General features: G+C 36.3%; 6 protein-coding genes across 6 annotated transcripts; 4 read left to right on the top strand and 2 right to left on the bottom strand.

Annotated features, from left to right (window-relative positions):
- The first annotated feature begins 13,304 nt into the window (after nucleotides 1–13,304).
- Nucleotides 13,305–14,104, top strand: LOC103950238. Its single transcript, XM_048570409.1, has one exon. It carries the CDS (start codon nucleotides 13,319–13,321, stop codon nucleotides 13,946–13,948), a length of 630 nt encoding a protein of 209 aa, XP_048426366.1. The 5' UTR covers nucleotides 13,305–13,318; the 3' UTR covers nucleotides 13,949–14,104.
- Nucleotides 14,105–30,427: 16,323 nt separating this feature from the next.
- LOC103950240 (pectinesterase inhibitor 3) lies at nucleotides 30,428–31,274 on the top strand. Its single transcript, XM_048570354.1, has one exon. The coding sequence runs from the start codon at nucleotides 30,512–30,514 to the stop codon at nucleotides 31,106–31,108; it is 597 nt and encodes a 198-aa protein (XP_048426311.1). The 5' UTR covers nucleotides 30,428–30,511; the 3' UTR covers nucleotides 31,109–31,274.
- Nucleotides 31,275–33,032: 1,758 nt separating this feature from the next.
- On the top strand, nucleotides 33,033–40,180 carry LOC103950239 (RRP12-like protein). The gene is made up of 18 exons (XM_048587648.1): nucleotides 33,033–33,680; nucleotides 33,914–34,433; nucleotides 34,585–34,845; nucleotides 34,970–35,061; nucleotides 35,268–35,477; nucleotides 35,557–35,958; nucleotides 36,533–36,669; nucleotides 36,789–36,882; nucleotides 36,998–37,054; nucleotides 37,356–37,490; nucleotides 37,632–37,703; nucleotides 37,866–37,979; nucleotides 38,105–38,266; nucleotides 38,375–38,503; nucleotides 38,602–38,703; nucleotides 38,792–38,871; nucleotides 39,087–39,236; nucleotides 39,429–40,180. Exons 1-18 carry the CDS (start codon nucleotides 33,180–33,182, stop codon nucleotides 39,994–39,996), a joined length of 3,786 nt encoding a protein of 1,261 aa, XP_048443605.1. The 5' UTR covers nucleotides 33,033–33,179; the 3' UTR covers nucleotides 39,997–40,180.
- Nucleotides 40,181–40,288: 108 nt separating this feature from the next.
- On the bottom strand, nucleotides 40,289–45,836 carry LOC103950242 (3-oxoacyl-[acyl-carrier-protein] synthase II, chloroplastic-like). The gene is made up of 14 exons (XM_048587653.1): nucleotides 45,363–45,836; nucleotides 44,270–44,474; nucleotides 43,989–44,190; nucleotides 43,462–43,572; nucleotides 43,248–43,343; nucleotides 43,027–43,072; nucleotides 42,850–42,929; nucleotides 42,404–42,472; nucleotides 41,978–42,062; nucleotides 41,559–41,713; nucleotides 41,397–41,477; nucleotides 41,218–41,277; nucleotides 40,971–41,137; nucleotides 40,289–40,700 (listed from the first exon to the last, which is right to left on the bottom strand). Exons 1-13 carry the CDS (start codon nucleotides 45,727–45,729, stop codon nucleotides 41,021–41,023), a joined length of 1,674 nt encoding a protein of 557 aa, XP_048443610.1. The 5' UTR covers nucleotides 45,730–45,836; the 3' UTR covers nucleotides 40,289–40,700; nucleotides 40,971–41,020.
- Nucleotides 45,837–60,389: 14,553 nt separating this feature from the next.
- LOC103950243 lies at nucleotides 60,390–62,604 on the bottom strand. Its single transcript, XM_009361432.3, has 8 exons — nucleotides 62,445–62,604; nucleotides 62,008–62,328; nucleotides 61,714–61,807; nucleotides 61,436–61,554; nucleotides 61,256–61,339; nucleotides 61,011–61,094; nucleotides 60,841–60,920; nucleotides 60,390–60,721 (listed from the first exon to the last, which is right to left on the bottom strand). Exons 2-8 carry the CDS (start codon nucleotides 62,302–62,304, stop codon nucleotides 60,715–60,717), a joined length of 765 nt encoding a protein of 254 aa, XP_009359707.2. The 5' UTR covers nucleotides 62,305–62,328; nucleotides 62,445–62,604; the 3' UTR covers nucleotides 60,390–60,714.
- A 2,218-nt stretch (nucleotides 62,605–64,822) lies between these two features.
- Nucleotides 64,823–68,551, top strand: LOC103950245 (DEAD-box ATP-dependent RNA helicase 17-like). Its single transcript, XM_009361434.3, has 8 exons — nucleotides 64,823–64,982; nucleotides 65,084–65,410; nucleotides 65,518–65,626; nucleotides 65,783–66,132; nucleotides 66,237–66,310; nucleotides 66,630–66,934; nucleotides 67,372–67,612; nucleotides 68,042–68,551. The coding sequence occupies exons 1-8, from the start codon at nucleotides 64,874–64,876 to the stop codon at nucleotides 68,288–68,290; spliced, it is 1,764 nt and encodes a 587-aa protein (XP_009359709.2). The 5' UTR covers nucleotides 64,823–64,873; the 3' UTR covers nucleotides 68,291–68,551.
- Nucleotides 68,552–71,670: the final 3,119 nt, after the last annotated feature.

Below are 71,670 nucleotides of genomic sequence, written 5' to 3'. Positions count from 1 at the left end.
ATATAAAAAATTGGTTTTTCGTTAAAAATGTACCATAAGTATTTCGTTACTCCCTTTAATTAATGATCCACCAAACAATTTGATGCAACATAATCCACGAAACAATTTGAGTTAATGATCCAGGCCAAACAATTTAATAATGATGTCCATGTAACTTTTGAGTAAGATCCGCCAAACAATTTGAATGCAGCTTAACTATGGAGTAGGCATCCATGCATATACGGGCACATAAATTAAACAAACAGATCGAATTTTATATGCATGTAGTTAAACTGGCTAGATAATCTCAAGATCATACACTTGCTTTCACTAGTTAGTTTAGGTATATGTTAATAAAAGTCTAATGGTATTAGATTAACTATTTTAAACTTTTAAGGAGAGAATTCCAGCCGTGGGGTATGGACTGATTAGTAAATTTTAGGTTCAATGCATATAGAATATTATCTTACAAGTAAAAAGAAGAATGTAAATGATCTATAATTTTTACTTAGTGAAAATGTAAAAGTCGTTGATTGATGGTTCCGATAGTTTCACGTGGTATACTATTTTATGTGTTATGATATGAGTGGATAACAAGGTTGATATGTTACAATTCTAAAGTACAGTAATACAAAAAACTTGAAGTGTTATAAACTTGAGTTGAATAATAACGTCATGTGATCGTATTTAAGGTAGATTAAAAAAAATACTAGACGGTTTGGCCTTCTTATTTTAATATAGAAAGTCCAATGCAATAGGTGAAAGGAAACATCCAAGAATTGAACAAGAAACTAAAAGGAAAAGAGGTAACATGCTGACTGAAATCTACCATAAAGAATATACAGAATCAGAAAATAAATTAACGACAACACGTCTCTCTTGAAAACGATCAAACTAATCTTTTAACTAACAACTAAGATAGGCTTAATTGGGGTGATTTTTTCAATATTTCGTACGGAAATAATGTATTTTCTATATATTTGGCGAAGTTAAGCCAAAAGCGAAGTGGAAACTAATCGAAATTAAGTGGGGGTCTATGTCTTACCCTTCTTTATCACGCTAAAGTTAAGCGACAAGCAAACTGGAAATGTATTAAAATATAGCAATCCAAACACATGAATCTTTTGTGACTCTTAAACCAACTAGTCAGATACACACCTGGAGTTTTTGGTTTACAATTTCTGTTCCAACTTCAAACAGTTTAATGAAATTGCATAGCAGTTTCAAAGCTACCTTTGACTCGATATTTAAGTGTTAATTTCTCAGCCATGACTCAACTGGTTTATACTGGGACGACAGTCAGAATATTTTAATTGATTTCATGCAGATACACGATTCATACGGTCTCTTTAACAGAAGTCCATAGTAAGACTTGCCATGCAAGTTCTTGGATGAATTATATATACTATCAAGTACTATGCATATGAAAGAAAAATGTGGAAAAGAAAGGAGAAAAATGTGGAAGACCTTTGTTTTTATTTTGATATTTTAATTAAGTAAAATTACTACCATATTCTTATTAGGTATATGTTATTGGTCTCGAATGGGGGCTGAGCGCGATTTGTGTTGTTTCGAATTTGTATATAAATCGCACATAATTTGCACGTTGCGGTTTGGCTAATTCCAAACTATATAATCTAACCATAAAATTTCGAACGAACGTAATCGGTTCACCAATATTTGTTTGGGGCCGAACTCAATAAGGCTTAAAGAAGACAAATTAGGCATTTACTTGCAACCCAAACCTTTGGCTTAAACTATTCAAAAATGGATTTTGGGAAAAAGGGAAATCGACATTTATATAAAACAACAAAATAAAACGAGACAAAAATTGGACTGACTCATAAAGGTGCAAGAAAAAAAATTAAGTGGATTGTTCTGGGAATTTAATTAGTTAGTTGTTTGGTTTATTATTATGTTAGGGCATTTTGTCATCTTATATATGGGTGTTCTTGTTGGACAAGTCTAGAGTGTTGTAGAATAAAATTTTGATTTTCTTTACCTAGTAGCCTGTTAGGGTTTGCTTTAGTTACCTATTAGGAGTCAAGTAGCCGAGAGATTTTTCGGTGTGACCGGAACACGTGGTGTACCACCACGTGTTATTGTACAAATGGTAGGATATATGTATTAAAAAATAAAAAATTTCACCACTTATATAAAAATATGTGGTTTACCAACCGTATTCTGGTCATATTGAAAAATTTCTCCAAATAGTCATATCAGGAAGGAACCATTTGGCTAATGAAGGTGGTGGTCAGAAATCAGAAGGGAACTTTCACACTAAATCCACATTTAGGAAGCCAGAAAAAGGAAATAAATATGTTCTGACCGGACTTTTCAAATGCATTCTTTATCGAGAGCTAGCCATGCATCTATCTAATTATATATTATTCCATTTTCAAATTCACTTCTCATCAGATATCCATCTTAATTTCCACAAGGACTGCGGCACTTTGGCCATATCTCGATCTTGCTATCCCCAGCTGCCCTGGACTGGACTTGGAAACTGTGGAGTGTATACAGACCAGTCAGTACTACCACTTGCCCCTGTCTCCTTTTGCTTTTCTCTCTTAATTTTCTTCTTTGATATCCATAGACTACAGCTCACGTGTTAATAACCAACTGCCTTTCTCCCGTTGCTATCCATGCACCCATCTCTTTCAATATAATTTCCGCGCAAAGTAACATGATATCGACTACACAGCAAATTATAAATCAAATTATCTATTTCAAACTCTAGTTATATATTGATGTGCTAGCTCTACAATATATGACACATATATAATTGTACGTACAGAAATTGTGATTGGTGAAGATTATTCTGCATTTGATTCATAAAATTGTGATGTATAGAAATTGTGATGTATCACTAATAAAAAATAAACACGTTAATCAATATTTAAGTAATAATTCAATCATCAACTTCCATGTCATTTGGTTCATAAAATTTGGTCTACATATTTGGTTAAATTTGCAAACCAAATATGTCATCAATAAAAAAAATAAGCACGTTATCAACACTTAATTAATAATCCAATCATCATAACCATGTCATTAGTTTAGTAAATTTAGTTTAAAATTTTAGCCTACTTAGACCATCTCAAACCTTGGGGATAAAGCTTAAAAATTTAAGTCAAAAAATTTTAAGCTATAACTCAGAAACTATTTTTTACTCCAACCTTTATGGCTTAAAATTTTAGCATGAGATTATTAAATAATGATTTTAGCCTTTTATTTTTGGGTAACTTTTTTGAAAATAAAATTTATGTAGATTATCCTAATTATTTTTATGAACATTTTAATCTTAATTAAAAATCATATAAATATATAGTTATTTATAAAATTTTAAGCGAAATTTTATTTAAATAATTTTCTTACATTATTTTAGACGTTAGATTTAATTTTGGGTTGTTACCGTTAGATTTGATGTCATTTGATCACAGCCGTTAGATTATATGTAAAAAACAAAAAAAAAAAGTTTGAAATATTATAGTTTGGTGAGTTCAAAATAATTTAAGCCAGACTTAAATCATGGGGGGAATCTAACCCAGAGATATATTTTCTCCTCAGGGTTTATTTTAGCCTAATAGTTGGAGATGATTTAAGGGGATTTTAAAGCTTATATTTTAAACTTTGTCTCATTGGTTGGAGATGGTCTTAGCATTACTTTATGTTGGTATAACATACGAGAGCATGATGACTTATTTGAGTCTCTAAAATATAATTTAAAATAGTTGATGCTTTCCTTAAGAATTGGACAAAATGGTACTTGAAACTTCGTTTTGCACTCCTCAAAGTCATGTTGGTATACAGATGAGAGCATCGTGACTAATTATTTAGAGTCTGGAGAACATACTCCAAAATAATGTGTAATTCAAAATAGCTATTGCCTTTCACCAAAAAAAAAAAAAAAAATCAAAAAGCTGTTGTTTTTCCAAAAGAATTTGACAAAATGTCACTTTGCAACTTTAGATGAAAAGAACATGAAATGGTCAGATTCGCACAACTGTGGAAGGAGGGAGTCTACAGCAGTACGTACTCTGCATCATCACTGATAAGCCCTAACAGTAACATGCATTGATTTACGCTTTGACCTTTCGAGCACTGTGTCTGTGTGGAATTTGCATGCAATACCACATTATTTCCAGATTTGATCCAAAAGTCTTGTTTGCCACAAGAGGAATCAGAAGAATTGAACATATTAATTCTTGATGATTTGCTGGTGAGTTAGAGTTAGTACGTGGTAGAACATAACATTGGAATCAATATCACTCTTTTTTTTTTTATAAATGGAGGTCGAACAGAGCCATCGACGTTGGCTTGATCTAGAAACATTCAGCAAAGCTCCTTTTCCGGCTGACTAACTTGACTTATCATAACCGACATTTTATTTTTATTTTTATTTTTATGGCATATATGTATATTAAGCACAACTACTCTGGTCGATCTCTAATCATTCTCAACCGGGACATTATTAGAGTTCTTTGACTGAAGTTTTTGGTCAGGTTCTTTGTACACATCAGCACTTACTATTCACATATTTCCATATTTTTTAATGAGAAGTGTTATTGGCATTCCAAAAATCTCATTCTACACTTCTCATAAGTGTATTTTTCTTTCTAAATATAGAAAGTTTGGACGGTAGAATGAGAAATTTTGAGTGCTAATAACAATTCTCTTTTTAATTTTGTTTATTAAAAATTTAATTTATAAATTACCTCTATCACTCATTATCACAGTCAAAATAATTGGAGAACGATGTAGTTAAAATTACCAAATTTTAGACACATTTCTTTTATAGTTTGTAGGCAAGAAAGACTTCATGAGCCAAAAAGTCTGAATAAAAACAAACTTCAAAGTCTGTAACTGAACAAGTCCTCTGTATCTTTAGTCTTTACTACAAACACGAACTCACTTCGAAGTTCAAAGTCTGCCATACGAAAAGCTAATTGTGAAGTCACCGTATATGCTAATAGAGAAAAGTACCCAATGGAATAAGATTGTACCCACCACGCATTCCAAAGGGGATGTTAAAGTCCAAGGTAGATGACTACTTTAAATATTTGACATCAAAAGTATTTTCAACCGAAATATTATTTGCTTATTGGATTTGAAAGTTTTGTGATTTAGAATCAAATTAAATGTCAATGTTAAATTTATTTTTAATTCATTTTAATGGTAGGTCGTTTGTTTCACATACATGTCAATCAATAAAAAAATTATTTCAACATTATTTTAATAATTATAATCATTTAAATTTTATTTAAATAATAAAATAATATTTAACAATTCCAGTTGGATAAGTTTTTAAAGCCCCATTGCCTGCAGAAATCTGCTGGTATTTATGTCTTTGCATTTAAGATTCTTCTGGTATTCAAATTCTTTTCGTATTTATGTTTGCATTTAAGGTTGGACCCCATCACGCGTGGCCTTTTAAAGCCCAATTAAGCATTGACTGCAAAAATATTCTGGTATTTATGTTTGCGTTCACATTATGTTTACCTGATTAAAAGTTGGTTTTGCAAGCCCCATAAAGTAGGGGTAGACGCGGGTTTGTTTGGATTGCAAACTGAAACCGATCAAATTAGATTTAAAATTGATCAGGTCGGTTAATTGAATATGGTAGGTTAGTTTGGATTGGTTTTTAATTTGTGTGAAGATAAAAATACATAATAAATTTATCTTTCAAAAGCTACAGAATATAACACTAATATGAGTGATTGCTCAAAGAAAAACACAAATGAAGTAGCTCAAGGAAAGCATTAAAGCAGCAGCTGCAGGGTTCTCCAAATGGTGCCCATGGTCTTCTCCAAAGGGACTCTTAAATTAAACAAGTTTTATTTTCATGTGGTGGAAACACGGTAACTTGTAAATAGCTAACAATTTTGATTACTACACGTATTAATTATGACTAAAAAATAAAATTAATATATGCGGGTCGGTTCGGTTAACCGCGTCCTAAGAATTTTGAGAACCGATTGCCAAACCGATAAAGATCGGTGCGTTTTGGTTCAACCAGAAAAATTTATTAAAAAAAAAACCCAACCAAACCAAACCAAATGTGCGACTCTGGCAGTTCAATTGGTTTTATTTTTTTTATTTTTCAATGCCCAGCCCTACCATAAAGGTAAAAAGAATTATTCAAGCAATATTACAATGAGATTATCTCCTCTCTCTTTTCCTCCGCTTTTATTTAAACGGTTACGATTAAGCTACATCAATATTTTGTTTTAAATTTTTAACATAGGGAAAAGACAAAAAAGAAAAAGCTAACATGGAAATATGTGAATAGTAAAATGTTAATGTGTACAAAGTACAGGGATCTTAATCAGAAACTGAAATTCAACAAGATTTCAGCCATAGAGAATTGGTGACTAGAGACCGCATCTTAATTTCTCCTTCTCACACACAATATATAGTAATGTAAACTATCAGTATATGATTTTAAAAGATTAAGCTATACCCAACCAAAAAGGCTAAATATAGCCCTATCCAAAAATATAGTCTTGCAAAAAAATATTTCTAAATGAATAGTGTCAGATCATACTCATATATCATATCTACCTGAAGAGGCTAAACATAGCCCCCTCGATAATTTATTAGTTTTAAGTTTATACTTTTTGTTTAGTACATCGATATTTTTACACTAAGGGGAGGGGAGTTCGGCTAAGCCACACAACGGGCTGCCTAATTTGGTATCGAGTTCGTCATCTACGAGATTTGAATCTAAGACCTCTCTTTTTCGAGTGAAAAGGAATACCACCAAACCATAGTACTGAGTGACAATTTAAAGTTTAAGTTTATTGATTAATTTAATAAATCTATCTTTGGATAATTTCAAATCTAGTCGTTCAATTTGAATCAATTACTGTAACTGAAGAGCTAGGCAAAAATTTAAAAAAAAGTTAAGAGGAGGGCTACATTTTGCCAACCTGATGCCTCATTTGGTCAAATAATAGTCTGGTAAGCTCCACAGAATTATAGACTAGTCATCGATTGGAGATGAGTTTTTGAGCAAATCAGGTCATTTTACAGCAGGTTTTAATGTTGGACTTGCCTGATGAATTTTACAGCAGTTTTTAATGTTTTCACATACCGAAACTTTTTTGTCAATTCTAAAGACCCATTCATTTCCTTGTGATCTTTACTTCTTCTTTTTTAGGTGTAAAATTTTACTATCAAATTTAGATTGAGATTTTGGTACATAAAGTTCCTTCTATATCACTAAAGAAGCCTAGGTAGGCTAAAGTACATCCAACTCTGCAATACAAAAGGAGAAAATCATCTCTTTAAGTTTCAAGACGACTGAACTTCCAATATTCGCAAGCGATGCAGCTTCTTCTTCTTTCTTCTCGTTTTTTTCTTTTTGTAGACTTCGTCGCTTCCCTGTGTTCCATCACGCAAGTATGCTTGACACCATAGCCATTGTAACCTTCCACCAAAGTCCTCACCATCTCTCTGTCATTAGAACTCATTAATTAAATTCGTAATCGCCTACATACCACCCACTGGTGGGAATTAAAACGGGGAAAAAATGTAGAGCCCTAACAACCAAAATGACAACACTTATGCATGTCATGTCATGCATGACATGACAAGTGATTATGTACTTGTGTATAACATGACAAATGACATGACATGACAAATGATTATTTTTTCTTGATTGTCATGACATGACAATCGAGAAAAAAAGCTCAGTGATAAGCAATTGTACATGTCATGTCTCTAATTTCCTACATTAAGATTATAGTGAAAAAAATTAGAGAAACAATTAGCATAAAGAATACCAAGTTATTATTTACTACAGGGGTGGAAAGATGTTGAGTCATTGCATAACGGTGTGAATTCGAACTCCTTTAATCGGTAATCTAACATCTAATCTAACAAAATCTATAATTTAACAAAAAAAATTGCATATAGAATAAAAAGACCGAAAAAAAACACACACATATATACATATGAAGCTATTATAAACAGTCGAACAAAATGGTTTTGATCGCTTTATTCATCTTGAGAGTGGCTTTTGATCTCACCAACCCTCTTACATATTCCTCTTGCAAACAACAGTACATAGAGAAAATGGTTGTTAAGGGTCGTTTAATAACAATTGGGTTTCTAGTTTTTTTGTCATTGGGAAAACATGATTGAAACGAGAGATGAATAAGAGTGGAGCAATGATGTTAGAGAAGAGAAAAAGAAAAAGAAAAAGAAAACTAAAAACTACTTTAAAGTTGCTTTACTTTCTTTAATAAAGAGGACAAAAGGCTGCAGTAGTATTTAAACTATATATTAATAAAACACTCATTGTCAATTAAAATTTTATAAAATTATCAGTTTAATTTTCTAATTAAAACTGAACATGAATAAGTAAAATGAGCATAAATGTAATTTCACACAACCAAATTTTGCTGTTTTTGTTTTTCAAAGTCACATCTATATGTAATCTTAACATATCTCTAATTAAAAACTTAAATAATAATAATAATAATAATAATAATAATAATAAACTTCTCACTCCCATATTCTCTATCACTCTCTTCCTCTCTTCTTCTACTTCAAAAAAAAAAAAAAAAAAAATTCACACACACTTGCCCATATGCGAGTTATGGAAGAAGAAAATCAAACTTAAGACTTGGAGGACATGAATAAATATTTTTAACCAACTAAGCTACAAATTTCTTATATCTTTTTCATCTTCCTCTTTAAATGAAATAAAAAGAAACGGCTAGTTATAAATAAGTTAAAGTTTAGGTGCAACGACAATATCTTAACTAAATTAAAGTTTAGGTGTTGCGATAAATATCGTAATTAAGTTAAAGTTTGATAGCACCGACTATTATTTCTTCATAAAATCAGCAATTGTCTTTTCGTAACCTAAAATTTACTATAAAACAAATGAAAGTGCCACTAAAATGCAACTTAATTACGATACTGTCAATGCAACCAAACTTCAACTTGTTTACGCTATTACCACTTAGTATTACGGTGTAGTGATATTCCTCTTTATTTGTAAGTGAGAGGTCTTAGTGTGACATCCCACATCGTCCAGGGGAGTGATCCTTAAATGTATATTCCTATCCCTACCTAGCACGAGGCCTTTTGGGAGCTCACTGGTTTCGGGTTCCGTAGGAACTCCGAAGTTAAGCAAGAATGGGGCTAGAGCAATCCCATGATGGGTGACCCACTGGGAAGTTGCTCGTGAGTTCCCAAAAACAAAACCGTGAGGGAATGGTAAGCCCAAAACGGACAATATCGTGCTATGGTGGTGGAGCGGGTCCGGGAAGTGATCCGCCCTGGGCCTGGGTGTGACAAATTGGTATCAGAGCCTATCCCTGGCCGGAAATGTGCTGACGAGGACGTCGGGCCCCTAAGGGGGGTGGATTGTGACATCCCACATCGCCCAGGGGAGTGATCCTTAAATGTATATTCCTATCCCTACCTAGCACGAGGCATTTTGGGAGCTCACTGGCTTCGGGTTCCGTAGGAACTCCGAAGTTAAGCGAGAATGGGGCTAGAGCAATCCCATGATGGGTGACCCACTGGGAAGTTGCTCGTGAGTTCCCAAAAACAAAACCGTGAGGGAATGGTAAGTCCAAAGCGGACAATATCGTGCTACGGTGGTGGAGCGGGCTCGGAAAGTGGTCCCCCCCCCCCGGGTCAGGATGTGACACTTAGGTTCAATTATCTCCGAAGGTGAATGTAAACCATATTATTGCTAGCTCATTGTGAGGCTTAGCCCACTCCCCCACCCTCTTAACTTAGATAGTATTGTTTATTTAAAAAAAATTGTTAAAACTCTTTTTTTATTGTGAAGTCTTTTTTATTATCACTTTTTTTTATATTATTATTACAAATGATATTACTACTTTAAGGTATATCAAAAAGGCAACTGGTAGATTGCTTTAGTGGATTGTGTCTTTCTTTTCAATACACAATGTCTTTGGTTCAAAACTCTCCCTGCTTTCCTTAGTCAAGCTTATAATAGTAATTTCGCTTATAACAGAAAAAAAAAAAAAATATATATATATATATATATATATAAACAAAATTAAGGGAGGGAAAAATTTTAAATCTGGAATAGAGTAGGGTGAATAAAAGAACTCTATACCGTATACATAAGAGCAATTCAGTAATTCGCCGCTTATCAAGATTCTTAAGCCTTAAATTTAGTAAATTATTGATAAAAGATGTATCATATGTTTGATTCCCCTCCGCAAAACAATAAAAATAAATAAATAAATAAAATACACCATCGTTGTGCAAACCCGCTTTTGTATTCGGCATGGGGACTCGGGGCTTAAATCACCTGATCCACTCCAAAACTCTTTTTCTGATTGAATCCTTTCTTGGCCCTTCTTCCGTATTTGTCTTTCGGGCTTTCTAAGCTCTATCGCTTGTCATCAACAGATAATATTTGGCTGTTCTTATGTGTAATAGGTAATGTGTTATTTATTTTATTTTCTTATATAAAATACATTTACATTAACAGGTAAGGGAATTAAAGTCTTCATCTACAAAGTTTGAATATAAATCATTGAACTGTAATACTAAGTGACACAAACAAAATTAGTTTTTTTTCTTCTCAGGTAGAAAAAGATTAGGCGAGATTATCTATTCGACAATAGTTGTGTGCGAGACACCTACCTCCCCGAAAAGAAGAGGACCATTGCACCTAGAAACCTCCCGCATATCCCTTTTCCACCAAATTTGTTGATAATAATGAAAGTAAACGAAAAAAATACAAGCTGGGGGACTATGCCAAGAAGCCAAAGACAACATGATCAACGAAAACGATAATAAGAACAAAATGAAATGTCATGAGCACGGGCAAATGCAACAAAATCTAGAACCGTAGACTAATAAGCATTTTGCCCCAAATTAAGCTAAAGCTTCTGCAACTTGATTTCCTTCTCTATAAATGTGTACATATGCATCGCATGACGAAGCCACCAAGGACAATTCATTTAAATCTATCATTAGAAACCAAGGACCTCATTAAAAGCGTTAAAAAGATAACGATTACTTTTCTTTTTTTTTTGGGTATACGTGTGACTTGTCAAACTATTGTTTGTACATAAAGTAAGGGAATTGTTATTAGCACTCCAAAAATCTCATTCTACACTTCTCACAAATGTATTTTTCTTTCTAATTATAGAAAGTTAGGAATGCCAAATGAGATTTTTGAAGTGCTAATAACAATTCCCTAAAGTAATTGCTTAAAAGATAGGCCCATCAATTAATCATGACTTCCCCAACCCTATCAGCTTTGGTGCAGGGTGGACCAAGGAGTTTTGGGGATGAAGGACAAGTCACCTAGGATTCGCTCGGGAAAACAAAGTTTTCTCGATGTTGTTAATTGTGGATTCACTCATACGACTAAGCTAAATGTTTGATTTTAGAAGGAGAAATAACCCACTTCAACTGCAGAAGACAAATGTGTGTTTCTTAATTAATCAAGTCTGCACACACAAAATTTGATTTGATGCACGATTTGTTGCGTTGGAAACTAGACTCCCAGAAATTTCGGGTGATATATAACTCTTCAAATGAAAATCACTCACTTCAATTGTACAAGGCATATATTAATATGTTTCTTTACTAATTAATCAAGTCTGCCATTCTAGGCATTCTAATACACTTTAAAAGGCTTATAATATTATATAAACCTCTTCTTTCTATGGGACTCTTACAAGACTTAACAAATTCCTAAGTGACAACATTTTAAGTTTAATTAAACCTTATACTCCCCATACAATTGGTTGTCATTTAATGGACTTTGTGTTCTGCATCAAGCTTAAACATTTTAACAAGATATCTACCAGATCATCTTTACCTAACGCTACTCTAATCAATCACAACCACCAATTAGTTCCCTCAGCATTCATATCTTGCATCCTAATTAGGCCCAAATCTTTTTCATATACATGTAGCTGCATGGATATATAAGAAAGGTGAAGTTCGTAAAGTGAAGAAAAAAAAAAAAAAAAAAAAAAAGGTTACGTACCATCAGCGTAAAGGTACCTTCATGATAAGGCAGTGGAATTCGAAAGCTTTAACCAGCTACATTTATCCGAATATAAGTATGGAATGTGAACACTATACAATCTTGTTTCGTACCAAAGTTTGCATTAAAAGGGCAAGCCAATATTTTAACGTACGTTAAAGGAAAGAAATGAGAAAATTGTAGCTCTTCAAGAAAATAAATGGATTGCTGAGAAAAAAACTGATCAATCATGTAGGTACAAATATTTTGGTACAAAAAAGTTAATATTATATATTTTGACACAGTCATTTTTGTACACTTATGTATTTATATATTTTTGTATCACAAATTTCTTTTAATATTTTCTCATTTATGTTCATTTATAATTAAAGAACTAAATATGTGCATATTAATAAAATTAAAATTTAATGTGGAGACATTAAATAAAAATACACATTAAATAACAAAATTGAATATAAATTTTGATAAAAGTACACTTCAAGAGATTAAGTTGAATATGTAATTTAGCACCAGATTTTTTTTAAAATTTTAATCTTTTGTAAGAACTAATGTTCAAAAACCCTTTTATTTTTTCTATATTCTATAATTTGATATTACCTAAGAAAAAATCGAACACAAGACTTCTAATGTAGAGGTTCGTACTATTAAAAACTGTGAGCTTCAGTTCTTTGCTTACGAGAATATATAATTCCATGTATAATCTTTCAAAAAAAAAAAAAAACAGCGTACTACATTATTAAAATTAAAATCTATGTGACTAACTTGAAATAACGGAACATTCCTAAGATTTATGCGTGGTTAACCGAAATGACTGCCAAAGCCTATGAACCACAAGCATGTCTGGTATCCTACAATTTTCTATCAGTTTCCAGACCATTCTATTTTTAGCGGTGAGCATGAAGGCGAGGGTTTGCTGCTCACTGTGGGGTTCACGAAGGGAAGACGAAACTTGGTTCCTAGCGAGACACGTGTCAATGGATTCAATCAAATCAAGTGGTGAAAAAATGCGGTATAAAAATTCGCATCTTAGCTCTCGATTCCTGGCATCTCTCTATCGAGATCCAAACTGGACAGGGCCTAAAGAAAACCAACGGCTCACATTCTCCCTCGCCCTCTCTCTCCTTCCCCCAATAAATTCACCGCCACCAGAGAACAACACCTCGTAAGCTTCACAACTTTCACAAACCTTAAACGAACACCAAAATAAAAGCCCTCCTCTGTCTCTGTTTCGCAACCTTCGATTTCAATCATGAACGTGTTGGATTCTAATCTCGAAGCTCTTGCTTTCAATTACTTGAGCTTCGGATTGTTCACAACAAACATTCGATTTCAATCATGAACGTGTTGGATTCTAATCTCGAAGCTCTTGCTTTCAATTACTTGAGCTTCGGATTGTTCACTGTTGTGAACAATCTGTGGACTTGGGTCGCCGTTTTGACCGCTGCCGTTAGCTTCTGGGGGCTCAGACCCAGAGCCGCCGCCACCAGGGCCATCTCTTCTTCTTCCGCATTGAAATTCCACTCCCAACCTGCCATTTCCGACCTCAGCTCAAATGGGTCGTCGCCGGTTCCCGAGATAACTCAGTCAAATTCCGCGGCGAAGAAGGTGGAGCCACCATGCTTTGTTCCAGCATTGGCCAAGTTCGATGACAGCAGAGTGCAGCTGACAAAGGGTTCGAAGTTTGCGGTGTATTTTGAGGATAGTAACGTTGAGAGTGACCTGATAGCGACCTCATCGCCGACGCCGGAGGAGGATGAGACAGAAGAGAGCGGCAGCGATGAGGTGGTGGCGGCTAATTGGTGGGAGGATGTTTTGACGTTGAGAACGGGAGAGATGAGCTGCTACAGGTACCAGGACTTGACGGAGCTTAACGGTAACGTCGTTAGATTATGGGATGATTACACTAAAATAGTTGGTGAAACCGCGTCCCGCTCAGCAAAACCAAAGCGACGTGTCGTTTGGTAGTTAGATTAGCATGTGGTTTTAGGCTTTATTATGCATCAAGGTCTTGGGATTGAAGGTTCGAAGAAGAACTTGTAAATACATTTTGTTGGGTTAAACATGATTAATAAACTCAAATCAATGCAAATTGCAACGCTACTTGTTGCATTTTTTATATAATTCCTAGTTGATCTCTGATTTAATTGTGCATGCCCGTGTGCCTATTATAAAGTATAGGGTAATGTTAGTTACGTCAAATTCTTAAAACAAATTTACAAATAAAATGATGTGTCATCAATAAAAACACATTAATCAATACTTAAGTAATAACTCAATCATCAACAGCAACATCATTTGGTTATAAAATTTGATCTCTCTAACATTACTTTACAATATATAGAATTGGCAGCTGGTTGGATGAGGAGTGTTTGCAAATTGATGTAAGAATTGGCACTATCCGATGTTCCATTATTGCATGCACATCAAATCGCTTCTGTCTCTATTATTGGACATATAGGTTTCGGTTGTATATCTTCTTGTATTTACTAAGTTATGTAATTGGTTAACGCCATATATTATTGTGTCTATCATATTGTGTGGGATAATCAATCAGTTGTATGTCTTCTTCCGTTGTCAACAACGAGAGAGTTTGTTTTATAATCAATTGTATATGCGCTTGTACCTACTAAGTCATGTAATATGTTAACAACCTTCGATTCTCAACCACAAGAAAGTTTGCTTGATAATCGGATGTTGATCCTCTTGTGTATACCAAGTCGAGTAATGAGTTGTATATTCTCTTGAATTGCGAAACTACAGTACCAGACCAAATTGGGAAGAACTTATTTCATGTACAATGTTTAACTAAGCCTTGTGAAGCATAGAAGAATTATGTGTTAGAAACACAACAACAAAACTTTATCCATGTCAAGTTTCAGCCCTTATCAACAATCCCACTGAATTGTAAGAGAAGATAGCATCTAATTAATTAACTATTAAGACTAATGCGGGGGTAGTTGTTCTATTATGGATGTGTTACGAATGATTGACAACACTGATTGCAACCATGTAACCAACTTTTGAACGTAGATAGGGATAGAGTGATGCAAGTTGTTCTTACTTACGAGTAAGATTGACCGGTGCATAAACGAGATTTAGGATAAACTATAGGGACAAATAGAAAAAATGGGGAAAAATAATTCGATAGGCTAAAGTCTGGCCTGCGTCTACATATTTTTACCCATATGTGCTTGTTGTAAATCACGTAATGAATGTTACAGTAAGCAATCATGGTCTCAAGTTGCCTACCTGTGGAGAGGAAATGGTGTGTCATTGAAATACATTGCCTCTTATGTTAAAGCGATGTACATATATTCGGTTGTAAGTAAGATTCTCTTCTTGTTTTGGGGAAGCAAATGTTTGTTCTGTGTCAATTATTTGCATGGTGGGTTACAGGTAGGAGGTTGTCCAGTTGCTATAGTTGTTTTGTGTTTCCCACCAAAACCACAGCCGATTGCAGCCATATGTTACGTTGGGAGAACGTCATTCGTAATGACCGCGGACACGAGAACTTGTCCGCAACAAAGGTATATATGATCCTCTCGTTTTTGGATTGTCGTGGATTACTTCCACTATGTCTCATTTAAATCTCCGCACCCCTCAGTTTGAAATTGAAGTGCGACGTATTCTAAATCTTCAGAGCATGGCTCAAAGCATGCCAGATGCTTTTACTGATCTAGCAAAGGTGGCAAGATCACATATACCCGTTGCAAACGAACTTGCAAGGATGGACGTACTTAACGTACATTGTAACACTGCCTTGGAAGGTGGGACTATCCCCGATGGTGGGGTGGCTGCACCTCCCACATGGCCCAGTACACTGGCGGCTAGCCAATCACCTGCTTCTACCCTAAAACGTGACAGGCCCCCTGGTTCAAAGGATTCATAACATCGGAAGAGGAAAATGGCACAAACTAGTGACTCTAGTATGAATCCAACCATTGCTTACTCATCTGTTCCAACGCATGTGGTTATTCTATATTACGGTGATGTCTTAGATGAGACATACCAACCTCCTGAGAATCGTGATATTTCGGTTCATTACGCAGTATTGGATAAGGTTTGGAATCAGAATGAGATTGAACCACGTATTGGATGAGGTTCGGTCCATTCGTGAGATTTCGGTCCATTACGCAGTATTGGATGAGGTTCGGTCCATTTGCGTATGCCATTGCTTTCGACATTTTGCTTAGCAATGACATTGAACCACTTTCATTGATGAATGTCGACATAGAACAGATTGGTCAAACTGGAAACAAGCAATCAAACTTGATTCGCTTGCGAAATGTAAGGTGTTTGGGCATGTAGCTCCTACTCCACCCCATGTGAAGCCTGTGGGCTACAAGTAGGTTTTCGTGAGGAAGCGTAATGAGAAAAATGAAATAATGTGATACAAAGCACACCTCGTAGTGCAAGACTTCTCTCAGCGCCTTGGGATTGATTACAAGGAGACATATTCCTCCATAATAGACGTCATAATGTTCCGCTACCTTATCAGTTTGGTAGTTTCTGAAAAACTGAATATGCAGCTTATGGACGTGGTAACCATGTATCTTCATGGGGATCTAGATACGGAAATGTACATAAAAGTTCCAAAAGGACTTCCATTGACTGGTTCAAATAATTCTAGACCATGGAACATTCTCTCGATTAGATTGAGGAGATCACTCTATAGATTGAAACAATCCAGGCGGATGTGGTATAACCGTCTGAGTGAATATTTGACAAGTTAGGGTTATGTGAACAACGAATTATGCCCATGCGTGTTCATAAAGAAGTCACATTCCGGATTTACGATTGTTGCAGTTTATGTCGACGACAATTGGAACTCCCGCAGAACTTGAGGAAATTGTCGTTCATTTGAAATCAGAATTTGAGATGAAAGATCTTGAAAAAACTCGATATTGTCGAGTACTCTTATGGTCATTCAGACTCTAGATGCTAAACGAGATCCCTTATGTCCAAAGGAGGATGAGGAAGAGATTTTGGAGCCTGAAATTCCAAACCTAAGTGTAATTGGTGCTTTATTGTACTTGGCTCAATGCACTAGACCCTACATCTCCTTCGTTGTTAATCTTTTGGCTGGATACAGCAATGCGCCTACACGCAGACACTGGAATGGTGTTAAAGATATTTTTCGCTACCTCAAGGGTATGATGGATTTGGGTTTGTTCTACACCCACGAATCATCGAGAGTAGCCGCTGCACCCCTCGGTCCTCGAGTTGATTCTCACCTTGTTGGTTACGCAGATGTTGGTTCTCTGTCTGACCCACATAGGGCATATTCTCTGTATTTACCATTGGAGACACCGTTATATCTTGGAGGTCTATCAAGCAAACGCGAGTTGCGACTTCTTCGAACCATGCTAAAATTCTCGCCCTGCATGAAGCATTGCGTGAGTGCTTTTGGTTGAGAGCAGTCATGGAACATATTTGAAGCACTAGTAGTCTTACTTATGTCGTTGACCTTCTTACGACAATCTTTGAAGATAATGCAGTATGTATCGAGCAGTTAAATAATGGTTACATCAAAGAAGATAACACCAAGCACATAGTGCCGAAGTTCTTTTATTCTCACCAGTAACCACATCATCAAAACATTGAAGTAAAGCAAATTTGTTCCTAAGACAACTTGGTTGATCTCTTCACCAAGTCATTGTCCAAGTCTACTTTTCAAAAGCTCATCCAAGGAATCGGTATGCTAAAGCATACTTACTTGATCTTGATGTACTTTTTTTTCTTACGATTAGGAGCATTTTTTCCACTGGGTTTTTGCTACCTAACGAGGTTTTAACGAGGCACCCATCCTGAGATGATCATACTCCGTTGAGTTCATTACTTTTGTCCTGTTTGATGTTTGTTTTAAGACATTATGCATACTTCTCACTTTTCTCCTTAGTCCATGGGTTTTCACCTGCCTTAGGTTTTACTAGAGCAAGGTTTTCGTGAGTTTTACTACCCATGCATACTTTCTTTTAAATTTGAGACTCACATTCCCCGTTGTGCCGACAACTTCATCAACTGTTTTACCTTATCTGCTAAAGATCTGATGCAATGCTTTGTTTGAGTATCTACACACTCAAGGGGGAGTGTTGCAGTCCTATTTGATTATGAATGTGATTGTGTAAATCCTAGTATATCTAGGAGTTTCTTTGTATATTCTCTTTAGTGGTTAAATTCCTATTAGAGTTGTAATCCTAATAGAGTAATGATTTAATCTACCCTACTACTATAAATAAAGGCACAATAGGGTGATACAACACACAGCTCAAAATTACGTCTCTCTCTTTCTCTTTGTTGTCGACGGCCCTTCTCCTTCTCTGTATTAAATACAGTTCAGTCAAATAGGCCTACAATAATAATAACCACATAATGATCAATTTTTTGAATTTTTTTTAATATTATGACAAGTTGAAGCTAATGACGACAGTGTGACAAAATAATGATGATATCATAATAATAAATTTGGTCTGATATGCAATTAACCAATAGTTAGTGCCCATTGCAGATTCTATTTTACAAAATGGACTTCTTTGGAATTGTGTTTTGAAAATAACGCTATTTTAGATAAAATCCCATATATTTTTGTGGGCAAGTCTCTTCTAAAAAGATATACGTATGCTGTATATAAGTTTTTTTCCAAACGCTCGTTAGAAGAAAGTATTCTTCCTACAAATTATCGTTGCAAGTCTCTTTCTAAAAAAGATATACATAAGTAAGTTTCTCTCGAACTGTAGGACATTTACATGGACTATTACCAGTACCCAAATAATTGAGCATGAAATCCCAATTTGTGAATACAATATGCTCAATAGCTTTTCTTTTTTTTCTTTTTTTATTTTTATTTTTTTATATATATATAACAAATAATATTATCTACACTAAGGGAGAGAAGAGTGAGCTTAACTTCACAATAGACTAGCAATAATATAGTTCAAATTCGTTTTTTTTTTTTTTATAATTTTTTTGTAGAGACGGATTAGGTAAGATTAGTTATTCGTCAATAGTCGCGTGCGAGGCACCAACCCTCTCCCAAAGGAGAAAGGACCGTTGCACCCAGAAACCCCCTGCATGTCCCCCCTCTACAAGATTTTATTAATAATAAGAAGAAAAAAGGAAAAGTAAAACAAACGGGGGGACTAGGCCAATACCCATTAAAAACAATTAACGAAAATGATATGGACTAATTTAAGACTGCTTAGCTTCGGTCACCTGAAATTGATTTTCCATAATTCAGCTGCTTATATTTCATTCCCAAAATCCTCTTCCATAGCAACAATTTGCTCCTTAGGAGCTTGAATGGGAGAATGGAAGAATGGAAGCCCGACACAGTCTCTTCTATAAGACACATCAACAAAATTGGGTACCAAGTCCCACCACGTAAAGCTACTATTCGTTGCACCAAAATTAGCAAAAGCATCCACCAAACAATTCCCTTCCCTGAAAATATGCGAAAAATGCAAATGCAAGTGAGCAATATGCCATAAACAATTTTCCCAAGAAACTTTAAGAAACCATGGAACATCCATGGAGTAAGCTGATAGTAAGCTAATGACATGCATAGAATCTGTCTCTAACGAAATGTTATGCCATTCTTTATCTCATGCAATCTGAATTGCCTCGATGACAGCCACAATCTCCGCAACAATTGCACTTGGATAAGAAAACAAGGAGGCAAACGCTCCTAAAAAAAGACCACTGGAGTCATGAAAAACACCACCACTACCCACCTGACCATTCCCTTTACAAGACTCGTCTGTGTTAATCTTAATCCACCCAACAGAAGGCAGACGCCAAAACACAAGCACAAAACTAAGAGCATCCAAATAAAGGGATGAAATTCTTAACATGGAGAATATGGGAATCAATACACAACCAGTAAAAGAAGAAAAACAAATAGAAGCTAATTCCCTCCAATGTCGTAAAAGACAACGTTGGGACTCGATAATACTAAAACTTTTGTTCTTAAACCTGATCTTGTTCCTTTCGTGCCAAAGCCACCAAAAGAAACTGCAAATAACCAAGAATCAAAGTTTTCGAATAGATGTGGGGGAAGATGAGACCAAAAAACCATAAAAAATATATTCAATGCATTGTCAAGGATCATAAGGCTTGCCAAAAAGAATGAAATTCCACTTCCATAAAGCAACTGTTTGAGGACAATGCAGAAGAAGATGGTCACAAGATTCCCTAGCATTATGACAAAAAGCGCAATAAGAAGCTAAAGCCACACCTCGGTGTTACAATAAATCATCAGTCAATAATCTTCCATGACAAGCTTACCAAACTACTAAGCTTTTGAGTGGCTGAATAAATTGATGCCAAACCATTTTACCCATTTTCTTTACGCGGAGCATGAGATAAGAAAAAGAAAAGAAAAGCCTCCTTAGCTGAAACAGTACCCAAAGATGAACCTGTCCAAAATAACCTATCATCCATGTGCGTAATTAGCAATGAAGTCTTCATAATCTTCTCCGAAAGATAAGGAAAAGAAGAAGTAAAGACAATGGGAAGAGACCATTTTGCATCCTGAATAAAATCTTTTACCTTTGAATTCAAAGGAATTATGTCAACCTCACCAATATTAGAGAGCAAAGGGGTTCCAAGCTAGTTGTCATACAAAAAAGAAATCTTACTGGCTATCACCAACACTCCATTGAAGGGAACTATAGAAGGAGGGCCATAATTGTTTAAGCCCCAACCAAACGGAAGACTTTTTATAAGACTTTAGCAAATGAAAGTTGTCTTTAAGAAATCTGTTACGTAACCAATCCGAAGCCGGTGAGGAAGAAGAAATTACATCCCAACATCTTTTAAGAAGGAGAGAACGGTTGGATTCAAAAAGATCTCGGATACCCAAACCACCCTCTTCTTTCAACTTACAACAAGAACTCCAAGCTATTAGAGGCATACCTCATTTTAACGGATCACCAGACCAAAAGAATTTTCTAATCTACCCTTAAACTTCACGTAGCAAATTAGTGGCCAAGCATAAATTTGAAAACTATAAACCAAGATTCCCTGAATTACTGAATTAATAAGTTGGAGTCTCCCTACTTGCGAAAGCAAAGAACCTTTCCAAGTCCGTCAACTTGCAACGAATCTTGTCAGCAATGGCTTGAAAATAGATCTTTTTCGGATGACCCTGAAAGATAGGACACCTAGATAAGTAAAAGGAAGATTTCCCCGACTTACACCAAGAACCTTCTGAATAATAACATGCCGACTGCTTGCATATTTCCCAAGAAAAACTAAAGATTTTAATTTATTTATGCATCGTCCAGAATTTAAGTTGTACTCCTCTACAAAAGGCATTAGGTTACGCATAGATCGCTTAGTTCCATGCATGAAAACCATAATATCAGCTGCAAAAAGAAGATGAGATGGTGGAGCAATACCCATGGGAACTGAAAAAGTGTCAATTAGATCATCTTCGACCATCTTTGTTAAACCCCTGCTAAAAACCTCCTCAACTAGACAAAGGAGAATAGGAAACAAGAGATCCCCTTGATGAACACCACGAGAACATGTGAAAAAACCTTCAACTGAACTATTAATAAGGACAAAAATATGAGCTGAAGTTACAATAGAACGAATCCAATGCACAAAACCTGCTGAAAAACCAAAAGCATCCAAAACTTAGAGAAGAAAACCCCAATCCAAAGTGTCAAACGCCTTTCGAATATCAAACTTGATTGCAATATTCCCACCCTTACAACATCTATCAAGGAGGTTCATGCATTCAGAAGTGAGAATGATGGGATCCATAATAGATCGTCCTTTTGTAAAAGCATTCTACTGGGGGGAAATAATACGAGCAGTAATAGGGCTTAAACGATCTGCTAAAATCTTAGTGATAATTTTAAATGAAAAATTAGCCAACGCAATAGGACGAAAATGGTTCACCGAATTCGCTCCATCCGCCTTTGGGATTAAAATCATTAAGTTAGAATTGAAGTGAGGCAGAATATTCCCTTGGGAGAAAAAACTTTGCACTGCTTGAACCACGTCATTACCCACAATGGACCAACACTTAAAATAGAAAGAACTGCCAAAACCATCTGGACCCGGGGAACTAGAATGGTCCATAGACTTTAAAGCTTCAAAATTTTCATCAGGAGTTGGAATTGCTAACAAAGACTCATTTTCTGTTGCAGTGACTACATTGGGAATAGTGCATGCAACCAAACCAATGTCCGTCACAGAACCATCTGCAGAAGAAAGATCTTGAAAATAGGTAACAACATGTTGACTAATATCCATCTGATTATCAAGAACCCTATTACCATCTCTCATAACTGCCAGTGACTGATGAAGTTTCCTAATTTTAATCATGGAATAGAAAAAAAAGGTATTATTATCCCCTTCAAAAAGCCATTTAATGCGAGATTTGTCACGGTAAAATTTTTCCTATGCAATGAGAGCCTTTTGCAGGCATAGAGATGCATTATCCTCCTTTGTAAACCTTTCTTCTGAAGGACCCAAGCTGGAAATTTCCTTTTGAATTTCATCCAAAGCATCGAAAGCTCTATCAACATTCATATTAACATTCTCGAAAACCGACTTGTTCCAAACTTTTATACGAGACTTAAGCACACGAAGCTTGGCACCAAGCACATACATTGGACAACCATAAAAATCAGAAGACTTTTAAACATCCTCAACTAGGGAAAAAAATCATGATGATCCAACCACATACTATGAAACCGAAACTGAGCCTTTGGAGTGATTGTTAACTTTGAGAAAGAAACAAGAAAAGGATAGTGATCAAAAGATATACGGGGTAAAGTGGAACATTCAAACAAAGACCACGCATCAATCCGCTGAAAGTTACCAAGGCAACGGTCCGATCTCATTTCCATTTGATTTTTTATTCCTCTTCTATTCGTCCAAGTGTATGGCAATCTTTTTGTGGGTAAATGAAGCAAATCACAAGTTGAAGACATCTCTTGAAAATCAGAACAAGAAATAGTCTTGGGTAGAACCCCACCCCTTTTTTCATGAATGCCTAAAATACAATTAAAATCCCCTAGAACTAGCCATGGACCATTAACAAAAGAGGATTTGATAAATCACACGTCTTGCCACAACTAACGCTTTTCAATAATTGTAGTTTTTTCATAAACCCAAGTGATAACACAACTGACATAATCCAAGGTATAAGACATAGTGATTTGTTGAGTGGTTGCCAATAAAATAGAAGGTTGGATGACTTGATCACAAAGCAACCAAATATTTGGTCGTAGGTCACCATTGTTATTAACCGCAACTGGAAACAAACGTAAAGATCGTCAAAAAGAAATTTAATAGAATTTAATTGAATAAAAGGTTCAAAAATACTGATTAAATATAGACGATGCCATTGAACCATTCTTCTTAGAACCTATTTCATGGGATCATTCCCCATTCCTCGGGCATTCCAAAAAAGAATCTTCATAAATCAAGTTGTTCTGTGGGGACCCTAGAGCGAGTTGGATAGGGTTCCCTAACTTCTTTAGAAATATTCCCATCTTTAATCTTTTTCCTCATCTTTGCTTTTTGGGATTTTGAAAGAACTAAAGTCATTCCGTCTTCATTAACAATATCACAAATTTTAGCACCTTCTTGAAGATCAGAAGAACTAGGAGAGGAATCCTGGCACACAAGCTGACCAACATTGGTACCCAAATCGCCATAATTAACTTCAAAACGTTGAGAATGAGGGGTGATAGCCTCGTCAAACTCCGAGTCATCCCCAATTACATTTTTTTCGTTGCTTATTCTGCAATGCTTTCCCAGTTGGCTTACTAATCAAAGCACCCACAGTTGGCTTAGTCATTTCCATTGGCTTATTCACCACTAAATCAGCCACTAAATTGATGGACTCATTGGCCATTGATTCAATTATTTCATTTGCTATACCTGCAAGTTGATTGTCTGGTTCCTGAACAAGAAGAGAGTTCAACTCCATTGGAGATGATGAATGGACATGATTTACTTCTTCAATAGGTTGCATCTTATCAACAACTATCAGATCAACACATTCATTTCTTTTTGGGTCTTGAATAACCCAATACTCTGTTTTGTTATTTACCTTTCGTCCTGCCACTAGAGAAGGTTGGGAATCCATTGCCACATTTTTCTTCTTAAGGTAACGACAACGATCAATGGTATGTCCTAAGATTCCACAGTGGTTACATTTTTCAGGCAATTTTTCATAAACTATATCAATGGGAAAACTATGACCCTCACGCTCCACCATGATGAAGGAAGGGAGGTCAACAGCTAGATCCACATCAACCAACGCACGAGCATAATATCCAAACTGGTGCTCCTTCGTGGCCTTATCAAGTTGCAAAGGAGTACTCACTCCCTTAGCAATTTCAAGAAGGTGGCGTGGATGCCAATAATCCTAGCTAAGCCCATATATTCGAATCCAAAATTGAGCATGTGTAAGAGGTGCAATGTCATTTGGATTAAAATCTTGTTGCCATTCCGATAAATGAAAAATTCCATTCGGTAACGTGCAAGTTCCACCTCCCCATTTCCTCCTCTTGTCATCTTCAGTATTGAAATGGATATCAAAATAACCTTTCCCAAGTGGGACGAGAAGCCACGACGCAATTGGCCTTCATAAAGCCTCGAGGGATGATTTGAGCTTTGCAGTCTTTAAAGGGGTTGTGCCCTTGCACAACAATAAATGACCAATTAAATTGGTACGGAAGGATTGCAATTGTTGTTGGTACAAATCTTCGCTAATTTTAACAGAAATTTGGTTGCCGCGTATGATGGGAATTGGGAGTTGACTCATGTTAATAGGCTCAGTAGAATCCAAGACAATTGACACAAAGGTCTTGGCCTTCATAGATGGTGGATTCGAATTTCGGGGAAGAGGAGCGGAATTTGAAACCATGGCAAAAGCCCATGGACAAGAATTTGCCCTAGGACCCTCAAACAGATTTGACATGATTTATCATAGCATACTCCAAAAAATCTTCCCACTATTTCCAAAAATTGCTGCAATAATACCCAAAAGTTGCCGCACCAGTCTCCCTTCCAACAGAACAATCTCACATAGTCGAGAGATCCTAGGTCGCACCCCACTTTGCTTTTGCTTGCCTCCGTTCTGCACGGATGAAGCTCCGGCGCCGTCAGAGGACCATAGGTCGCGAGAATGAAAGTTTTGCGTTCTTTCCTATCGCGCGCATGGAGCTCATTCTTTTTTTTCCACTCCCTAGTTTTGGTCAGTATCGCTTTGGTGAGAATCAAACCTAATACCTCATACTTACAAGTGATGAGAAATATTATTATACCGTGATACTAAGGGACAATATACTCAATAATTATATCAACTGTTTCGTGAAACGCAAGTATTGTCCTATGTTCACTCTGCCTTTTATCAAACAACTCACACGCCACATATTTTGAACTGGGCCTCCTGTTATGGAGCTGGTACCCTGGTGCTGTCAAACGATTTTATCAGGTGAAAACCAATAAAAAATAAATAAATAAAAAATAATTTTTTGCACAAAAAAACACTTGCATTATTTTCACAAATACTAAGTTTTTCAGAAATTCTTGAAACTTAAAAGGTAAGAATTGCATTGACAAAAGATCACAGTTGTTTCAAACATTCATTCCAGAAACATAATTAGTGTGATGGGAGAATATAATTTTTCGTGAAGTTTTTTTCTTTTTTTTTTTTTTTTTTTCCTCGGCAGATTGCCAGCCCAATAAACAATTTTCTCTCTTGCAATCACAAGTTTAGTAACCGCAATTCAGAGTCTCAGACATACAAGTCATCTAATATGGCCTTGTGCTTACAAGTTTTAGTCGTGAGATTTGAGATTTTTGCATGATCAACAGCAAAAGACATCGAAAATAATAGCAATAAAAAAGATATCCTAAAAAAGAGGAGGTTTCTTGGATTTCCATCGTCTCTTGGGTCACCATCAACACCTTCATTTTCAGGGTGACTTTTTACGGACCCCATAATATTGAACAGAATACACCCCTCGATAATGGAACTTTCCCATTCAACGTCGCCATGTTGAAGGCAACAATGGCGGAGAAATTTTTGAAGACACTGTCGAAGCCAAGCAAGAAATCAATGGCTTCTCTGGCTGTAAAAGAGAGGGAGAGAAAAATGCTTTTACTGCGGGAGAAGCCATTGATTTCTTGCTTGACTTCGGCGGTATCAAAAATTTCCGCGTCGTTATTGCCTTCATGGCAACGTTGAATGGGAAAGTTGCAATACTTTCGGTTGGCATCACTGCCATCGAGAGGTGTTTTCTGTTCAACATCAGGTCCTAAAAAGGCACCTGGAAATGAAGGTGGAGGTGGTGGCCCAAGAGACGATGAGAATCCAAGAAAACCTCCTCTTTGTCAGATAATCTGCTTTCTTGCAATAACTTTCATGTCTTTGTTGTTGATGATACAAAAATCTCAATTCTTGTGCATTTAGAGAGGCTTTATAGACAAAGTTTGAGTGAACTGGTGGTGGCGGTGATTACAATTTATAGAGAAAAGGGACCGGAGGGAGTTGGTGAAGGGGGAGGTCGAGTTGAAGATGAAGGTTTGGCATATTACACGAGGAGGGAGCATAGAAGAAGGAAGCAAACGGGGCGAAGTTGAAATAAGCGGGTGTAAAACTGGAAATGCACTGTTACTAAGCTACATTGATTTCTCCACGGGTTTTAGTACATATAGAATTTCTTTCCCACAGGTTCTCTACATTTCATCTCTATACTTCTTATCCCCACGAGTTTTAGTTAGCTTGTGTTTACGAAAACTTGCGAAGAAAAGTTGGATGAAATTTCTTACAGAAATTGACAGTGCATAATGTGTTTATCAATTAAATAAGGGCTAGTTTGAAATTGTTTTTAAAATGATGAAAGCACTTTCTTCAAAAGTGTTTTTGAAACCAATTTTTAGTAAAAATGCAAATGAATCTTAAAAAGTACTTTGAAGTACTTTCTGTAAGAAGCACCAATTATATATTTTTTGCAAGAAGAACTTCATGTGGTTTTGGAATTCAAAAATAATTTCACAATAAACGCTTTTAATCATTTTAAAATTAATTACAAGAGTGGGCATATTATATATAATTGGTATATAATTTTTTTTTTTTTTTTGAAGAACAGAGTGGGCATATTATATATAATTGGTATTATATAAAATTAATCTCTTTCTACGCCCTAAGATATTAATTTTTTTTTTTTTTTGAAGAACAGATATTGACATATTATATATATAATTTATAAACATAGTGCAATTCAAAGAGTGGGGTAGGAATTTTTATAGCGGATTCCAGACTGCAATTCACATGCATTGTTTCAGAACTTTCACCACTTACATGTCGAATTTCTTGGGAATGCTGCTCTGCTGGGCTCACAAGGTTTCGTTTCTTATCGGAATTCAGCAAACAATTCCTGATAAATCAAGGGTCCCAGACTCCCATGTTTCCCCATCAAACTCCCACCACCCCATCACATTCTTTCGTGCAAATACGAAGCTTTTCGAATTCTAATACATCTCATTAATCTTTAACACATCAAATAATTAGTTGTGAAGTCCCATTGACAACGTTTTCTCGTCAAATTTATTTTAATAAATAAATATTGACGTCTTTAAACGATCAGCATGATTAATGAACACCGCAACATAAAAATATATATGTATATATAAATAAAAATAAAAGTTTTACGCCAACGTTTCTTGCAGGGTTAAACCATTCTAGGTCTTGTTGTTTACGTGTTGGTGGACGACTCTCAGTTATTTATGATTGGTTTGGAGACGTCGCCGACGATATATGTCCCCGAAAAATAGGATATCCGTCTTCGTGTGGTCCCCTCACGTATTGAATACCACTTGGTTACAAACTTGAAAATAAATTGGTGACTTTGGTTATTGGTTAATAAATACACGTTTGCATATTTTAGTTGGTTAGTGATGGGCTGAAAGGTGAGCTATTCTACCAGGGCATTTATTTGGATCTCCTTCACCGGTCCTCAACACTAGCCGAAATAGCCACAAATCGGGGCGCTTAAATTCCCTATTACATGTTTGAAATAACTAATATTTGTTTGTTAGTGTTTTTAGAAAGCTTAAAAACGATTTTCACTTCTAAGTAAGAGGTTTTAGGTTTGATTTTCGTTAAAGGCGAATTTGAACCACATTTTGCTAGCCCATTGTAAGATTAAGCCCACCTCATCTCCCTTGGTGTAAATACTATTGTTTTGTTTAAAAAAAAGATTTTTGAAAAAAATCAAAACCATTTATGATATAACGTTTGAGATAAAAATGTAAAGTTAATTGAAGAAAACACAAAAAATGCAATTTAATTGGGTTTAAGGAATTTATATAAACAGAAGTGCGTCTTACAAAAGCACTCGTTATAGCTGTCAATGTCGGTTTGAGTGTTAGTTTGATCTTCATTGTTGATAAGGACTATTCCATAAACAAGAAAATACACCTGAGCACTACAAAAATAGCAATAGTGCCATTTAATTTATCATTCTAAAATAGTACATAGTCTGGTGATGGAAATCTCTACGTGGACAATGTAGACATGGGTTGGTTGAATTATAGGAAGTGGTTGAAACTTAAAATAATTCTTCAACAATAATTTCTTCAACTTTAAATTCAAGAACAATATTAGAGAGTGGAATCGTGGGTAGGTTTTTGAAAAAAAAAAAAAAATTCAACGATTTAGTGACGATTAAGATGTGATGGAGAAGACTAATAACTAGATAGTGACGTATTCTTCTCTTGGTACATGAGACGGTATCAATACAAAGTAAAACGAGATAGGGAAAGGAAACGTACCATAACGGAAAAGGAAGGAGGAAGAGTTTGATACTCGGACGCCAAGAGAAAAGTCATAATTTTTTGCTTGTTTTGTCGAGGAGAGTTTTTATAGTTGAGGATGAGAGTTTTAGTTGCGGTAATAACTTATTACTCAACTTCGGATTTTAAAAGTGATATTTGTTGTTCAAATTTGAAGCGGTGGTTTTGTGGTTTATGCTTTTGGCAAGGATTATGGGAAGAAGCTCACGTTTGTTGGAGGTGATTCATGGTAAGGTTATGACAATTTGAAGATCATCAAAGGGTGGTGTGGTCTTTCGTTTGTGGGGTTGTTGCAATGGTTTGGGGGTTCACAATCATGTTTTATTGTCGTTGTAAATTCTTCAGATGATGGTAGGATGTTTACCTTGCGAGTCTTGATGGTGTTAGGTCCAGCTAGCTCATTGGGTTTAGGCATTGTGAGCTTATCTTTCTTGTTAGTTAGATGCGGGTCTCCTGTGATTGAGGAATCGTATCTTTGAAGAGTTTATTTTGTGTTGTATAATTATTTTGTTTTGTTTTGTTTTGGTTGTGGTTTCGTTGTGTTTTTTTTTTTTTTTTTTGGCAAGGGACTATGAAGACATCTCCGTGATGTCTCATAGCAGGGCTTTTCTGTCGAATGAGCGTCGTCTTTTGCAAGTTATTAAGAAAGTAATGCAAGATTTTGTCTTTATGAGTGTTATCATTCCGTTTGGTTAGATTTACGGTTATATGGGGTAAATTTTGTATTGTCTTTTTGTTGCATTTGTAATCACTGCATTGTATTCCTAATGAATGATGTTCTTATTTTTCTTTGATAATGATGTACGTTGAAAAAAAAGAAGAGCGTTTTGGGTTGTTTATCCTCTGTGAATAAGGAATAGCAATACAGGTTAATGATTCCTAATCAAATGAATTGACCATTAAGATGTGATGGAGAAGAATATACCTAGATGGAATCAATACAAAGAAAAACGAGAAAAACCAAAGCTCATATTAGAAAGAAGATTACACAACTAAGGAAATTGTGAAACGATAAAAATATATCTTCGAATGTCCTGAGTGAGTTATCGAACGACGCTATATGTAAAAAGTTATTTTAGTCATTCCTTGATCGGGCAGGAAAATATGAACGTCACTATTCTTTGTTTCCTTTCTATATTTTCTTCTGTTAAAGCAGTTTAGTTTAAAAACAGTAACGTAATCTATGTTTTGTATTAAACTATTAAAGACTCGTTTGGATGTGCTTTTTAAATAACTGAAAGCGTTTTTGGTGAAAATATTTTTTGAACCAATCATTAGTAAAAATGCAGGTAAATCCTAAAAAATCACTTAAAAGTGCTTCCTGGAAGAATCATATGTGTTTCTTGCAGAAAACACTTAAAGTGCTTTTAGAACCCAAAAATATTTTCTCTAAAAGCTTTTTCAGCTATTTTAAAAGAACATCCAATCAAGTTACGAGACAAGGCAAAAGCTAACCTAATTTTAAACATTCCTAGTCTAAAACGGAGATTTGCCCGTTTACTTTCCCACTATCACTGATTGACTACACACACCCCTTATATATACCCAACCTCACACCCCTTATATATACCCAACCTCTCACCCCTCCCAGCGACCAGACCTCCACAGATTAATTCCACACTCTTCAATCTTTACTCTGCTCACCTCCACTCTTTTACTCTTTATACCCATCGCCGGAAAACCCTACCCGCCACCTACACGATGCGTCTCCTACTCTCTCTTCTCCCTTTCCTCGTCCTCCTCTTCTGCTCGCTGTACTCCGCCTCCGCCACACGGAAACACCACCCAGCATCAAATATCGTCCGTTCATCATGTCGCCACGCCACTTACCCCAAAATCTGCCTCCGCACTCTATCCAACTACGCCGGCCCCGCCAAGACCCCCGGCGACCTCGCCCAGGCCGCCGTGAACGTTAGCCTCGCCCGCGCACGCCGCGTCTCCGGCTTCCTCGCCCAGCTCTCCGCCTCCTTCAAGGGGACGAAGCTGCAGCGCTCGGCGATCGGCGACTGCGTGGACCTGATGTCGTCGTCGGTGGACGAGCTGAGCGAGACGCTCGCCGAGCTGCACCACCTCCGGAAGGAGACGTTTCGGTTCCAGATGAGCAATGCCCAGACGTGGCTGAGCGCGGCCTTGACGGATGACGAGACGTGTCTCGATGGGATTCAGGAGGCGAATGTGAAGGCCAAGGCCGCGGATGTGAAGCGGAAGATTACGAATGTGGCTAGGGTTACGAGCAACGCGCTGTACCTGATCAATCGCCTCGACAAGAGCCGCAGACAGCCCAGATCTGGACCTTGATGATGATCTGATGATGGACGGCTGTAATTCTGTCATTATGGTTATCAGTGTCAGTCCATGCCGCAGTTGGCATCGTACTGTTATTGTACGTATGATATTAATGAGTATAGTAATGAAGCTACACATATAAAATCAGTTTATAATATTGTTGTCGGGGTTTAAATTACTCTAAAAGCTCTTGATATTTTACTTATCAACATCTTACTTTCTTTTGAAATAATTATTTGCGATAAATACGAGATTTCTTTGGTGGTTAAGATATTTTTTATGATCGTGATTAAAAGATCCTATGATCCACGAAAATTTGTGGGACTGTCCCATGTGACAACCTGTTAGAGACTTGTTGCATAAGACAACCCGTACGAAAAATATCAACTTATTAGATAGTTTGTCTTGTGATCCCCATAAATACCCCACGTTTTACCTCCATTTACCTTAAAATATGTTTTGTTCCATCAAACAACCACCCTCATTCCTCAACACCGCATGTCCAAAAATTGTGAAAATTGTGCAGGGGGTCATAATTCATAAATCATTTCACGCTATCCACACATCCATTTTTATTTTTTACAAACACCTATCAATTTTCAGCCGTTGAATTGAATGACTTGGAGAAGATCAATGAACAAAAATTAACAAAGGTGTGTGAAAAATAAAAGGAAGTATGTGAATGGCACTACCCTAATTTTACCAACTAAATTTTAGAAGCATTACCTTCATGTATCAGTATTATTATTGTCATCATTTTTCTATCTTTCTCTTCACTTGACGATAAAATAAGAGAGTTGTTAGACACACTTGGTTGTTTTATTTCCCCACCCACATTATATTTATACCCACTATAAAAAGTTAAAAAAATTAAAATGTTATCTCCCCACCCACTATTATTCCTAAAATAATCCTTTATATATATTCTTTTTCCTTTTTTTTTTTTTCAACTCAGCTATCTATGCTGCACTTTCAACGTTTCTCAAGTCATGTGGTTTTATTTTTCTAATTGATTCACGTTTTTGTTGTTTTATCGAATTGAGTTTAGTCAAGTTAATTACAACACCATGCTTCATGTTTCTAGTTCGATTGATCATGATACACTATCCATTATTGCCAAATTGTACGGCAACGTAATACGAAATCGTAGATACAACACATTCAAATAGGAATCGATTCGATGAATGATTCAAGTTCGAGTTGCCGTGCTGTTGAATTGTCTGATCAATTTCTGAAATCGGGCTGTGTAACATGAGACACAAAAGTGATAGTTACAAGACCTAATACATTTGTATTTCTCCGATAATTAAAACTTTCATCAATTGCATGTAAAATAAAAACCCAGAAAGGCAAATGTTTAAATCCTAACAAATTGCACACAAAAAATTATTCTTTTACCTCTTTGATGGAAACATAATCCTCTGCTTCTTCCATAAAAATGTCATCTTCTAAGTTCATTCTTTTTGCTTTCTCTGAATGAAAAGAGATGAGAAGGATGAGAGATGGGAAGGATGAGTTAGGGTTTAAGGAAGACAAATAGTCTAAAGAGTTATCAAACTCAAACTTTTCTTTTTTATTTTTTATAAAAAAATAATAATAATGCAAAAGAGGGTAACTAAGGTCCTTATTAGTCATTTTACAAATGGACAAATTTGTAATAAAAAAAGTCATTAAAAAGTGGATAAGAAGATAAAACATTGGGGTGGGAATAACATCTCTTCTCGCTTGAGTCCTTGACTATAAAATTCGGAAGAATAGAGTTAAATTCGGGTCAATACTTCCGAACCGGCCCAGACGGAATATATATCATCTTTTGGTGACGGGCCCGTTGAGTCCAAAGATGTAACAAGTGTCGGTCGCGCTTACGAACTCAGTGACCCATCCGAACCCGCCACAACTGGGCCACCTGGTTCCCAAAAGCTCAACTAAAAACCTCGACCCGTAAATCCGCAACTTAACGGTCACCTTCTTCGCCCTCAGCTGTCTCTCTAAAACCCTAGCCAGTGCTGAGAGGTGGGCAAAAAAACCTAAGGACCATCGAAGCTAGGGTTTTTCTGCAACTCCCCAAAACACCCGCCCAAACATGGAAGGCATCGAAGTGGACGACGTCCACTCCTTCCCTCTAAGCGACGATGACGACATCTGCGCCTCAATCTTCACGCGCTTCAGCAGCTCCACGCGCGAAGACCACCACCACCTCTGTGCCGCCGTCGGCGCCATGGCCCAGGAGCTCAAAGACAAGAACCTCCCTTCGACTCCCGTCGCATACCTCGGCTTCACGTGCTCATCCCTCGACGGCCTCGCCTCCCAGCCAGACCCACCCGGTCACGTGATCGACGCCCTCCTCACGATTCTCTCCATTGTCTTTCAGAAAGTATCGGTGGGGATTCTCGTGAAGAAGAGCGAGTTCTTATCGGAGCTCTTGGTCCGTGTTCTTCGGTCACCGTCGTTGACGGTGGGTGCCGCCGTCTCGGGATTGAAATGTATATCGCATTTGCTCATTGTCAGAGGCCGCGTCAACTGGTCTGATGCCTCTCAATTGTATGGATTCCTATTGAGTTTCGTTACGGATTCTCGCCCGAAGGTGAGTTTCTCACATTTTATTTGCCTTTGAGTTCTTGTCGTTATTGTTGATTGTTCATGATAGAATTCAGATTGCTTCGGTCATTTACTATATAAATTCGATGAATTTGAGGTTTATTAAATGACGTTACGGCACAATTGTTGCATATTTTGGTAATGTCGATTGTTATAATTGATTCAGATTTTGATTCTGTTACATGTACTTGAATGTATTGTAATTGGATTCGGAAACAGGTGAGAAGACAATCACATTTGTGTCTTCGCGATGTGCTGCAAAGTTTTCAAGGAACACCGCTCCTTGCCCCCGCAAGTGAAGGGATAACTAACTTATTTGAAAGGTTTCTTCTGCTTGCCGGTGGGTCAAGGGCAGATGCGAGTGAAGGACCCAAGGGAGCCCAAGAGGTCTTGTATGTTTTGGATGCTCTGAAAGAGTGTCTGGTTCTTATGTCAATCAAGTACAAAACCAATGTCCTCAAGTACTACAAAACTCTTCTGGAACTGCGCCAACCACTTGTTACAAAGCGCATAACAGACAGTTTGAATATACTTTGTCTCAATCCATCGACAGATGTTTCTCTTGAAGTGTTGCTCGATCTATTATGCTCATTAGCTCTTTCTGTCTCTACGAATGAGACATCTGTGGATGGCATGACATTTACAGCTCGCTTGCTTGGTACTGGAATGGCGAAAGTTTATTCCCTTAATAGGCAAATATGTGTAGTTAAACTCCCTCTTGTATTCAATGCACTCAAAGGTATGTAGTGTTTTGTCGTCCACTGACTTTAGTTGCGTACATTTTACCTTCTTATTAGTTAAAGAAATCTTCGTCTAAGTCCCTTTTTATCTGCTCCATTCTAGAAAGCAGAACTCAAAAAGTTCTGTTTGTGTTTCTTTGATTTTGGCAGATGTGTTGGCATCTGAGCATGAAGAGGCTATACACGCAGCAGCAGACACATTTAAGAGTCTCATTCGTGCTTGCATTGATGAAAGCTTGGTCAAACAGGGAGTTGACCAGATTGTAATGAATGCAAAAAATGATGCAAGGAAGTCTGGGCCAACTATAATTGAAAAAGTGTGTGCGACTATTGAAAGCTTACTTGGTTATCACTACGCAGGTGTCTGGGACCTTGCATTTCAAGTTGTCTCAGCAATGTTTGATAAACTTGGTATTACTTTTAAAATTTGATGCATCTGACTGTTTCCTCTTGTTTTTAACTGATTTATTTTTCTGTTACCATGCACTTATTATCTCCATTTGATATCAGAGGTATAACAGCTGTTATCATGCAGGGGTATACTCTTCTTATTTCATGAGGGGCGCAATGAAGAGCTTGGAGGAAATGGAGAAGTTACCTGATGAAGATTTCCCTTTCAGGAAACAGGTCTTTCCTATATTATTCAGTGTTTAACATATTAATATTACTATGTCCACCATCATCATTTACAAGGTTTTTAGGCTGCAAGTCAAACTCAGTTCATTTTTTTAAAGATTATTTGGAAGCTTTTTGTGTGGTTTTGTCTTTGTTTAGTAATGTTTACTCTCAATTAGTGCGACATTTACTAATATAATGAATTTATTAATATATAGTTGCATGAATGCTTTGGATCGGCTCTTGTTGCAATGGGACCTGAAACATTTTTAGGTCTTCTACCTCTTAATTTGGAGGCTGAAGACCTAAGTCAGGTGAATGTTTGGCTCTTTCCGATTCTGAAGCAGTATACAATTGGTGCACGTTTGAGCTTCTTTACGGAGTCAATTTTGGGTATGGTTGGAATGATAAAGGAGAAATCTAAAAAGGTATTGAACAGATCATACTGATGGAATGCTAGTTGTTTATTCCAGATGGAATTTTTTAGTTATGTGCTATAATTTGCAGCTGGAGTCACAAGGACGTATTGTTTCATCAAGGAGTTCAGATGCGCTTGTACACGCTTTGTGGTCACTGTTACCTTCCTTTTGCAACTATGCTTCTGATACTGCTGAAAGTTTCAAGGATCTAGAGCAAGCCTTGTGCAGTGCCCTTCAGGATGAACCTGAGATTCGTGGGATAATATGCTTGAGCTTGCAGATTCTTGTTCAACAAAATAAGAAAATTGTGGAAGTGAATGATCTGTCTGATAGTGAATTAGGTAGCACCAGACATAGAGCTATGGCCAATTATACCCCTGAAGTTACAGAAGGTAACATGAGCGTACTCAAGTCATCTGCACGCAAGTTACTACCTGTTCTATCAGGTGTTTTCTTGAATACCACAAAAGATGATGCAGGCTGTTTGCAGGTACTTAAGCATACTGAGGTTACATGTGTTTTGTTTATTTGTTCTGCAAAATACATGACAAGAATGTCAAATCCGTATTGATTTTTGTATAGTACACATATCCTACGGGTGTAACAAATGCAGTTTCCCTACAAATCATGCCTATCCTCGTTAAAACCATGACACATTTTTTATAAGAGAGAAAGGCAGAGGGGAGTTATCTTTTTACCTAAATGTGTTAGATACCTCGTAGTGAACATTCAAAGAACTTAAACATAATTGAGCAATAAAGGCACAAGAACAAAATGGAATTGGCTCACTTTATAAGCTGCATCCCTTTTTTACAATATCACCCTTTTCAGTATTTTTTTTTTCTTTCTTTTGACTTCCCTTTGATCTTTTGGATACATTTGCACCTCTGTCCCCTTTGCTTCCCCTAATGAACTTGTACTTTTTCATATTGGGTTCAATTTTCTACTTAGGAATGCATTTTTGGTTAGATACGTGTTTGTACTTTCAATGCGAAATTCGTTGATTACTTTTTCATGAATAGTGTTTTGTGAAGTTGTGAATAATTATGTTTCCACCTTTACAGTCCACAATTGGTGAGTTTGCTTCAATATCAGATAAAGAAGTTGTCTCTAGGTATTTTAGAAGTACATTGGTGAAGCTTTTGAAGGTTACTGAAGAGGCTAGGAAAGCAGAAAGCTCTAGAGATTCTAATACCATGCGGTACATCATTTTTTTTCCGTCTATGATGTTTAGTTCTTCATTTTCACAGTAGAGTTATCACTTCTCTCTCTTAGCAGGATGTCTGACCTGACATTAATTCTCTTCCATCTTAACTGCAGGGCACAACTATTTGACTTGGCAGTCTCACTTTTACCTGGTTTGGATGCTAAAGAGGTTGATGTTTTATTTAGTGCAATAAAGACTGCATTGCAGGTTTGGAAATCTTTCTCCTCCATCTGGTTATTTACTTTGTTTTTAAGAGGATCTAGAAATGCTTGGTAAAAGGAAATATTGCCTTAGTTACTAACTATAGGCTTCATGACTTCAGGATAATGAAGGATTGATACAAAAGAAGGCATACAAAGTTCTTTCAATCATTCTCAGGGTATGCAAAAGTTAAGGATTTGTATGATTTGGATGTTAGGGATTATCTTTATTGATGCTTTTGCACTGTACTTGAATTATTATCACCAGTCAGTGGAATATTTGGAAACATGGTTTACCGGTTCAAAGTTGTTTGCTTCACTGCTAATGTATTAGTTAAAGAAGACATGGTTACAAGGGCACTCATATAATTTTCTGGAATTATCTGCTGCGGAGCCGTCTTCTATCCATGTTATGGTGGTTTTTTTGTTTCTTTGCTCATCTCTTTTACTTATGGATCTTGTTGCTGGATGTATGGTCAGGACTGTGATTGGTTTCTTTCATCGAAGCGCAAGGAATTGTCTGATATTATGATTGAAGTACTTCCTTCATGCCATTTTTCAGCTAAACGGCACAGACTTGACTGCTTGTACCTCCTAGTAGTCCATGTTTCAAAGGTATACACAAACATATTGATTTGCCAAATCGTATTACTACGTGTAGCATTCATTATTTGATTCTTAGGAACAAAGTTTGATGTAGGGAAGAAAATTCACATGTATGCCATTCCATGCTTAAGAACTTGAATCTTTTTGTAGAGCAACACTGAGCAGATGCAGCATGACATCATAAGTTCTTTCCTGACAGAAATAATTCTTGCGCTTAAAGAGGTAAAGTGGTTTAGCAGCTGCAATCTGGTTTCTTACTTAGTTTTTAATTTCCTGAAAGAATCTAATTCTTGCACTTAAAGAGCCAGAAGATCTTGCATTCTGCAGCTTCAGAATTTGTTCATTTATATGAAGTGCTACCAATGGTTTTCTTTCTCAATGCAGGCTAACAAGAAAACAAGAAATAGAGCTTATGACATCCTTGTCCAAATTGGCCATGCTTGTGGAGATGAGGAGACTGGCGGGAAGAGAGAAAACCTGCTGCAATTTTTTAACATGGTACTGAATACTGTTTCAGACTGCATCAGTTTTTAACTGATAGTCTTTTGGCAATAATTGGTTCTGTGGGAAAGCAGAAATTATATAAATTTGCAGCATGTCTAAGGTTGATCTTATGGTCACAGGTAGCTGGGGGGCTAGCTGGTGAAACTCCTCATATGATCAGTGCTGCAATGAAGGGTTTAGCTCGGTTGGCTTATGAATTTTCTGACCTTGTTTCAAGTGCTAGCAATTTGCTCCCATCCACATTTCTCCTCCTTCAGAGAAAGAACAAAGAAATAATTAAAGTTTGTTCCCCTCTTGTTTAGATCAGCATTTTGGAGTTATTCAGTTACTTAAGTGAACTGCTTGATAGTTGATAATTCATTGACTTATTTGTTATTTCCTTTTTCCAGGCTAATTTGGGTTTGTTGAAAGTATTAGTAGCCAAATCACAAGCTGAGGGGTTGCAGTTGCACTTGAAAAGCATGGTGGAAGGCTTGCTGAAGTGGCAAGATGCTACTAAAAGCCACTTCAAAGCCAAGGTTGTTTCCTCCTCAATATGGTTGAGTTCAGTTGGTTTTGATGAATTTCCCCATAATTCTCATCACTTGCTTTTCAAACTCGATTTTTTTTTCTTCAGGTTAAGCTGCTTCTAGAAATGCTCATCAAGAAATGTGGGCTTGATGCTGTTAAGGCTGTGATGCCACAAGAGCATATGAAACTACTTACAAACATACGGAAGGTTTGTTGAGAGGCATCTTGCTAGATTGAAAATTTTCCAGGGGTACTCACTACTTGTTTCTGATCTTCCCCTTTTCTTGTGAATACAGCTGAAGGAACGAAAAGAGAGGAAGCTGGGTTCTAAATCTGAGGAAGCTAGATCTCAAGTGTCCAAAGCAACTACATCCAGGTCTCACTCTTTCATAATTTAAAAGTTAAATACATGCACGAGCACAATTCGCACGGTGCACATGTATTCTTATTGTAAATACATATCACACATGTGCGTATGTGCTGGTGGCACTTTTACATCTCATTTTTTAACTTTCATTTTTTGAGATATATGTAGTTTTTAATATTACTTCATGTTCTCTAACATTCTGTTATTTTCCATCTTCTTTTCAGGCTAAGCAGGTGGAACCATACAAAAATATTTTCTGATTTTGATGATGAGGAAACTGAGGATAGCGGTGCAGATTATATGGATGCCAAAACAGTGTCGGGCAGACGTGGCAAGGCGTCCACACAGCTCAAATCCAAATCATCTTCATTACGGTAGGTTGTTGTTGATGTTCATGTTGCAGTGTTTACGTGTTTAGAGAGCCACACTTTGCATTATTCATGATCTTGGTAGCTAGAAGTGTTCGTTGGATCATATCTGATTGTCCAGAAATGTTAAAAAATAATATGATCAACAACACAATCTGGATCGGCCGAAATGAACCAACACAATTGTTTGTATTACAGAAGAACAAATAATAAGAAGTTGCTTGATCAGCTAGAGGATGAGCCACTTGATCTGCTTGATCGGCAAAGAACTAGGTCTGCACTCAGGTCATCTGAGAGTTTAAAGCGAAAGATGGAGTCGGATGATGGGCCAGAGATAGACCCTGATGGGCGCCTAATAATCCGCGACGAAGCAGAACCGTACAAGGAAAAGCCATCTGAACCTGATTATGATGCAAGAAGCGAAGCGGATAGTCACTTGTCTGTAAACTCAAAGAAAACACAAAAACGCAGGAAGACATCAGAGTCTGGGTGGGCTGCCACCGGCAAAGAGTACGCCAGCAAGAAGGCTGGTGGGGATTTGAAGAGGAAGGACAAGCTTGAACCATATGCATATTGGCCACTTGATCGGAAAATGATGAGCCGCAGACCAGAGCATAGGGCAGCCGCGAGAAAAGGAATATCGAGTGTGGTGAAAATGACGAAGAAGCTCGAAGGGCAGAGTGCCTCGGCTATCCTCTCCGCTAAAGGCTCGAAGTTTAAAGGGCGGGTTCAGAAGAAAGGAGGCGGCAAGAAGAAAACAAGGTGAAGAACCTCTTCAACTTGGATCAACACATTCAAGAGAAATATATAAACCTTTTCTTCATTTATTGATTACTATTTGCTCCACTGAATAGAGCTAAGCGACCATTTTATGTTTGAGTTTTGGAATCACTTTTCTTGGAACTTTTTTTTCCACAAATTTTATTGAATATGTTGATACTGCTTGCCAATTAACATGAACATACATAGCAATGGATCGCAATGGCGAACAAGGAAAGGAACGTGTAGGTTAGAATAGAATATCGCTTCGCCATAAGTAAGTGTATGGACATTATAAAGACGCTCGAACAGGTCCCAATCCAAGTATAAAATTTGGAATCAAGATACAAGTAGGTCGAATTCCAAAAACGTAAAGTCATGCAACTGCAAACTAAATTTCATTACAATCATCTGATGAGCCAACTAGTTGTACAGAATACCAAAATCAAACAAGGCAAGGCAACCATTACCGCAGCGGTGGTTCAATGACTAGCAGCAGCACATAAAAGGATCAAAAGCTACTGTGGCTATCGAAAGGGAAAGTCTCTAATAATAAGAAGCAAAAGTATTTCTTGTTAACCATTGGGTGAGCTCTTAATATTTCCTACTTAGGGGCCACCTCAACAATCTTCTCGAGCGATTCAGTTTTCATAGCCGCAATCTATCCAACCATACACAAGATGAAGTACTTCAATGTCGATTCAGTCCCATCTGTAAATAACGGCTTCTGCTTAATTTTCAAGCAAAATATACGAAAGAAAGATATCATTGATTTCATTGTTGAAAATACGTGACTGCTCGTAACTGTTCTACATATGTTGATTTCAAGTTGAAAGACATTAACTCAGACAAATAATCACGATACTACAGGTTTATGTTTCAGACTACTATTTTTTAAAAGAAATACCCACACTTTGCTTGATTTGTTTACATATTACAATCCTTCTAAGTTCTAAAAAAGGTGGCAGTATGCGAACATACCTTCAGTAAGATTGCAGCAAAGGTTGGAGTAGCACACTAGATCTGTGTTTCTACTGGTATGGGGCAAACAAGACCGATGAGTTGTGGCCACCGAACCCAAATGAGTTAGACAATGCCACCTTAACGTCCAGCCTCTCTTTCTTTGGACCCACTAGTAGTTTTGTATCCTGCATTCATGTGCTGACAGAATTAGAGGATTCCAAATATACTTTCCTTGGACGTTATCAGGGAACGGAAGACAACGTACCACACCCTCATCTGGGTTTTCCAGATTGATATTTGGATGTATCCACCCAGTTCGTATTGCCTACCCAAAAAGAAGATAACATGTCAAGAACTACACTTCAAACCAAAGAATTGTATTTGGTCTTCAAATATAAGGTCTAAAAATATTACAGTTTTTCCAAGTTGAAAACATCAAGTTACCTGTACTGCTGCAACAGCTTCCACAGCACCAGCTGCTCCTAGTAGGTGACCAATCATGGATTTTGTAGAGTTCACTCTCAACTGTAAAACATAATGATCTCATTGAACATGGAAATACAGGAATTAAGAAAACAGATGACGAACGTAATGTGTTGTTGTTACCTCAGGGTTCTGGCCAAAACAATGAATGAGAGCATTATACTCCTTGAGATCTCCGGCTGGTGTGGATGTAGCATGTGCATTAATGTAATTAACATCTTCCCTAGACACCCCAGACTGCTCTAAAGCCTTTTCTATACAGAGAATAACCCCGGCCCCTGTTTCCAAGGACATTAATAAAAATTTCAAATCCAAGCATTTGATGTAATTTGACGAAACAAAGTGCAAGGTGGATACAATTATTCACACAAAAAATGCTATAACGACATTATTCATAAAAATATTTCCACGTGATGTTCTTCCATAATGAACCTCTAATAGATCAACAGAAACAAGTTGCCAAAAACTTTCTTGTTTCCATAGCTCAACAAAAAGAACAAGAGAAACGTAGGAGTGATATTTCCAAAGGTAAAGCATATTACCATCAGGGTGTGGCTCAGTCATGTGGTAAGCATCACATGTGAAGCTTCCACCAAGGAATTCTGCATAAATAGTTGCACCTCTTTTCTGTAAGAAAATAAACATCGATGAATTAAACTTTCTAAAGAAGCATTTATACAGAAACACCATATCACATAGTAAGATAGAAATGAATGATTAGAAAATGCGTGTGAGACTACTATAGGGGTAGCAGCAAGTTCAGCTGACCATAATCACTCAACACAGTACAAAAAAAGTAACAGAAAGCATGATATGGATTAACTCGAGGGAACCACAGTATACAGAATGTCCCTAAAGACCTTGCACCTACAACCCTACAGACTATGTGATCCCACACAGAAAGAGAAAAAGAATATCCAGACAGACAACCCAAGTACCATTGCCAAGGTCATTGATTTAGAAAATACCTTAGCATGTTCTAACTCTTCTAGAAGCAAAACACCAGCTCCTTCCCCCATAACAAAGCCATCACGATTCTGTCCAATAACCAAAACAAGATTTTGTTAAAAGCATTACTATGTAAGTCGACATGTTAGTAAGAAACAATGATTGCAGTTCCAAACATTTTCTTTCGCAATGGAGTACCTTTGCACTTGTTAAACGTTTCTAAAACAAAGAAACTCAAATCTCAAGCTTAATAGATGACTAGGTTTAGTTATAAATTACAACATATCATTTCAATAAAGCTGACTAGATTCCAACACAAATTTACATTGTGATAACCAATATATGACATGCCCTTCTAGTGATTTTTACCATTCTTGTTCTTAGGAATATACGAAAGTTTCATCATATAACCAATCAGTGGAAATAAAAGAATAAATGACTCTAGCATAGTTATTGGTCACATTACACTATCCCAAGGGCGTGATGCTTTAGTCGGATCATTGTTTCTTTGTGACAGTGCTCTGCATGCCACAAAGCCTCCCAATCCTGCAGTGATAGCATACGAAAAAGATTATTAAAAATTACGTTCAACTCAGAGTAAAAATAAGACAGAAATAACATCTGCAAGGAATGGAAGCAATACCAATAGGTATCATCACTGAATCTGAACCACCACAGAGCATAAGGTCCTGCATAAGATTTCAAAGAAAATTGTAAATTAGTTATTATATACTACTTAAAGATCGTTCATCAGATATCATTATTTTCAATTTTGCATCGAAACTACCACTAAATTACTTCATGTTGTAGGACAATATTTTGCATCTAAACTCTACCACTTAATATGATTAACAGAATACTTACTGCTTCGCCTCTAATGATATGATTTGCCGAATTCAAAATACAGAAGTTGCTTGTAGCACAAGCAGTAGAGATTGAATAGTTTGGGCCCATCCAGCCCTGCAAGCGTAAAAAGTATATTGCAGTTAAAAGGACAAGTATAAAATCTCAGCAGCCATCACAAATTGTAAAGGTATTGCATCGATAATATATATACGCATATATATTGTAATCTCACCAGATCAATTGCCAACATGGCAGAACCCATATTTGTAGTTGCGAAAGGTACACAGAAAGGGTTCATCTTCTTATAGGAAACCCGTAAAGCTTCAATTGCATCATTGAAGACCTGTTCAATATCAAACACAAAATGGATTTATCAGAAATGACTGAAGTGATGAAAATACATCAGATCTTGCTCCAGAGGCAAATTTTGTAGGTCACTGTGAGACTATCTGGCTTCAAATTTAATTTTGCGAAAAGAATCTTTTGTGTTTACAAGATGTTTTACTACAGGAGAGAGATACTGATACACAGTCTTAAATAAACAAATAGATAGCATAAACAAGTCCAGTTCTGAAATTAAAAAAAAAACTAGTTTTCAGTGCATCTCCATCGAAAATGACATTTGGAAGATGTGACATAACATTACAAACTCTAAACCATGCTTGCTAAAAACATCAAATTGAAGACAAACCAGTAGAAAGATTTTTCAATGTTTTGCAAAAAGTGTACATAATATTAAGGCACAGAACACTGAGGTACCTTCATGCCACCCATTGCTGAGCCAATCAAAACCCCACATTTTGCTTTATCTAATGTTTCCAGGACTTCTTCTGTGATTCCAGCATCTGCCAAGGCTTTCTTTCCAGCAGTAAGCAAATAAAGCATGAACTTATCCATTCTTCTAGAAAACTTTGGTGTTACCCATCCGTCCGTTGAGAAAGACTTGATCTCACCAGCTATCCTCTAAAGAAAATAAAGAGAAGTAAGAACATAGTACTGAGAAAACAACAATTTGAAGGGAGGTTTAGTAAATTAGTCACCGTTGGAACTGGGTACAATCAAAAGCTTCTATCTCACTTATGCCACTAACTCCCTCAAGCAAATTATTGTAGAAGACATCAGAATCATGACCGAGTGGGGTCACCACACTCATTCCTGTCACAACCACTCGCCTCTGTCTTGTTAAAGGTTTCTTCTGTTTTGTTAACTCTTCAGTAGGTTGCACAGCTACAGCCATGGTTTCCCCTATATTTCCACCAATAACAATGATTTAAAACAAACGAAGATGTCATGCATGTCAAAGAATATTTTTACTTATACATTGATTGAAAAACCGAAGTTAGAGTCCTCAAAGATCTACAAGGCAACAGACAATCATTCTATATACATTCACACCAACGTAAATAATAAATCTTTCCTCTCTTTCCTGGTCCAATACATAAAACTTCTACAGTAACAAGATATTCTATTCCTTATTCTTTGTAAATTAAAGTTCGTGGCTAGTATAATCATGAATCACTCAACAGTTGCGAATGGAGATGCTCTGAATCAATTAGTCCAACTAGAATACTTTACTATTAAAACCATTGTTTATTTTTTGGCAACTGTAATTCCAATAGAAAAGAAGGCAGAACAGCATGGAAAACTTTTTCCTCTCTTTCCAACAACATTTGGTATACCAACATAACCAACTTCAAATAAATCATACTGCATAGCAAGAATAAAGTGAAATTCCAGAATATATAATTGAAAAAAGGTTTTTCAGCCAAAATAGTCTCTGTGATTAGCATATCTCCTTTTTGGTCACTGACAATGAAAATCGATAAAAGTGATCCTGACTTTCACAATTTAACGAGGATATTGACAGGACTAGATACGGTGATTTACGGTTGACAAAACGCAGGGACTACTATCGATTTTCAATGTTTATGCTAATCTCAAGGACCATTTTAGCTAAAAAGCCCAAAAAACACGCACACAAAATACATGCCCAGATTCCAAATAATCTTTTTTTTCATTTTTTTTTCAAAAGTAAAAACAGCACACAATCAGCATGTTCTGATAAAACAAACAATCACAAGAATAATAATTTAACTTTGAACATGTCAAAAACAATCATAAAAACACAATTACCAGAGTAGGAGGCTCCATTAAATCGCCTCTGCCTTCGATTGGATCCAAACAGTGATGAAAGCCCATTGCATCCCAAAGAAGATAAACCCTTTGAGCTGTAGTACTCATCGCAGGGCTCGAAAGCCAAGCAGGAGCTCATGAGGCCCTGAATGCTGGATCCACTGAACGCAGAAATTAGGCCCTTCTGGAATTCGCCACTAAAGCTACTACATTTGGACGGCAGCCTCCTTCTTCCGGCGCATTTCGGCCGCCTCCGGGAGGAGCTGAGCATAGATGGCCTGGCGGAGCAGTCCCTGTCGCACGTGACCGACATGCAAGCGGCCACCAGCCACGTGCAGAGCGGAGATGCAACAGAGGAGGCAGCCATGGGGACGACGACGATGATAACCCAGATGCTCAAATCGGAAAATACAAAAACCCAATTGGGGTAAATCGATTTGGGGCAACCCCAGAAATGAAAAGCACGCAGCAATGGCAATCTGCGCCCGTATTGGGAAGAGAGAGAAAGGAGGACAGAGAATCCCAAGAGAGTTAAAGGGTATATGAGGGAGATGGAAGAGAGAGAAATGGTGGTTTGGTGGAGGAGGTGGTGAAGAAGTCGAAGTGAATCGGTGGTGGTAGCATTCGATATTGTGCGTCACTGTGCTTTAAAACGGTTCGAGACGAGACGCCAAAGTATTGGGCAACTGAGTCGTCCTCAGAATAACAATGACAAGTCTCTATCTCCTCTTTCACTCTCCTCTCTCACTGAATCGTTGCGCTATGAGGAAAGAGACGCATCGATAATACAGACCCGAATACATTATACATATATCGTCTAGCAAAATACAAAGATCTATGACCAGAAATTTTGTACATTTATATATATAAAAAAAACATTATATATATTTAGTTTACAATAATAGATTAAATATATGCATATTTGGTTAGCGTGAGTGAGTGAGTCTATGTTTGATAAAATAATAGAGTCATGATCAGTATGGTCACTAGCAGCCCTCTAATCGAATTTATAATTTTTTTTTTTTTTTGTTAAACGATAGATTTGTTATACGTTTTTTTTTATTTTAGTCTATTTTGTTTATAATATGGTTTGTGAGCTGCTCTCTTAAGATTCTTATTTTGAGGATCTATGAGATTCCTTTTTTATATGAAGCTTCAAATTAATCTTACGGTATATTAAACTATCAACTTAAATAATTTTTTTATACGAAAACAACATATAAACTGATAAAACAAAAAAAATAAGAAGAGAAAAGAAAGTTTCACAACTTGTCAATCTCCATCAAATATCTAAACCCATCAAATCCAAATATGAAAACCAAATCATTTTACACGTCCTAATTTCATCAAATCTTTATTTAATTACTTTCCCAAATTATTGTGTTTCGGTGTAACAAGAATTATTGATGTTGATATCAATCTACCATAAGATAAATTATTAAAGTTGATCTATTAATCTACCATAAGATTAATCTAACGGCTCATATGAAAAAGGACCTCACAAGTCGTCAAAGTGAAGACCTTAGGAGAGTAGTTCTGCCGTTTTAAACGCCACTTTAAACGGCCATTTGTGTAATTTAGGGTTTTTAATTTAAATACTAATTCCTAATAAAAATTTTAGTTAAAGTATCATATTTTTAATTTAAGTACCAACTAAAAAAAAAAAATTTTTTCCAAAATAATTAAAAAAAAAATTTACGCAATATGTTAATCAAGAAGAGATGACACACAAATAACAGGTTTTATATGAACTTGTTAACTGATAGGTTGTTATTGTGCCATCTCTTGAAATAACGAATTTAACACAAAAACATCATGACAAATTTAAATTTTAATTAGTATCTAAACTAAAAATATGATATTTTCACCATAAACAATGCGTATTGTAATAAGAGCTTCAAAAAAAAAAAAAAAAAAAAAAAACAACAACAATAACAACAACAACAAAAGCTTATAGGACACCATAGTTCTCAAAAAGACACTTATGCACATGCCTTCTATATTTTAATTTCTTTGAAGAGCATGAGGAAATCTACATAAATGCATCAATGTGAGTGCAAACACGTCTCATCAGCAATAATGTGGTTTCAATTCATGACGAGAATCGAATCTAAGACTTCTTACTTATAAGTGAATAAGAATATCATTAAACTGTAGTATTAAATGGCAAACACCATCTAATTAAGGCCTCAAATAAATAAGAACTACTCAAATTTGAAGCAGGATTCTCTGCCCTCCAAATTCTCTTTCCTTCCAGACCGTTCCTATTTGAACAGTCATGATTCAACCACATTAACATCTTGTGTTGACTTCTTTATAGAGAAAGAAAAATAAGAGAGAAGGAGACTGGATGAGATTGAAATTTAGATGAGGGAGAATTCTACTCTTTAAAAATTTAAACTATTTTTGTTTGTTCACTGTTCACCACCTCAACCAATTTCTCCTTTTAAACCCATAACCAAACATAGATCGTCTTCCTCCACTCCATCTCCCGTCCTCCACAACCACAAGTCCGCGATCACGACTACCTCGTCGACTCCACCATCCTCTGCATTATCCAAGCCATGGCTTTAGCAATCACGGGATGAAACTCTCCAGAACGATGACATCCATCACTGAGGTCCTCATCAACAATCGGTGTTGTTTACGATGGAGGACGATGAGCCACGGTTGCTGTAGAAGAGAGGGATTGGAGGTGGAGTCATTGAAGACGAGAGGATTGGTGGTGGGTCGCTAGAGAAAAGAAGGATAACTGGTGACTCATTGTCCCACATCGAGGAACATAGGATTCCCAAGGACCTTTATATATGTTTTGTCCGTTAACACAGTCGGCTGGGATCTGGACTATCTGAAAATGAATTAAAAGCTTGAATTATACGGTTGTGGTGTAGGTTAGGTTTATAATAAGTAACTTAATACTTAATGAAGACACGAGCATTAGTATTTAAAATTAATTAGATTTATTAATTTTAAATTCATATTAAGTTTTTAATTAATTTATTAATTAAAAAACGTTTTGATTAAGAGACACAACTCTTTTTTCAAGTACCTTGAAAAGGTGTGAAACCACCTATATATTTGCAATCACACTTTCCAAGTAGAATCATCTTCTCTTATATACAAAATTCCCAGAGAGTAAACACACAAAACAATTCGCTAGAATTCTATAATCCGGTACGGGTTGTACAATTAGGTAATTGTATCCTGGTCGAGCAGACGTTGTAGAACCACAAGCACATGAATGGGACGGAAATAATGTTCGTATGACATAATTTTTGCGCTAGCCTCTACCTTTGATTCATTCAAGTTAGTATCATTTCAATTTATGTATTTATTGTGTAATTTCATTATGAATTGCAAGTATTTTTTAGTAATAAAGTATAAGTATTTCAAGTTCTGTATTTCTGTTATTTTCGTTTCTAAATTGTTCTCCAACTGTGGGGTTGGCCAAGTAGAGTCACTAGAAAAGTGAAGCCGTGCTAGCCATGACATGGAAGATTTGCAAACATGATGGAGGATGAAGACGAAGTTCGTTTGGTAAGTTTAATAAAAGAAAGGGGTGTTTGGTTACTTGGTTATAGAACTTAAAACATCCAACACATGACTAGTTTTTATTAAGCCACATAGGTTCGCGAGTAAAAAAGGCACTGACTAGTTAGTACTCAAGTATTACTAAAAAATTTAAATCGAGGGAAACAAACTACCTACAAGGAAATGAAAGTCAACCGGAGCCCCTACTGCTACCCCTGCACGGTACTTCCACCTCCTACTAAGTTGGATCCGCCAAAGGATCCTGAAGCCTCCATCACCTCCTTTCTAACAAACTACCTTCAAGGATATACGTGCACAATGTCATTTTTTACGAACGCATCCGTATCCAAGGGCAAACATATGATTTTCAAGGGTGAAGTGATACTTCAAATTTGTATTCTCAATGTTACTTGTGTTTATTATACGGGAATTGTACCAAAAAAATATGAGGTGGCAAAGAGTGATATAGATAGGCTTATTTTTCTAGAGCTTTGTTTTAATCTCACTTTACCCCTTTTTCTGTAACTTAAAAGTCACTACTTTACTTTTTGAACCTCAAAATTCGTTCTACTTTGACATGTAGAGCGAATTTTGAGTTTTATAAATATGACTTTCATGTTTATGAGGGGCAAAATGTGATCAAAATCGAGTTCCAAGAAGTAAAGTAGAGCAAACTTTGAGTTTTAAGGAACAAAGTGAGATCAAAATCAAATTTTGGGGCTATAACTAAAAATAAGGAAAACTAATTAAAATGGTTTAAAAACTTTGAGTTTTAACGATAAGGACAAAATAAAAAGTAAAGTGAATAGTACCAGGATTGATTTTTTAGTGTAAAAATATGGTTTTTCGTTAAAGTGAACGGAGCATTTCGTTAAAGCTCCCTTACAAATAAGTGTTAACAATATCTAGCTGCATATCTATTGGTCCTCTTAATGAAAATAAAAGACGTCTAGAGCTTAAGAACTTTCAAGAAAGGACCAATGGCTTGCCTATATATGACAACGACAATTTTCTTCTTGTTCTTCTTCTAAATAAATTATTCTTATTAGGCCTGAGAGGCTGAGATGTCGTATGGAACTAGTGAATGAAGGGTGTCATGGTAAGGGTACCAAGTCATTGTCTTTCAAACTGTCAACAGAAATTTCTTTTTTTCGGTGGAAAAAATGTCAATGAGAAAGTTGAGACGGCATTTCCTGTCGATAATATTATTAAACAACAAGAAGGAGAATAAGTATATATTTTGTGTGTGTGTGTGTGTGTATGTAATAATTAAACAAAGATAGCTACTAAACCCACCATATTGTCAAAAAAATTAAAATGTTATTTTCCCACCCACTATATTCCCAAAATAACCTTTAATATATACATACATATGAAATTATAAGATTGTCCCTTAAAAAATATAACAAATAATATGTAAATGAAAACCATTAAAGTATGCAAATTCATATGGAAACGACATAGATATCCAAATTCAAAAGAATTTGACAACGACAAATTCAAAAATACAATGAACAAATTCAAATGACCTACACACAAATTATTCTTCTACCTTTTCAATTGAAACAAAATCTTCTATCTCTTCTGTAGAAGCGTCATCTTCTAAGTCCATTGATATTTTTTTACTTTCTCTGAAATGAAAGGAGATGAAAATATGAGTTAGAGTTCTAAGGTAGACAAATCATCTCCTACACCCAACCTTTTTAAAAAAAAATATTAAGCAAAATAAGATAATTAATGTTCTTATCAGTCTTTTTGTAAATGAACAAATTTGTAATTAAAAAAATCATTAAAAGGTGGGTGAGAAGATAAAACATTGGGGTGGAAATAACATTACTCTTAAACAAATCAACTAGGTTAGATTAATTTAAGTAATTTCATATAGATTTATAATCACGGTGGCTTTAGTAAGATTTTCGATGAAGACAATAATACTAGGTTTTATTTCTGCCAAACTATTTTTATATCTGCCAAACCTACTAGATTATATTTTTTCCAAATACCTTATTTCTAGCTTTTATATTTTCCTAACTGTACCAGGTTTTTTTTTTGTTCAAATATGTTAATAGGTTTGTATATTTTGTTTTCCAAACCTATAACTAAGTTTACACAGCCTGCAAAATACTTGTGAACCGTTGCGGTGAACATAAATTTACATTTGACATCAAAAAATAAAGAACAGAATTCTATACTAACACTAAAATTTAATTTCAATTTGAAAACAAATTCCAAAGACAATTATATTAATGCTGTGGAGATTGATGAAGAGAGTGAAATTTCAAGTTTGTTTTTACTTAACTTTTTACACACATAAATTATCTCCATATCAAATTATTGGTCATTGAAAATTTTATCTATTTTGTACTTTTTCTAATTATGTTGGTTTGATCAATAAAATTTCGTTGTCATTTCTTGAAAAACCTTACAGAGCATATATGTGCATGTTGCTAGTACTATTTTAAATAACAAATAGATTATTGACCATAATAATTGTTGAAAAATATAAGACCATGCATGTTTTTTTTATTTTATTAATTTTTTTTTTCAAAGAAAGCCTCCAATTTATTTGTATGCCAAACACATAGCGAAATTAAAGCAGCATATTGTATAAATAAACTTTCTCTAGAAAACACAAGAAATTTTTAATTGTGACGGAAACACAAGTGGTACATCAAGTGTTTTAATAGAAATGGTGGAAATTTTTATTTTCTTAAGTTATTAACTTTTTAGCACACATATTCTACCATTTATTTAATAACACGCAGTGTACTATCTCGTGTACCGTTCACATTGAAAAATCTCTCGAAAAACACTGTCGTGCATGCAAATGCCAAGGACATGCATGGGCACTGACGCCTCAAACTCATCGAAAATCTCACTTCACAGTTTTATTCACATGACAATTTATATCCGTGTTCAAATGCAAAATTGCATTTTCCCAAAATCACAAAATTTGCATGACATTAATGAGTTCTCAAGGCCAAATACTATCTTTAATTAATTTTTAGTATTGTTATTGGCACTCTAAAACTTCAATTTTACACTCTAAATTTTCTATATTTTGAAAGAAAAATACACTGTGCAAAATAAAAATTTTAGAGTGCTAATAACAATTTCCTAATTAATTTCTAGTCTTATTTGTTTATTTGTCTCCTGAAATTACCATTTAGTTTCATTTCACCTCCTAGTTTTTTCTCACTTTATCTCTTGAAATTGCAAATTTTGTCTCATTTAATCTCAGTTCACCCTATTTTCGACAATTGTGTTAAATATACATTAAATTAAAGGGTAGTATGGACATTTCATTTTTGGCACGTGCAAAAATGAGGTACGTGAAAGAGGATAAAGGAATTTAGGCTTGTGAATGTAGTCCTTGAGTTTAGTTGACAGCTAATCTTCTTGGCGACGATGACATTTATCGTAAATCTGGAGAAGTTCAACCGTTTTATTGCAAGTTAAGGTCGAAATTTTAATTAGCAGGCAAGTTGGAGGCAACAAGTTGTATTAAATATGAATCTCTATACCCTTTAATTTAACGTTTATATAGATGAAAATGATATTTTCGAAAGACAAAGTGAGACAAAATCAATTTCAAAAAGTAAAATGAGATTACATAATAGCTTCAAGGGCAATTCAATTAATAAGCCTCATTTCTAATTAATTTGGTGTCATTAAAAGGAGAATATTATTGAAGGGCATCTCCTAGTGGTTATTCATGCAGGGAATGATGAGTACATACTTGGGTGCACATGATAATGACTAACTGTATATCCAAATATTGCCATAGGTAAAATCCATATCTTTGTGTTGTTGTTGTTTTGATTTGATTCGTAGAGCATGTTCTATGAACTCCATCTTCGGCTCATAAGCACCCAAGCTTCATACTCTCTTATTGTTATTATCTTGAAGGGCGCCATCATTTAGACATTCTGATGTCTCTTTGTTTTTTGTAACACAGAATATCTTATGCAGTGTAAAGGAATTCAGTATTTTATTTAGAGTATTTATTTAAAAAAAATACTAATGTAATCATAAACGTGCACGATATAGTTCTTTTATTATAAACATAATAAAAAATTCTAAGTATTTTCTAAAACTCCAAGTGTATTTTCATAGAGTACTTGAAAAGCAACTTGAGAGTGCTTTTACATTCCTTAAAACACTTCTTATTTCCTGTCAAACACCACTATGAGTGCTTTTAACAACTTTAGAAACAGTCTCCATGTGCCTACCCAACCCATGTTTCAACATTTTACATATGCTCTATAAAGGGTTAAGAATTGTATAATTAGAATGGTAAAATAAAAAATAAAAAATGTATGTGCTCAAAAAAGAAGAAAGGAAGTTGGGAAAGGACCCAAAGTGTACGAGGAAATGAAACATAAGGGACAATTGAATGAGAAGTCAACATAGGTAAGCCAAACTCGTATCTTCTCAACCAAACCCCTCTCGTATCTTCCTTTTCGTCCATTCATCTTTGCAATAAACAAATTAAGTTGGCAAACCCAAACCCCATGGCCAAGACACCAACACAAAATTTTATTAGGGAAAGGGACTCACAACCACCTTTCCTTTTCTCCAACTTCATCTCAACCATCTCTCCAAAGCTTTTAAGTTCCTTACAAGAAATAGTTCCTCTTATCACAACGAAAACGGTACCAACAAATATATATATATATATATATATATATATATATAATGTTACGAAGACAATGATAACAAACATGCACATATAAAAAATTCATATAAATAATCATCGATATAATATCTTGACGCTTTAATATGAATGATTTTCACGCTCTAGTAGTCTCATTTTTACCTTATATATGTAGTTCTATTCGTATTTTTGTCTCTTGATTCTTGTGTGCTTTATTTAATCCAAATACTAGATGGACGAAAGAGGAGGAAATGAGCGAAAATCATGTTTCAGTCGATGGATTGTCATTTTTCTCTCTTTCGTACGAATGAGTACATCAACTAAAGAGGCTATGTTTAGCCTTTGTCCAAATTACAATCCTGCAAAATATTTTTTTTATGAACAGTGCCAAACCTGTTATAAGCTTCTTATTTAAGTGTGATTGTGTAAATTCAAGATTAGATTTGATACTAGTTATTCTTCCCTATTGGGACTTGTATTCCTTGGAGGAAAAGGATTCTTCTCTCCCTTATTACTATAAATAAAGGCACTGCATAGAGAGAATAACACATCATCTATACAACCCTACAAACACATCTCTCTATTCTCTTTCTATGATGTCGACCCATCTCTCTCCCTGTCAGATAAAATAAGTCACAACACGTTATCAGCATGCTTATACAGCTATGCTTAGGAATTTAACGTGGAAGTATTATGCATCAAATCAGTTCATCAATATAATCATGCAATCATGTTCTTTCAAAACAACGATTTTTATCTCGATAGTTTTGCAGTCCTGATATCATGAACATTCACCATAATGCATGACTCAACTTTACGTTTCTCAAATTTTAGATTCTACATAAATTGTATATGTATTATATCCACAATTGTTGAATTATGTGAATTTAATATTAATATGAATTGTATCAAATATATGTCCATGCATTGAATTATTTGATTGAATATGTATGCAATTGAATTAAATTTATAACCTGGAATTAAGAAAACAATTAAAAATAGGGTTTCTCACAAAACCCATCCCGTCACATGGCTTCCAAGCCGCACCGCATCGAGCCGCCATCATCAGGCTTGCAGCTTGCGCCGCAAGCCACAAAGTTGAGAGCCAGCAGCTCTCTCTCCTGAAAACCAAAACGACGTTGTCCATGGCGTTGTCCCCAAACCCACACTCACCCTACAGATGAGCCACGACACCAATGCCAATTTTCATTGGGAATCACAACTTGTAGTTGTGTTTTTGGGACAAATCCATCGTCTCTGACAATGATTATTTAAATTCCCAACAAATTTCATTGAGTTTTTTAGGATTTCAATTTGAAATCCCCATGGTTTTCACACCCAACATCGAGAAATCAAATTTCTCCAGTTCAAAATAGGGTTCCAAGTCGAACCTGTGTTTTTCCTAACCAAAATTAACCTAGAACATGGCCGCTAGAAGCAGCGGCACTGGCCTCAACTCCGGTGACTTTACCTAGCAACGTTGGGATGTTCTTTAGTCCTTACCCGAGCTCATCTGGGCTTGGCTAACCTTTGGTCCAAACACCAACCCTTTGGGCTTTGGTGTTCTTTTCAACCCACTAGAGAGGTCTATTAATCTGGGCTCACAAGATTGCCGCCTATAATCTGTCGTTCGGCCCAAGCGCGACATCAGCCTGTAAGGCTATAGTGTCCCTGGACCTACGTTACACCAGATCCCAACCCTACAGCTGGTGCATTGGTGCACCTGCACCGCGCCGCATCTGATCAGCGCCTTGTCTGGGCTTATGTTTATTGGACCTGGCCTCCTTGCAACCTGTCTTTTGCCTTGGGCCTTCAACCCAACTTTTCTGGGGCTTGATCAGCCCGTACCTAACCCCAGCCTAGTTTATGGGCTTGGACCTTAGAATTTCAATTTACTCAGCATACCCGTGGACTTTTGGCCTATTATTTTGGGCCTTGAGTTTAAATGCCATTTTTTTTTTAGGCCTTATGGGTTTTCTAATTTTTCACCCACACTTTAATTTGGCTCGAAGCCCAAATAATTAATTCAATAATAATTTTAGACTTGAAATTTTTTTGCATATTTCTGCATATATATTTGTGTTTGTCTGCAAGAACATATGAACCTGAAGTTCATATTTCTTTCGAAACTTGAAGTTTCTAGAAACATGCCTTATTTGGAAACCTAAAGTTTTCCTTAAAAACATCACCCATGAAAACCCGAAGTTTTTTCATGTAAAATTAAACTAATAAATGTCTATTAACCTGAATGTTCTACTCCTATGTGAATGGATTGGTTTTTCTCCATTACACGAACCATATTCTTCTCCATCTTTTTTGAGATAGGGACATGTCAAATTTGAACAAACTCGACTTCACCGCTTTAGAGGTCTTTGGAATAAACTACCTCAAGTAGGTACAAAATGTGAAGCTCCACCTCACCGCAAAGAATTTGCGTCCCGTCATTGAAGATGAGATGAACAACCTGGTTGGCAAAGCTGAGAAAGCTACTGTAATGATCTTTATCTGAAGCCACATTCATGATGCACTGTAAACCGAATACGTTGTTGAGAAAGATCCACGAGCATTTTGGGTCGCTTTGGCTAATCGTTTTGATCACCAAAATGACATCTTCTTGCCTGAAGCAAGACATGACTAGCAGCATCTGTGCTTCCAAGACTTTAAGTTTGTGAATGAATATAATTTTGAAGTTTGTCGAATCCGATCACTTCTCAAGTTCTGTAACAAGAATTTGATCGAAGATGATCTCTTGAAAAAGACCTATTCAACCTTCTATGCTACTAATATTGTCCTGCAATAATAATATAGGGCTAAAAAATTCACTAAGTTTTCGAATTTCATCTCTGTTTTACTTATCTCTAAAAAGCAGAATTAGTTGTCAATGAAAAACCATCAAGCTCAACCTTCTAGGGCGACTGTTATGCCTGAAGCACAATATAACACAAACCAACGCCCAAAACGCCAACATAGGCGTGGTAGGGGAGGCCAGAAGTCACCCTGTCAAGGTCAAGAGAGCCAAAGCAAATCTAAGGATAAAACTGAGCCCAGAAGCGCCATAACCTCACTCTAAAGCCCCAAACTTCAAGAATAAAGGCAAAGCACCTTAAACCATGAATGCGGACATGTGCTACCGCTATGGTTCAAAGGACCATTGGTCCCGTGTTTTCCATGCTCCCCAGAAGGTTGTACCTGAATATCATTCTCATTGTAAGAAGTTTGAATCAAGTTTTATGCAAGTGAATGAACTGGAAAGTACCAAGATGGAGGTTTCTAACTTTTAAGATGCTATTACCCCTATGGAAGATTAGAATCTCAGACATAAACTAGTTTTAATTAAATTTTAAGACAATGGACCAAATTCCACATAGGTGGACGAACCCCCTCTTGTTTTCAGTTTAAGTTTGAACAATTTCCCTTTATGTTTGGATTATTTGTTGGTGATTTTTGGTTGGATATTAAGTTTTCTTTAATTACCATCCTTGAAAACTTAAATTATTTTGAATTTATAATTGTTATTGGAACATTTATGCATGTGACTGATTCAAACTAATTTTTATTTCTAGGTATGACTAGTGGGAAAGTCAGTTGTCTAGCAAATAGTGCAACCACAGACACCGTTTTGCGTGAACTCATCTATTTCAATAACTTCATACCTAAGAATGCACATCTGACAACCCTCTCAGGGCCATCCCACCTAATTGAATAATACAGTAAGGTACTTATAATGTTGTCCAATGGTACAATCTTGACCATTGCTGAGGCACTTTATTCTCCACATTCCAGAAAAACATTGTTGAGTTTCAAGAACATTAAAGATAATAATTATCACACTTAAACCTATGTAGAAAATGTAGTTGAATTTATGTGCATCACTTCCTACGAATATGGCCAGAAGCGTATTCTAGAGAAGATGAAGCGTATCACAAGTGTTTATATACTACAAGCATACGCCCTATAGAAAGCCATTATATGGCCGGCCCTACCTCTGGGACCGTGCAAGAAAATACACTTTGGCATGATCATTTGGGACACCTTGGATGAACAACGATGCGTTGTTTCCTCAAATCATCACGACATGCATCCACTAACCCGAAGTTTAGATTCGATTCAAGGAATCGCATTTCAAACCTGCTCCATAGGAAGGCTTATTATTAAGCCTTCTTATGACAAGATTCATTCGAATCTTCCTACTTTTCTACAAAGGATTTAGGGGGACATTTGTGGACTGATTCACCCTTCTTGCAAACCATTTAGATATTTTATGATTTTGGCTTACGCTTCCACACGTTGGTCACACATTTGCTTGTTGTTCACAAGGAATGCTGCATTCTCCAAACTGTTGGCTCAGGTTATCAAGCTCACGGCTCACCACCCTGATTATCCAGTCCAATCTATTTGATTAGATAATGCTGGATAATTCATATTTTATACTTTTTATGACTATTGCATGTCGGTTAGGGTTGAAGTTAAACATCCAGTACCCTATGTTCACACCCATAATGGCCTGGCAGATGCATTCATTAAGCACTTACAAATTATTGCTCGATCGTTAGTCATATGTACCAAGCTTCGAATAGTTACTTAGGGCCATGCAATATTGCACACAACCATGTTGGTCCGCCTGAGGCTTGTTGCAACCTAACCATATAGGGTCATTCAGTTGGTTACCAGATACAAACCCAACATATTGCATCTGCACATTTTTTATTATGCGGTCTATATGCCGATTTCGCCGCCCTTACATACAAAAATAGGGCCTCATCGAAGAATAGGAATCTCTATGTCTGATATGATTCTCCTTCAATCATTCGTTACTTAGAACCTTTGATAGGCGATCTGTTTACCGCTCGTTTCACGGATTGTCACTTCTGTGATACAGTATTCTCGTCGTTAGGGGGAGATAAGAACGTTAACGTTCTGAAGAACGATACGAATTATCGTGGATGACTCCCACATTGTCTCATTTAGATCCCCGCACTGCTTAGTCTGAAACTGAAGTGCGACGCCTATTAAATCTTCAATGCGTAGCTCAGAGCATGGCAGATGCTTTCACCAATCTAACGCGAGTGATAAGATCACATATTCCAACGGTAAATGTGCCTGCAAAGATAGATGTACCAAATGTACGACGGACTTCCCTCCTAGAGGCCCAGGACACCATTTTGGCCGATCCACGTACATTAGCGGCTAGCCAATCCTCTACCTTTACACAAAAATGTGGCAGACCACTTGGTTCAAATGATTCATACTCCCGAAAGAGGAAACCCACAACACAAGCTCCTCCTGAGCTTATTGTAAATCCGACTGTCGCTTACCCATTCTCTCCAACTCATGAGGAAATTCTAGATTATGGAAGCATCCTTGAAGAGACAAATCCACCTCCCGAGAATCATGAGATTTTGGTCTATTATGCTAGCTTGGATAATATTTGGTGTAGAAATGAGATGATCATCGACGATGTATTAGCATATGCAGTAGCTACTGAGAGCATGTTGAGCGATGACATTGAACCTCATTCCGTTGATGAATGTCAACGTAGAACTAATTGGTCAAACTGGAAACAAGTAATCCAAGTCAAACTTGATTCGCTTGCGAAATGTAAGTTGTTTGTACCTATAGCTCATACTCCTCCATATGTGAAGCGCATTAGCTACAAGTAGGTTTCCATTCATAAGCGTTAGGAGAATAACGAAATTGTGCGTTACAAAGTTCGTCTTATTTCGCAAAGCTTCTCACAACGCCTCAGGATTAACTACGACGAAACGTATTCACCCATTATGGATGTGATTACTTTTCGTTACTTTATCAGTTTGGTAGTTTCTGAAAAACTGAATATGCAGCTGATGGACGTAGTAACTGCGTATCTCTATGGGGATCTTGATACGAAAATTTATATGAAAGTTCCCGAATGACTTACATTAACTGGATCAAATATTTCCAAACCCCGAAACACGCTATCAATTCGGCTTAGGCGTTCACTCTACGGTTTGAAGCAATCCAGAAGAATGTGTATAACCATTTGAGTGAGTATTTGACTAGTCAGGGATATGTGAACAACGAACTATGCCTTAGGTATTTATAGGGAAAAAAATTAGGATTTTTTTTTTTTTTTTAATTTTGCCTTAAAAAAAATCCAACTGGGCCCAACTGAACGGGTTGGCTAGCTTACTAAGGATGACCAATCTGCTGCCATATGGCTACATTTTGGCTCATGGATCCCCAAGGTTTTTTGGCCCAGATCTCCATTGGAGATGGACTTTGTGTCAAAAAGGGCTATCATTCGGCCTATGGCCAGCCCAGTTAGGGATGGCCTTAGTCCTCCACATTTTTCTAATGGCTAATCTAGGTTTAAGCTTGGACAGAGCCATAGTTTAAAGATATCGGAAGAGCCAAAAATTAAATTCAAGATCTCAAATGCAAGGGTGAACATTCTTAACTAATTGAGCTACAAGTATCCAAGCTCCTTGCAAGCTTGGACAATGTCATTAAACTACCTGAAAAAAGGAATTAAAAGTTTGGAAAAAGGTGTTATCTCAACTTCACCCACCCCAACTAAATTAATATTTCAGTATTGTGCCCAATAAATTCATAGTTCAGTTGGGATAATGAGTTCGAATTATGATAGATCGACAGTTTGATTGCGACATTTGAGCAATTCAATTCCATTCGCTTCCATAACAAATTGATTGGCTAATCAAGATTTTAAAAGAATCAAGAGCCAACTAAATTTGGACAATAATATAGAGCATCAAACATATGAAAATCACATAAACAGTTTTGGAGACTACCCGAAAATATACGGCGATTTCCAGAGTATAAGGGAGAACAAGATTGAAGGATTGAAAGAAAAGTAAATTACAATTTTCTTTCATGGAAAGGACGGCACACAACAAACCTCAAAGTGAAAATCATGAATCTTTACATGGGTCAATTTTTATATTTGCGAATGCTAAGATACAAAGTACATCTGAAATCAACAAAAACTCGTTAGTGGGCACCAACAGAAATGTCGGGTGAATGTATAACGTTCGCGGGGTTGTAAAATGCAATCCTGGATTTGTCCGACGAAATAGGTGATAAAAGCAACACGGTATCCGTGTGCAAGTTGTACGAGCAAAACCCTGCCATGAAATTTCCGATGTCTTGCGTACTGCGTATCCTGCATCATACACTAGATCCAGGAAGTAGAATGTGGTCGAATTCAGTATATATAATTGACCAATCAACTCGTGTTCCCAAAAAAAAATATATATATATCCAACCAAGAATGTGAAAGGCCAGAAGAATTACAAATTTAACACTCTTCGTGCGCTTCCACCTATAGGTTGTGGTGTTTGAGGGTGTTGTTCCTCGAGTATAGTTTGAACCCTCTGTATAATAGACATCAGACGAAAGTAAAGATTACGAGAAAGAACAGCATACCAAATTTAAAAACAAACACAGAAATCTTAGCGTTTTACCTTTACAGAACTTCCAACTTCCTCAAGTTTCTGCAGTAGCGTTAGATCCCCATACCTGAGAGACTTTGACGGGGACCCCTGAAGCTGACAATAGAAAGAAAGAGAATTTCTTAATTGAATATGATACAAGGGGATATTTACCAGCATTCTTAATGGCCTAATGTGTTATCAAGGATTTAATCTATATGTCCCGATAAAGCTTGGCAGATATGACCAAAAAAATAAAAACTGGCATATGAGCCTACCTTCAAATTTGGAATATCTTCGAGTGTGGAAACTTGTCCAGTGAAGACCTCATTTGTCATGCTTGCAAGGCGCACGAGGACTGCCTGAAATGGACGTCAGGGAAGACAAATTAACTCATATTTTCTAAAATTGGGGGTAACTTGAGAATAAGTGCTTAATTAAAGTGGTGAGTAAAATACCTTCCTGAAAGCACTGGGATTTGCAATGCCATGAATTTGAACATCATCGCTGGGCGGCCTTCTGACACCAACATGCTCTATTCTAAGTGAGTAGACACCGAAGAGAGACTGCAGATATCCTGAGTATAACAAGAGCGTCATAAGGGGTTCTAAGACACTACTAGCAAGACTAAGGTAATGCAAGTGCCCAGAAACCTCAGAATGCACAGATCAATACATAGATTTCAAGAGTAGTAGGGGAACATCACATTTATGTAGCAACTGTCAATGCTCTGTACCTTGTTCGATCACAACATCCGCCACTGAAGGCAACAAAACATGCTTCTCTTTCTTCAACACCCCGAAAATTGGAAATGGAACTGGCTTTGCATACTGAGCTAAAGAAACAAAGCGTTATCCAATGATAACCAGCAGCCCATAATTTCACATACCAAAAGCAACCAAATTCCACCAGCACTCAAAAGATTGATCGATCCATAAACAACCAAATTAACTGAGAACAAAAAACCGCATTCCGGGAGCTCAAATCATCAGCAACAAGATAGAGATCCAAACTTCAACTTCCAATTTACCTTGTAGACAATGGCATTGGGAGTGAGATAGAGCTTCCGCGAACGAATATCCTTTCGCAGAATGTAGCGCCGGACGGGCAGATAAAGCAGCATTAAAATTCCAATCCCCCACGCCAGTATCAAAAGCGCAGAGTAAAGAAGCCATTGTGCTGTTTGGTACCTGACAAAATTCTCCTCCATTTCCTGAAACGAAGCTGAATACAGAACTGGTTCTTCAGCTTCAGCCTCGGTTGCAGTTTCTGACAGTAACCCTTTCTCCAAGCTATCAATCTCTACGACATCGTTTCCCGTCGCCATCTGAATTGCTCACAGATCCAAACCCTAATTTCCCCCAGAAGCCATAGCCAACCACGAATTAAAGGTCAAATTTTCCAGAAATTAAACTCGAAAAAATGTAATAGCTTGATCAAACTCGCATCGAAACAATGAAATCTTACCGATTGGCTGGTGTATGCGATCGGTTCGGAATTTCTGAGAGGTTGAAGGTGCCAGAGAAAGAGGACGAGGTGCAGAACAGAAGCAGCTCTTCTGTTCAGTCTTCACTTCAGCTCAAGCGGGCATAACTCTGAGGCTTAGGCATGGGCTGGGCCTAAGGCCCAAATTAATTTATTGTTAGAGGTGGGAGAAACACTTTTGACGCCAGTCATTCATTTTCAACGAGGGATACTCGCAACAAGCACCCTCGTGTTGGGATATTTTGGCAACTAAGGTCTTGTTTGGCGGTTCGTATAAGAAATTAGATATGATTAATAAAATGGATCCGGTTGTTTGGTACACTTTTGTAATAACATATATTTAGATTAATTTATTTGACATTACATTTTTAGTGCAATTTTCATCCGCTTAGTTATCCACCTAAAATATCAATATAATTCTTATCGAATGACGTGAAAGTCGAAATCGTTGATTTTTTTTACTGAAAACTTCTTTTAGGATTGCTTATATACTTATGCTCACAAACATTGTTTAGAATATAATGAAATTTAAAAAATTCAAGTGCACTTTAATTTTAAATTGTTTTTGTCAAACATGGTCAACAACGTTTTTGATTGTTCGATATCTCGTTTGACGGTCCAAAAGCATTCTTTCCCCTCCCGAAAGCAATCCCACACGTCCTTAAATGTTTGTTTGTCTAACTGCGGGATGAACAACCTAATTATGATACCGTATCAATACGTTAGCATTCAAACTTAGAAGGGGAGAAGGATTTGAGCTAAGGCACATAATTTTTTTTGTTTTTTGAACAAACGATATTATATACATTACGAGATGGGTTTAGTCTCACAATGGGCTAGCAATAATGTGGTTCAAATTTGTCTTTAGTGAGAATCAAACATAAGACCACTCACTTACAAGTGAATATGAATACCACTAAACCGTAATACTAAGAGGCTAGTTAAGGCACATAATTGACCAACTACAGTAATTTGGTACCAAATTTTTTATCAATGAGAATCGAACCTAACATCTATAACAAACAAATGAAGAACAATACCACTAAATTATAGTGATGAGTACCAATAGTAAAAACTAAAGGCTTATTATATTAACACCCTACAAATTGTTGAATAAACCCCACATACTTAATACACATCACATTTGTTTTTTCACTTAAAAATTATCTTAATACACTTCACATACTTTTCCATAATACCCCCACACCCCACATTGTCAATATACACCTTATATTTTGTACATACACCCCACACTTTCTATACAGCCCACATTTTTCAAATCTTATAACACTCATTTTTAATTTTTAGGGACTGAATCTAACCATTTGAACGTTTAGTTTGCCGAAACAAATCATTTGAACATTTAGTTTGCCGAATGATTTCAAAATGATGATTTGCTAGGTAGGGTACCATCAGCAATGGCTTCATTGTTAGGTTTAACTTTGTGGTACGCAATTTTTGTTTTGACTTTCACAAACTTCATTTCTGTAGTGTGGAGCACTTGGAAAACATTGGTATCCATTACTTCCAAACACTGAGAAATTGGAGGAAAAAATTCTTGGACAGACAAAGGTAAGGAGATTTCATGTAAACTCTCATTGTGATCCCTAAAAGATAAATATGAATATAGAAGTTTAAATAACGCAGCAAATGCAAGATTAAATAATTATTGATGCCATCGAAATCACTAAAACAATGAAAAATATGAAGTCTTAGCTCATGTGAAGCTTCCGAAACATCGATTTCGTGTTCTATTCGTCAAAAACAATTTTTCTCAATTAACATGTTTGTAGTTTCATTGGTTAGGGTTTTATTCAACAATGGAGGGTGTGAGGGTTTTGATAGTTGAGAAGATAAATAATACGCTAAAAGTGATTTAGGGTGTATTTAGAATTTTTTTTTTTTTTTAAACCTAATAAGGTCAAAATTGTCATTGCATAGTGAGGTAAATAAGTCATTTAATATTAATTTTTAATGTGGTGTGCATTCAACATTTTGTGGGTTGATAATATAATTTAAGCCATTAATATAAGGGCTGGTTTGTTACTACTGTGCTTTGAAAAAAAATTGTTTCTCCTGTGCTGTGAGAATAAACTCATTTGTGCTGTTTCACGTTTTCAGCTTTTTTTCACCCAAAACTGTGAAAATAAGCTATTTTTAAGTGTTTACCAAACACTTTTTTGAGCTTAACTTTTTTTTTTATATCCACTTTTCATAAAAGCATCACAGTACCAAACCGGTAATAAGATTTCTCATGTCCAACTTGAGATTTTCAGCAGTTGTAAGTCCAGGCCCAATAGAATAGGGTTGAAGCCCAATAGTTATCGGGTTGGGTTGTGTGGTTTATTAACAAGCGAATTCGAACTTGGAACTAGGAAGAAGAAGCAGAAGCAGAAGCAGCAGCAGCCCAAATGGTGGCCGCCAAGAGAAAACCGACAGAAACAGAGGAATCCGATATCTTCGCGCCTTGCTCTTTCTCCAGTCTCGGACTTCACACAACATTATGCGAACAACTCGAAGGTAACCCATGATTTGTTTCTCGTTTTACACCGAAATTTCACTTTAATTTTCTCAAAAAGTAATAAAAAGATGATTAATTTACGTTAATTTAATCGAAGCAGAGAGGTTGGGCTTCAAAGCTCCGACACTGGTTCAAGCTCAAGCCATCCCGGTCGTCCTCTCCGGCAGCCACGTCCTTGTCAATGCGGCTACCGGCACTGGCAAAACGGTGGCGTATTTGGCTCCGGTCATCCACCACCTGCACTTGTACCATCCTCGGATTCAGCGCTCCGACGGAACTTTCGCGCTGGTTCTTGTGCCCACCAGGGAGTTGTGTCTGCAGGTCCATGAGATTCTGCACAAGGTCCTGCACAGGTTCCATTGGATTGTTCCAGGTTATGTAATGGGCGGTGAAAACAGGTCCAAGGAGAAGGCCCGGCTGCGAAAAGGTACCCGAATTGTATTTTTTGTCGGTTTTTTTTTAAAGTTTCGATTTTTATGTTGTTGAAGTTTTATTTTTGTGTTCGCGGCTCACTGACTATGTGCTGCTCTTCAGGCATATCTATTCTTGTTGCAACTCCTGGACGGCTCTTGGATCACCTGAAGAATACGTCTTCTTTTGTGCACACGAATTTGCGTTGGATTATCTTCGATGAAGCAGATAGGTATAATGCTACATACACCATTCAAATTGTTATTTGATTGATCTAACATGGATGTGTATAAGGCCTACTATTGTAGCCAAATGTTGTCGTTGTACAGTTGTAACATCATCTATGTCAGGCGTGTATTCATTAGATATCAATATGATTTTCTTACAGAATTTTGGAATTGGGATTTGGAAAAGAAATAGAGGAAATTCTAGATTTTTTGGGCTCAAGGCAACATGCCTCTGCCGCAAAGAATGGCGCTGTTACGCGTAAATTTGAGTTTCCGAGACAGAATTTGCTATTATCAGCGACCTTAAACGAGAAAGTCAATCATCTTGCAAAAATGAGTTTAGAGAAACCCGTTATGATTGGCATGCCTGAGAAGAAGAGGCAGTCTATTGCATTGCATGAACATTTAGGATCTGACACAGATGATGATGACACACAAACAGTGAAGGCAACAGGCTCTGTTAGTGAAGATTATAGACTTCCAGCTCAATTGACACAGAAATATGCAAAGGGTATGTCCCAATAAATTTCCTTTTTCCTTTCTTCTTTCTTTGTCTGGGCGGTTGATAAAAGTACATATATAGTGATTAAGTGTTTTGATCAAATTTCCTTGCAGTACCATGTAATGCACGGCTTGCTGTACTTCTTTCCATTCTAAAGTATCTTTTTGAGCGAGAAAGTTCCGAAAAGGTAGCCTACTTCTCAACTTTCCATTTTCTAATGGTCATTGAAACTAGCACTTCTTTTGTTTGTTTTAGGGGTAATCTTATAGACTCTTCACATTCAAGAATATACTTTTCAATTCTATGATATTGTGCTAGTGAGTGCGTAACTTCATATGGAGGGACAATAATTTCCTTGAGCATCAATGTTGTATCCTATTTCTTGAAAGTGATGTCTTATATTGTCGATTCATCGACACAGTTCAGAATCGGGTCTTTCTATGCAGTCTTCAACTTCATTTTGTTATGCTTTACCTTGTCGGTTCACTCACATGCTCATTTTACAGATTGTGCTATTCTTTTCAACATGTGATGCAGTGGATTTTCACTACTCCTTGTTAAGTGAGTTCCAATTCAAACCTTCTTCAGGACCAGGTGCAGAACTTAAGCAGAGGTTTGTTAATTGTAAGACCTTCCGGTTACATGGGAATATGGAGCAGGAGGACCGAAGATCTGCGTTTGAGACCTTCAAAAGAGAAAAATCGGCTCTTCTTTTGTCCACAGATGTTTGTGCTAGAGGTTTGGATTTCCCGAAAGTAAAATGTATTATACAATATGATTCTCCAGGCGAGGCTACTGAATATGTTCATAGGTATTTGAACTTCTCCGTCTTTCCTTTTCGTTTTTCATTTATTCCCCTTCTCTCTTGCATGTGCACTATATGAGCCAGACTTTTTTTTTCTTTTTTTCTCCAGTCTATGGGTGCTAGTTCAACTAATTACAACTTGTTATCTGCAACATTACGTGACTATTTATAATCAACCCTATGCTCATGAGATTTATAATTATCACACAATTACCGATAACAAATTTTCCTGAATTTATTCGAATATTTGAAAATTTTAAGAACTAATTGGTTTTTAAAATGGACTAATATTTTCTTTTTCAGTGGTAGAATTACATGCTTATATGTTGTAAGACTTGTTTCTGAGCATGGAGTTCCCTAGGCTAACTTATCATGCATCTTTAATGTTACTCATGATATTACATTGAGGTTCCCCAAAGATGATTATTTCATCCTTGATGTAGGGTTGGAAGAACCGCTCGGCTGGGTGAAAGAGGAGATTCATTGTTGTTTTTACAGCCAATTGAAATGGATTATTTGAAAGAGTTGGAGAAACATGGTGTTTCTCTAGCAGAGTTTCCCCTCCTCAAAATATTAGATAGTTTTCCACTATACGGTCATAAGCATGTCAGGAAGTTTGTTTCCATTGACGCACATCCCTGGGTGATGTCTTTGCAAAAGGCACTTGAAGCATTTACAGATAAGGTACTTCTCTTCTCCTGTTTCTTCTTCAGTGTGCCTCAGGGTATGCTTTATGCTGCTGTGTTTGTACTGTAAAGAAAGCCCTACATCTGGAGAAGGACTTATATGAACGGGATCACTGCCACTGTGGCTTCCAGTTTGAATAAAACAATGACATGTGTAAGATTTTCAATGCATGGCATTGTATTAGTGAATTGGGACGCTATGTGGCGGTAAACCTGTTCCATGTAAGTTGTACTCCTACATCTGGTTTCTTGCATTTGTTTCTTTCCTAAATGATGTGATATTTTGTGTATGTTGGTGATTTAAGAAATAGTCTTTAAGTTAGCTCATGTTATGCTTGACAGATGTATAGATATGAAGATTCACAGTATTTTGAGATCCTTTCTATGTGATTAACGATAACTTATTTGCCTTTGTTTCTTTCCTTAGCCGGATATGAAGACACTAGCCAAGAACGCATTTTGCTCGTGGGTTCGCGCATACACTGCCCACCGCGGTGAACTGAAAAGAATTTTTATGGTAAAGAAACTTCACTTGGGACATGTTGCGAAAAGCTTTGCATTGAAAGACCAGCCTTCCTTGGTTGGTAAGTCATTCCACAATCAAGAAAAGAAAAGGAAGAGGGGTGAAAAGCAAAAGGGATTATCAAGAAAGAGGAAGGTTTCGAGGAAAACATGATTGCGTGGTCAATGATTGTTTTCGTTAATCAATTTTGTATGCTGTTATCTATTTTTGGGATCATACAAGGATAAGTTTACCTTGTTTTGACACACTCGCAGGGTTGCACTCATCGTTGTTGTAACTTATGAAGTACATCTCACTTCTTAAGCCGAAGTTAGCAATAGGCCCAGGCTTTTAGCTAACATTGTTAAAACTGTTGCCCAACTCACAATTTTCTTAGGCTGGGAGCCCAATTGGCAGTTTAGACCAATTTGTTTATGTCTTGGAAAATGCAAGGAGCTGGGAACGGCTCCGCACATGGCCGAGTTCTGGCTATTCATGTTTGTGGAACCTACATAGTATGAATGGTCGAGATCAGCTTTGCATGCGGCCAAGTTTTGGTCATTAATGCTTGTGAGACCTGCTAAGTAGAAATGACCAAGATCATCCAGCTTGTGCATGAACGCGAATGACCCTAACAGTCATGCCCAATTTAGTCATCAATAGTCTGGACTACTTAGTAGTCCAGCCTTAAATTAGATTAACAAGTGAGAAAAACTAGTATTTTTGCAGCGCAATTCTGAGCTTTTATTTTTCATACTACTGGGTAATTTGAACAATTAAAGAAAAATTGCTTGGAGAGAAAAAAGCAATGGATAAAATAGATTTACCAACGTGCTATCTAAAGCTACTGACTAAGAAAGACTCAGGGGTCTAGTTCTTATTTATTTTTTGGTATTTATCACAAATGGTCCCTGAGATTGATCAAACTCATCATTTTGGTCCCTCATTTTCAAAATCAATCAATGTCGTCCCCGAAATTCATTACCGTACATCAATTTGGTATTTCTGTTAAGATTTTGTCAACTATTCTATTAGTTTGTATGTGGAACCCACAAATCCAATGAAATGGTGACACGTGGATTACACAAAATAAGAGTTTTTCTCGCAAATGATCCTTGACATTGTTCCAACTCCTCATTTTGGTCTCTGAGTTTTAAAAATCGATAAATTTGGTCCCTGACTTTCAATACCGCACATCAATTTAATCCTTGCATTAAAGTTTCATCAATATTTTTTATCTCACTAAACTAATCATATGATGCCACATGGATTAACTATAAGAAACTTTTTTTTTTTTTTTTTAAGATTTAAAACTAAAAGTAAAATAAGAAACTAAAAACCAAAACTAAAAGAAGAAAAAAAACTCATCGTCGTCTTCATCAGGGTATGCTCAAAAGGAAAAGGAAGGCACAATAACACCATTAAAGTACTTGGCCTCCTGAACTCACTCCTCATTCTCTCTGTTGGTTATAATCCTAAATCCTATCAAAATTGAATTGAATTTGGATTCAATTTTATCGAATTTAGGGTTGTGGGATGCGAGAAAAATGTCAGTGCGGAATACTCTTCTTTTGGTTCACTCTTAAAAAATAGTTTTTTATAGTTAATCCACGTTGAGCCATATAATTGGATTAGTGTGACCACATTAACGGAGGGAATAAATTGATGTGTAGTAGTGAAAGTCAAGGACCAAATTGATCGATTTTTGAAACTCATGGACCAAAATGAGAAGTTGGATCAATGTCAGGGACCATTTGTGATGGAAACCCTTATTTTATGTAACCCACGTGTCATCATTTGATTGGATTTGTGGGTCCCACATACAAACTAACATGATAGTTGACAAAATCTTAACGGAATGACCAAATGAATGTGAGGTAATGAATGTCAGGGATTACATTGATTGATTTTGAAAGTGAGACCAAAATGATGAGTTTGATCAATTTCAGAGACCATTGTGATAAAAACCCTTTATTTTTTTTTATCTTTGTGAATCGACCAAATTCAACATCCTAATCATGTCACATGCTCTCTCTTCTCATTGGAGAAAGACTCATGGCTCAATACATCGTCACCACGGTGTGTCGTGTCAATAATATAAATTACGTGTAATTTTTTTTCCACATGACATTTTATGATTAACATAAAATGTTATGATGACTGTGCACATACAATTGAGTTGAGGGATTTATTTGAAGGTGATGCTATCCACACTTATTTTTACCTTTCACATATATTCTTCAATTTTCGACAATCGCATTGAATGAATTTAAGAAAATCAAAAGAGATAAATTATTAGAATGTGTGAAAGATATAAAAAGTGTAGATAGCAATACCCTTCCGAAAGTGATATTCATCATCCATGTCCCATGTTAAATACGGAAATTGTCTCGATCACATTCAGTGTGATGGACAATGACACAGAATGGTCCACATTCCATAAGAATTTAGACAATTGACTTGAAAATTATAATACATGCTGTAATTTTTAGGATAGAACTTCGAGTATCTTTAAGAGAAGATCAAAATTTTAGCAATTGAACAGTGTTAAAATTTATTTTAGTGACTTAGTTTAACTTTTATCTCCAACTACACTCTTTATTTTCACAAATTTTAAATATTTTATTATTAAATATTCAAACTTACCCGCTTATTTTCTAAATAGCCTTCTCTTTTCCTTTTCTCCTTGCTCAATGGCCACTCTTAAGTTTTTTTATTTTTTATTTTTATTTTTTTTAATATCTATTTGATGAACAGTAGCTTATCAATTTAAAGAGTGACTATTCATTTTGCTATAATAATTTTTTTTTTATAAAATCTATTAAAGATGTACTTTTTTGGATTTGACTCTATAAAATAAAATTTTAATTGTATTACAACACCTCTCGAATGCTCTAAAACTTCCTTCCATTTACACATTTTTGGCATAAACACATCGTAAGACGACAAAAAAAAATTTGTGTACCCGACGCATTGTGTCGGAACTCTTACATAAAAATTGTGAACTCTAAATCAGTATCCACTGTTACAATACCTCGGCATAGCACCATATGCCGATCATATAGAAATTCTTTTCAACTAATGGTATGGATTAATATCCGTGTTCATAACTCTTTTGTCCAAGACCTTCCGTGGTTACGTTGTTAAGAGTAATAGACTGAAGTTCGGATCCCCATCTAACATTATTACGATTAAGATTGTACGTACTGACCACAAGAAAATATTACGAACTCATTACTCTTGTAGTTCACACACACATCCAAACGATAGACAGCCCCAACACTCTAAAGTGACCCCTCTAGTTAATGTACTAACCACCATTTGCTAAGCTAAGCCAGTTTATGATTAGGTTTTGATAACCTTTGTTACTATGAGCTTTTTTTAACAGGAGTTCCTATTTAGGGACTTCCACCACCACTATTTAGAGACTCAAAAGTGTTCCTAAAAGAATTAATTCTAATGGGAGTGTCATCATAGTATAATCCTTAACTTTAGAGATCAAAGGATTAAAAAATCATTACTACTTTCACAGTCGTTGATCTAAACAATAAAAA

Source organism: the organism of the source record quoted next, unplaced genomic scaffold, assembly GCF_019419815.1.
Source record: "Pyrus x bretschneideri cultivar Hongxiangsu unplaced genomic scaffold, Pyrus_bretschneideri_v1 Contig1, whole genome shotgun sequence".
NCBI classification, from domain to species: Eukaryota; Viridiplantae; Streptophyta; class Magnoliopsida; order Rosales; family Rosaceae; genus Pyrus; species Pyrus x bretschneideri.
This window is presented reverse-complemented; position numbering and strand designations above follow the sequence as displayed.

Bases quoted from the DNA above. Each gene is read 5' to 3' on its own strand.
- LOC103950238 (XM_048570409.1), top strand. From the start codon at position 13,319: ATGAACGTGTTGGATTCTAATCTCGAAGCTCTTGCTTTCAATTACTTG.
- LOC103950240 (XM_048570354.1), top strand. From the start codon at position 30,512: ATGCGTCTCCTACTCTCTCTTCTCCCTTTCCTCGTCCTCCTCTTCTGC.
- LOC103950239 (XM_048587648.1), top strand. From the start codon at position 33,180: ATGGAAGGCATCGAAGTGGACGACGTCCACTCCTTCCCTCTAAGCGAC. The intron at 35,959-36,532 runs GTACTTAAGCAT...CCACCTTTACAG, and splicing joins ATGATGCAGGCTGTTTGCAG to TCCACAATTGGTGAGTTTGC. The intron at 38,872-39,086 runs GTCTCACTCTTT...TCTTCTTTTCAG, and splicing joins TCCAAAGCAACTACATCCAG to GCTAAGCAGGTGGAACCATA.
- LOC103950242 (XM_048587653.1), bottom strand. From the start codon at position 45,729: ATGGCTGCCTCCTCTGTTGCATCTCCGCTCTGCACGTGGCTGGTGGCC. The intron at 43,344-43,461 runs GTGAGATTACAA...TTACGCTTGCAG, and splicing joins CCATGTTGGCAATTGATCTG to GGCTGGATGGGCCCAAACTA. The intron at 42,063-42,403 runs GTATTTTCTAAA...ATTTTCTTACAG, and splicing joins AAGAGTTAGAACATGCTAAG to AAAAGAGGTGCAACTATTTA.
- LOC103950243 (XM_009361432.3), bottom strand. From the start codon at position 62,304: ATGGCGACGGGAAACGATGTCGTAGAGATTGATAGCTTGGAGAAAGGG. The intron at 61,555-61,713 runs GTACAGAGCATT...TGTTATACTCAG, and splicing joins GGATGTTGTGATCGAACAAG to GATATCTGCAGTCTCTCTTC. The intron at 61,095-61,255 runs GTAGGCTCATAT...TTCTATTGTCAG, and splicing joins AAGATATTCCAAATTTGAAG to CTTCAGGGGTCCCCGTCAAA.
- LOC103950245 (XM_009361434.3), top strand. From the start codon at position 64,874: ATGGTGGCCGCCAAGAGAAAACCGACAGAAACAGAGGAATCCGATATC. The intron at 64,983-65,083 runs GTAACCCATGAT...TAATCGAAGCAG, and splicing joins ATTATGCGAACAACTCGAAG to AGAGGTTGGGCTTCAAAGCT. The intron at 65,627-65,782 runs GTATAATGCTAC...ATTTTCTTACAG, and splicing joins ATCTTCGATGAAGCAGATAG to AATTTTGGAATTGGGATTTG.